This window comes from Nymphaea colorata, chromosome 6 (genome assembly GCF_008831285.2).
Source record: "Nymphaea colorata isolate Beijing-Zhang1983 chromosome 6, ASM883128v2, whole genome shotgun sequence".
Taxonomy (NCBI): Eukaryota; Viridiplantae; Streptophyta; class Magnoliopsida; order Nymphaeales; family Nymphaeaceae; genus Nymphaea; species Nymphaea colorata.
In genome coordinates, this window is record NC_045143.1 from 18,191,128 (window position 1) to 18,263,216 (window position 72,089).

Sequence of the window (72,089 nt, forward strand, 5' to 3'; positions counted from 1 at the left end):
TGACAAATAGTCTCACACATGAACAACATGTTGTCAGGAATCTGCAAGATGGAGAATTTGCAATGAAAAGTTACCTTATTAAAACTACAAGAAATTGATATGAGAGAGAGAGAGAGAGAGAGAGAGAGAGAGAGAGAAATGGTGGATTATCAAGCCTGCTACAAAAAAACGAGTTAAGATATCACCGTCGAGATTTTGGTATTCATTCGACGATCCCTTTCCTAACTTCAAACATGAAGCATTTTCAACTTCTAGTCAAAGTGGACGGCTATTTAAATGAAAATATCAATTTATTTGACTTGTGAATGCGGGTGCAGCTAGAGATCATAGTGGCTATTAAACTATGTTTATAATTGACGAACGTCACGAACCAGTGGTGTCGACACTCTAATTTTAGCGTAAAATTGAGAAAATGGTAATTTTCATGTATTTACGTTAATTAACTTGACAAGGTAGGAGGGCTTCGGTTTCTGAATCCATTTAATTAATTACATAGTCAATCTGAAAAGGTTGCAGCATGTAAATGTCTTTTTATCATGTATGAAATTCGATATGCAATTATGAATTAAATAAAGAAAAGAAAATATTATCGTTCTTTCTTGATAATCCCCCATTTTTATCAGTGTCACTAACATCTTTAATGTCGCTACGAGAGAGACAACCCCATCCTCACCACATCATATTCTTTCAGGAATCATCAAGAGACATAGATAGTCATTCACCTTTTTTTTTTTTCTCTCTCTCTCTCACGCGTGCGCGCGCACACACACACACACATATCAACCATGCACTAATATTTTGTTGCAGAAATGTTGGTGTTTGGCCAACTAGTAATTGAACCTTTTTGGTTCAGGACAGACATGGTGGATTATCAAGAATGGTGGCAATGATATACACAATCAATTTAATTAATGGTTTACAAAGTAAAATTATTTAAGACGTTCCTTGGAGAAAACATAAAAACCAGTTAAGGTATCGCCGGATCATTTATTCTGAGATCAATTCCAGTGTTTTCTTAATCCAAACGCGACTCACCTGAACTGAATCGATTCACGGAGAATCGGAAAGCTGTCCAGAACGCTCCTGAACTGCGCGGTGGGGACTGGGGGGTGACTTCTAAAACCGGTGTCCGATTCGTACATGCGATTTTGTACCCACATTTCCTATCGTATCGGATGAGCGCACTTTTCAGTTTTCCCTTTCTCGCCTCCTCCTCCTTTCTTCGCTCCCCTTCCTCTCTCTGTTGTCCATCAACCGTTTTCTTCCTCTTCTTCGTCTCCCATTCGATTGAACGCCATTCTCCTCTGAGACGACGCGCATTTCCCTTCTCCCTTCCCCTGTGCGGTGAAAATGAACGAGACGGCCCCGGCGCCTTCGTCGCCGCTTCTGCACGCCCGGCGGGAGCCCTTCGAGTACGGTCTCCTCCCACTCTCCAAGCTCATCTTCTCTGACGGTACCCAAACCCTAGCGCCGCTTCGTGACGAGCTCCTCCGTCGATCCTCCCCATCAGACGGCCCCCACGGTCCATGCCGCGTTGACGCCACCGCGATCAGCGAGGTGCTCCAGATCTCTCCGGAGAACGCGAACCTCGTCCTCGACACCTTGGCCTCGGTCTTGCCTGATCCCCTTGATGGCAAGGCCGCTGATCCGCTTACGACCGCCAAGGCTGCCGAGGTCGACGTGATGGGCGCGAATGTCTTCGACTTGATCCTCTTCCTTTACATTCAGTCATACAAGAGACTTCTACCCAGGACGCACAAGGATTCGGCGGCGGTGAACGACGTTTGGCCATCGACCTCCGCGTTCGACGGATACTTGTCCGTGCTTTCTCCCCTTCAGGTCAGATATGTTTGCCTTCTCTTTTTTTCTGTTTACTTCTTTTCTTTAGGGTTCTTAGATCCTCATTTGGTTTGTTTTCTTTTATTTCTGCTGTTACTAGTAATTGCGAGAAAATGGCAATGCCTTTGCAGTTGCCGGGTAAATATTTTGTTGAATTTGACGACTGCATGCGCGTATCTCGGCAAGTTGTTGGCTAAATGAAATCAGATACCGATGTGAATAATCGCGTGCAGGAAAGCCAGCCTACCTCTGCATACAGAATATATGCAAATTTCCGGAGGCACTAATTCCTGAAATAAGGCAGTTAGATAGATTTTAGCAGCTTTATTGTACTAGCAGGATCTGTAACATATATTATGTATTAGTTGGAAGCTTAGCTGATTGAATTATGTTCGCCGACCTAAACTTGAAATCATAGAGGCGGTATACAGCCAAAGTGAAGGTGGATAGGATGTTCACGGAAGTCTCTTATTCTTCCGAGTTAAGTTGCTATATTTCTTACCATATATAAAGATAGTAAACTGCAGGTTAACAGGATCTACTTCCTCATTGTGTGAGCTATTTCTTACCTAAAAGTTCGTACCGATTTACAATTATTAAAACTCCCAATTGCTTGTGAAATTGCAGGGGTGCTAGCGATTCGGTTGAATTGGTGGTTGTTTAAACATTTGATACGTAGACATACAATTATTACTTGCCACCTGTGCAACTAAGCATCCTTACAATGCTGGAGACTTCCACCTGACTTGAATTTGACTTTATAGATCTGCTTGTACTCCACTTCCAACCAATATTATGTTTGCCTTTGGGAAGAAGTATAAGTGTTCAACTTTTGTTTCTCTTCAAGGCATTTAGTTCATGATTAGTGAAGACACTGTCATAGGTCGTACAGTGTTGATCGGCCATTGCTGGGTCACATTTATAATCGGTTAAAAATGCATGTTTAAAGCAAGTACATTCTGATATCTAAAGTACCACACCATTTCAAGCATGATCTCAACTAACTATCTCTGCATTGTCTTGTGGTCCTTCACTTTGGTTGGTTTCATTTTGTGCATTGGTCACAAATCAATTCAAAAGGTGACTTTATATTGAAGTCCTCTACACTTGGATTTATAAAACTAGATTTTCATGACCCTTTGAAAGATTATCCAATGAAGACACATCTCCTCGCTCATGGTTCAAACTTACATTTAGAAGCACAATTGGCAAACAAAGGACAAAAATCTTGTGGTAGTCATATTTTGCAGTGGCCCCATTCAATATCTTATGAGAAACTTGGTTAGTCTTCTCTAAAAGCCAAGTTAGCTGTGACAGTAGGATTAATAAAATAAACTGTTATGAGAATATATTCTCCCTAAAACTTGGCAAGCATGTTAGCTTGAAAGTACAACGTTTGAAGGAGCGTCTAACAAATGATGATGCTTCGTTTTGCCAATCCCCCTTTTCTGGGGTCTTCTAGTACAAGAATTTTTTAAGAATACCATTAGTTTGCAAAAATTTTTGAGCAGCTTGTGAGAAGAATTCAAAACCATTATCAGATTGATTTGTCTTCATTAAAACTGATTTTCAATGATTTCAATGAAAGATTTCACTAAATCTTCTGTTTGAGATTTGTAAGTCATGGTGTATGCTCAAGTACTCTTGCTATGATCATCTATCATGGTGAGAAAGGAATGAGCTCCAATAATGGAAGGTAAAAAACGACCTTCTCATATATCAACATGAATAAGCTGAAGGCATGTCTTGGTGCACTTTCACTAGAATTGAAAGGAAGGCTGCTTAGTTTAGCCAAAGGAGAAACTTGACAATCAACATCATGGTGCTTTATGCATCATGAATGTGACATAAAATTTGCACAAGATGGTTTTGAAAGATGAACCAAATGCCAATTCTAAAGGTCAACCATGCAGTCATGTTCTTTGGACGTGGCACCACTCATGTTTTGCCTAATCAAATAAACATATGGTCTAACTAATTGAATAATCATCCTGGTCTCCTGGACCTGTAAGGCTGTAAACGGCAAGCAGATGGTATAAAAATGGCATGTAATTTGGACCTTTGGTTGATTGAGATTTTGCTGTGGCAATTAGGTTTGGTTAGAAATTGGGACAAGGTAAACATTAGTAAGCACTGTACTGGGTGATGAAGTTTCTCAACCAATTTGTGGAATAGGAGTTCCATCCAATAATTTCATGGGTTTCAAATTAGGACATGGTTTTAAATCTTCACTAATGTCATGGAACGTGATTGGTTGTTTTCAAGCTATGTCACATAGATATGGGTATGGATGCGGTCGTGCCGATATGGGTACAGGTGCAGACTATTTTTAAAAAACATGGGTATACGGGTACAAGTGTGTGTGTGTGTGTGTGTATATATATATATATATATATATATATATATATATATATATATATATATAAACAAAACAAAAATAAGAATTTTGAAGAAACAAAACAACACATTATTGATCCAAAATGTATAGATTATGAAGAAAAGCTAATGAACAAAGTACGAAAGTAACAAACATACTAAAAATAAAAAGAAACCTAATTTTGGACAGAAATGGACTTGGACAATGGTGACCAAGTCCAAAATAGGAGGGATACAGTACTGGGTATGTTGGCCAGACCTGATATTGTTTGACCGTACCTGGGACATACCCATGAACATACCCGTACCCATACCCATGTAGTATCTGTATGGTATGAGTACTGCTCCATAAAAGCAGTACCCATGTGATATAGTCTTCAAGTGAAGAATCCCCATGTTAGGGTTGAGATATCAAGAACAAGAAAGTTGATGACCTACCACGTTCATCACTGGGCTTGTTATACATGGCACAAATTAGGGATAAAAGCTGGTTTGTTGCTTCATGGTAGTTGCGGTAGTATAACGTCTCTTTTTTCATTTGAAACTATGTTAACAGCAGGAGAACTGTTGTTTCTCAGAGGAAACCCTTGCAAATTATAGCATTTTTTTTTTCGTTATGAGCAAGCTTTCCACAATGGGCAACTTTGATTCTCTATTTCCTATCCCTAAAACTGTTGTCATGACCCCAAAAGACACCCAAAACACAATTCTTTTTTCCATACATAAAAACAATGGAAATACATTTTTCATTGAACACATAACGAAAACTGTATATGTTATTTACATCAAGTCCAAAATTTAAATGCAGGCAACATGGTTGTGACAACAGAAAACCCAACCAATGAGACATTCTATACAAGACCAGGTCCACCGAATCGACTAATCCCACCTAAGCTAGTGAGAATTTGCAGATATGCATATTGTGGTATGTTTCACCACAATAGGGTTTTGAAGTAGATAACCATGGCAGACCAGTTTTAGGACCAAAGATTTGCAGTGGCCTGAAATAGTCTGCAATATTTCTGTTATAGCTCGTGGTCCAATATTCGAAATTCAGTCCATATCATGGGAATAGAGACACGTCTAGCTTTTGAACAAGTATTTATTTAAGTAAATTTGACATCAAATGGAGGAGTTATGCTCTTTTCAAGTTGGATTTAGGTTCTGTCTGTGGGACAGAATCCATAACCAGATTTCCCTAGTCCCAGAATCAATTCTGGATCTTATATTCTTTCTTTATCTTGGACTTAGGTTGTCCATGCTTTAATTAGAACCTAATCCTAATAATTAACCCACATCTAGTTCCTTGAAAACGTGAACAAGAGTACACAAATTAAGAAATCTGTAACAGCATAGTAATGTAGACAACTCCATGGTCTATCTTACTCCTCCTTAAGCCTTGATGAAAATTCCCTTCTCTAACATGTAGACATACTTGCAAACCTTATTACAGTAGTTTATGTATGGTCCATCATAAAAAGTAATTTAAGTTCTGTACCTTACTCTCCAAGGTCTTCATCCTTCCAAATCTTCTTTCTTTTAGGATCAAATCTCATCCCACCTTAGCTATGTTGTCAAGGTGCCCAGCGGACCTAGGCAAAAAAGGTGCCCGATTTTTTTAATTTTTTTTTTTTAGTTATGTTAATATGTCAAGTTATTTTGATTGACTAGTACTAATATATGGAATGTGGAGAGTAGTAATATAACAAACATAATCAACTTAAACAATCAAAAGTTAATTGTTGACTTCATTGAATATGCAAAATCAATAGAAGAAGTTTAACATTACTAGTAATTACTTCAATGAGACATGCTATACAAGACCAGGTCCACCGAATCGACTACTCCCACCTAAGCTAGTGAGAATTTGCAGATGTGCATATTGTGGTATGTTTCACCACAATAAGTTTCTGAAGTAGATAACCATGGCAGACCAGTTTTAGGACCAAAGATTTGCATTGGCCAGAAATAGTCTGCAATATTTCTGTTATAGCTTGTGGTCTAATATTTGAAATTCAGTCCATATCATGGGAATAGAGACACGTCTAGCTTTTGAACAAGTATTTATTTAAGTAAATTTGACATCAAATGGAGGAGTTATGCTCTTTTCAAGTTGGATTTAGGTTCTGTCTGTGGGACAGAATCCATAACCAGATTTGCCCTAGTCCCCGAATCAATTCTGGATCTTATGTACTTTCTTTATCTTGGACTTAGGTTGTCCATGCTTTAATTAGAACCTAATCCTAATAATTAACCCACATCTAGTTCCTCGAAAACATGAACAAGAGTACACAAATTAAGAAATCTATAACAACATAGTAATGTAGACAACTCCATGGTCTATCTTTACTCCTCCTTAAGCCTTGATGAAAATTCCCTTCTCTAACATCTAGACATACTTGCAAACCTTATTACAGTAGTTTATGTATGGTCCATCATAAAAAATAATTTAAATTCTGTACCTTACTCTCCAAGGTCTTCATCCTTCCAAATCTTCTTTCTTTTAGGATCAAATCTCATCCCACCTTAGCTATGTTATGTTGTCAAGGTGCCCCAGTGGACCTAGGCAAAAAAGGTGACCTTTTTTTTTAATTTTTTTTTTAGTTATGTTAATATGTCAAGTTATTTTGATTCACTAGTACTAATATTTGGAATGTGGAGAGTAGTAACATAACAAGCATAATCAACTTAAACAATAAAAAATTAATTGTTGACTTCATTGAATATGAAAAATCAATAGAAGAAGTTTAACATTACTTACTAAATGTAATTTAATACAAGAAAAAAACTAAATCTAATCTCTAGAAGAAGGAATATAAGTCTGTGAGAATGCTTTAATCCATCTGTACTTAAAGAAAGACATAATATAATAATAAAGACTAACAGTACATAATAGCATACATATAAGTACACAACAGTAACAATACATATAAGTACATAACCATACTAACATATACATATAACAGGTATCAGAATACTACATATTATATAACATGTTAATAGCATATACATATAATAGGTGATGCAATACCATATAACAGGTATAACAGATTGTACATAACAGTACACAGATAGCACATATTACAATGTATATAACAGGATAACAAATTGTATTGTCATACAATTTAACATAATAATATATATATATATATATATATATATATATATATATATATATATATATATATATATATATATATATATATATATATATATATATATATATATATATATATATATATATATATATATAAGTTTATATCAGGTATAACAAAACTAACAATAATTATAACTATATGATATAAGTACATATCATAACCATACTAATGTATACATATAACAGGTATAAGGTATCCAATACGATATAACAGATTAAGTGACTAACAGTATATACATATAACAAGATACATATTGTTACATAATCAACATAACAATACATAAAAATATGTAATCAATACAAAATAAAGTACATAACAATATATCCTATATGAAGAAAGTTTAATTGAAAGGGAATGTGACTTTTCACTTTCCCATGGACTAGGCATGTTGGTGCCTAGGCCAACTTACGTAAGCCTAGGCGCCAACACATATCCCATCACCTAAGTGGTGGCCTTGGGTGTTGGGTGTGGTCTCACGCTTAGTCCATGCCTAGGTGAGGCCTTGACAACATAGCACCTTAGTCAACTATATATTACTAGTGTTTAATAATATCAACACAAATCAGAATACTAATGAAAAAACATATAATTCATGTTGCCTCCTTTCTTCTTCTTCTTCTTCTCTCTCTCTCTCTTTCTCTCTCTCTCTCTGTGGCTGCGTTCTCCCTACATGCCTTCACTCTGATTTTTGTTGAATTTGGGATTGGTTGCTGCTGAAACTGCTGCTATGTTACAAAGACATGGAAGAAGGAGCATGAACATCACATTGATGGTCCTCTTGAAGAAGAAGATACTATGCTTTGTTCACCAATAACAATGAATCCATAAGGAGTATTTGGCTTCTTACCCTAGTACATGACTTCATTTAGTGCCATGAGGAACTAAGCAAGTTTTTCATATTGTTGATACTTTGTCAAAGTTTTTGCAGCACCGCATGAACATGGCGGTATGGAAAAATGATCTGTCAACTCATCTCAAAAAATTTCCAGCTTTATATAGTGAATGCAATGGATAGATTATCTTGCCCGCAGGTAACCATGGATCTCTGTATTTGGAAAAGGTGAGGTCCATTAGATTAAATCTGCTATGAAGATCAGCCCACACTTCCACTCTGCCTTTATGTATAGAATACTTTCAAAAACATCTCTTGTGAGGGAGTTATATAATCATCACAGTATTATGTTATTGCACCTCCAAGCAGGTGTTAGGTAATGTTGGATCAGGTTTGGTTTTGCCAATATACCAACAAATTTAGAAATGAATGTACAAGATATATACAACTATCTCCACTTCCAAGTGTAATATGGTAGGCTGTGGCCCCAACTATTTAGCATTTAGTTCAGTCCCCATATGTAAATATGTAAAGATAATCTATAAAATACAAAATCTCAACACTCTTTTACACTAGCAGTTCTGGTTTGCAAATGGTAGGCTTCTTTTTCATTCTCTAAGCAATTGGAAGCACTTAGGGCAGTCTGCTGATACCCAATCACCAACATGTCCCATTAGATCTCTTGTGAACATACTTTGACTATTCATGCGGTTGGTGGTTATCATGCTCCAGAAGTTAGCTCTGGTTCTGTCATTATTGGATGTTATTGTTCATGAAGGATCTTTCATGTACAATCTAGGAGTGACATATCTGTAGCCTGTAGTGGGAGGAGAGTTAGGAACTGACACCCATACATATTGGCAGTCAGCACATTTGAAATTCATCCCTTTAAAGTGACATGACATGCTGAGTAGTGGTGATAACTTTGCATGCATTACATTCTTTCTTATTTTTCTGTAATATATTTTCTGAAAGAAGCAGGTTGTACATGCCATGTATGCTGAATCTATTATGTTTTTCCTTTTAAGATTGGCTCTGCCTGTGACAAGCTTGAGCTTTGTGCTTCATACAGTCTTCCTGAGTTTGAGTATGCTGATTTATTTGTTTACTTGCAGATTGTGAGGTCCAACCGGCGGTTTATGCCATCACAGGCTGATGAAGAGGTCCATCAATTATCTTATTTACAGAAACACTTGCCAAACATACTTGCACTTTTGGGAGAGCCTGCTGAAGAAGATGGTGAAGAAGTTCTGGTAGCTGAAACATCAATTCTTTTCTGTTGTTTATGCATGTAACCATTTATGTGTGACTTTTTTTTCCCTGCTGCTTATGTGCTTACGAATGTACATGCATCTATATTGTTTGAACTTGCATGCATTTTTTTTCATCAACATTACTTGAGTAGTTTTTAGCCTTCAAAAATACTAGGGGAGCTTCAATGTTGTTTTCTTGAGAAACAATTATTTGTTCCATGATTACATCCATAAGAACTAAAATAATTTGTATGCATGAAACTGGTTCATCACTTGTCTGTGTTTTTGAACATGATCCACTTTAGTCTCCATGGAAATTGGTGATCTTCTTACTTTTGATGTAACCAGAAAATGCATTTGTTTTTTGTTTTAAAAAAGAAAGTACAAAACGAAACTGGGGAAAAGAGTATTAAGAAAAGAAGATCTGGTAAACAGAGAAGTGTCAAAGATACAATGTGGATGAAGTAACTTGTGTTCTGGACAGTGGTGCGAAATGAATGTTGCTGTGATCTGTAAAAGAGGATGAAGCAACAAAGGTCAGATGAAAAGGAAAAGGAATGAAAGTATTGCCATCAAGAGAAAGAAAGGTCACGTATTTAGTAGAAAGTGTTTAGATGTATGGAAAAAGTTTAGGAGCTGAATAATGGATAATCATTCACAATGACAATGGAAGTCTTGCACCTCATTTTCTGGTTCATTAAATTTGAATGTCAAATGTCCCTTCTTTGATGTTTTTCTGAATGACACAGTTGTGAGTTGCGTTGCTAATGCACCCTCATTCTAGTGAATATTACTTGTTTGGAACCTAGAATGTCATACTGACAGTATATTGCACCCTAAAATTGTAAAATGCCATGATATAAGGTGAGCTGCCAAGAAGTGACATGGGTGACAAACATGGCTGGTAAATGTTTGGATTTTTTTCTCCTTTACTGTTACTTCCCACTATCATCCTTTACATTGTCTATCAAGATTATAGAAAACAAGAAAAATGTTATTGCTAAGTGAGCTTACTTTAAAATATATCTCTCTTCCTGCACAGTTTTATATCTTGTCATTTCTTATATATACAAACTTTTATAAATTTTTATACAGGTTTTAAGCTTGGAGAGGTTTGAGCACCTTGGCTTGCTCCTTCAATTCGAGGAGAATGGTTTGGAACTCTCTTTGAGCCAGGCTGCACCATTTTTCGCGAATTCAGATCCAGATATGCCTGCTGTTCCTGTGCCTGCTGCCCAAGTTCATGAATGGATTCTACAAAATATTTCTGCGTCTCTGGAACATCCTGTTGAGAAACTTCCAAACAAAGACAACGGGCCCCTAAATTCCACTGATTCTGACATTACTATGACCGATGCTTCAACTAATCAACCCAAGGGCATGCAAAATTCACTTTTAGCTGGAGTATCCATGACTAACATATCTGCATATGCCAGAGGTCAGACATTCATTGAGGGTATCTCTAAAACTTCAGTTGTAAAGCAATCAAGCGACATCAAAGGCCATTCAGTCAAGGTGTGGAAAACCATGTACCTCATTTTCACTAGTTTTTCTTTTTTAATGTTAGAGAAATAACCTTTGAAGAGTCAATCTCTCCATTTGTCTGCCATCTATCTGCTTGAAATGGCATCGTCCATGAAGGATAAATTCTTTCTTACTTGGGTTTCAGCTGTCATGTTATTTTTTCACCCTTCTAATAATTTAGTTGGGTCTATCATCTTTCTAAATGTAGTGCTTCTGTAATGGTTTTCTAATACTTGCAAGAATTCTTCAACTTGTCCTTTGCAGGTTTTGAATTGTCATGATTCTGTCATTTACATACTGTCTCCATTAAGATATGTCATTGTTAATGGATGTTCTGATGCTACTGTTGTTCTTGGAGCCATTGGTAAGGTATGTTAACTAAAATAGGAATTCTTCTTTCCTTCTATTTCCCATTCCAGTTGTTGAAATTGATTTTGGAGATTTTTTTAATTCCTTCAATCCTATTTGTTGCTTTATCATATTTCATTCATTTTTTGTGTTGCTTCGGGGCACTGAAAAATAGCCTGCTATGAAGAGGGCTCATACAATGTAAACATCTGTTTAAAGTAAATATCACTCCTTAAAAATTTAACTATAAAGAACGAGGTAAAGAGAGAATGGATGAAAAAGGCAAGGTTGAAGTCTTATTTAATGCTTGCAAGAAAAATGTAAAATAGTCCATATTTGAAGGACAGTAATGTCGTTATGTGTAAATTCACTATTATAGCTAACGGCTGGCTTAATTCAGGTGACTTCTGTAACTTTTGATATTTGCTAGGACTTTCATAAATACTACCACTTCCATGTTGAGTTGTCCTTTTCCCTGAGATGTTTCATTTCCTTCCCCCTATCCTTCAAAAGTTTTTGCAAGTTATCATGTTCTTCAAACTATAAAAAAAGTTTGAAATAAATAATTTGGTTGTGTGGCTCCTTTTTTCATGACTGAAAACATGGCCTCTTTAACCATTCAAAAACAAAAGAGGGCCAACCAAAATGGACACTTCTCTCAAAACTTCTATCTTTCTATATATATGTATGTATAATCTGGCTTTTTAGTCATCTCAAGTCCCTTCATGATGGGTGTATTCATTATTGAACATCTTGCCTTTGTTGACTCCTCTAGAGGATGTTAATTCCTGTTCCTGGAATTGCTAGGAAGGGAGTGTTCTGTCCTCTCGTTCTTGGGCACTCTAGGGTTAGGAAACCATGGCGATGGGCCATTCTCAACCTGTGTTCATAACTTCATATGGTGGAAAAGGGGACTCCATAATGGTGGATATTGGACCGTGTAATTCACTGGAACCTATGTAACATGGGTGCGGGTATGGATGCCAACATAAGTGCTCGTATGAACGTTGGTGCAAAACATTTTTAAAAATCTCTCTATGTGTGTGTGTGTGTGCGTGTGTATACATATATACATATACATACGCAAAGTGTTTCCCTTACACCGAGCATTTGGCGTAAGGGGTATGCTCCTTGTGGAACATCAATCTTTTTTATCAGATACTCCTTTTCTTTCAAAATAAAATAAAATAATAATAATAGTTGGGTGTTGACACCGTGCGGGGGAGGCCACAGCCTCCCATCACTCAAAACTTAATTAAAAAAAAAAATTATACCTGTTATGCCAATGCCTGGGGGACCTTTTCTACACATATGTATATGTATATATAATGACAATATTTTAAGCACATAAACACATAAATTCATTGTTTATATTCATAAAATATATATTACTGAAAAAAAACTAAAATATGCCAAAACATACAAAACAAATACTAAAATATATAGAAAAAGTACAAAAATTGAAACTGCTGTGTCCAAACTGGTTTGTTAGCACTTCTAACAAACTCACACACACCCCTGGAAGCCCAGCTTCTAAAAGAGGTCTTCATTTCTATGTTTAAAGGTTTAATGCCTTCTTCAATATATGTACCTCACTAATTGGGTGAGTTTATTATAGCTTCCTAACTAGTCCACCTGACCCAAATCTATTTACACTGATTAAGACATTAGATTCCATGAATGGGACTCGTAGTGAGACAAGGAACCTCTTCTACTTAGACCCTGGTCAGGTCCGACAACTTGTCCGCCCTATGAAGTTGTGAACACCACCTTGTCCTCAAGATGGAGACATCCTTACTTGTATCATCGAGGGACCTCTCATTGTAGTGGGATATGTCCAATTTGGAACTGCTGCCACCTTCTCGTCTTCCATCCTTACCTGTCCACCTCTTATCATGTGCCCCAACTAGGATATTTGAGTGGTTCTGAAGGAGCATTTTGATAGTTTATCCTTCAATTGATTTCGCTGTAGCATTGAGAGCAATGTTATTTGTATCATACAATACGTAAAAACCTATACGATATGCTTACGATACACGATACGCTTGTGTATCGTAAGCGTATTGCTCGTATCATACGATACAGGCGATACACCCCTGTATCATACGATACAAGGAAAAAATTAAAAGGGGGCCTGAGGACCCTCTTTTTGCGTTATGTTTTAAAGACGAGCACCCCCCTCTTTCTCTTTTCTTGTTTCTAAATGCTGCAAGAGACTTGGGAGGGAGTGATTTTGCCCATTTTCATAAAAAATGACTAAGGATTCATCGATTTGGGAGAGTCTAGTAGCCGGTGAAGAAGCTTTTTCATAGTGGGAATGGAACAGTGAGAAAAGAAGCTTGGTGAAAGATGGTTTTTTAGTTTCTATCACTAAGAAGGTAAAATGTAACTCACTTTCACCTTTGAATCATTCATTTTTCTTATTTCCTTCAGTTAATTGTATGTTTTTTCTTGTTTTGTGAAGATATAATGTCGGACCCTGCATGGCAGTGGTGTACAAGGGTGAATCCCAAAGATAGGTTAATAAGTATAATTTTGGTAAGCAAATCATATCAGGAGGGATCTCTCGCTTTAAACACCATATAGCTGGTACACACAACGATGTGGCTCAATGCACCGATTCCCAAGAGAACCCATTGCCACCCTATGTCAAGCATCAGTGTTTGGAGTTTATTAATGACGTGAAAGCAAATAGGATTGAAAAGGAAATGCAAGATGCAGATGTAGAATATGGGGACCTATATGAAGAGGAAGGAAGCGAATGTGAAGATGTTGAACTCAAAGAAGAAGATGTGGGTGTCAGTTTGGGAACAACTAAAGGGCAAGGCATCATGTATAGAGGGGAAAGACATCATGCATAGAGGTGGTTCTTCTTCAACTGCAACTAGAAAAAGAAGAGGTGCAAGTGCAAGTACAGTTTTACGAGGATGTGGCAGGATTCATGGTCGTATTATTGGGACTGGTGGTGGTAGAGTACCTACTATGAGGTCGAGTATTGGGCCTGGTTCGATCAAGATTTTTTTTCACAATTATACTGTTGTTGGTTCTCAGCCTGAGATTCGTACAACCATGTGTTCAAAAGATATTGTTGAAGGCTTGAAGCAGAAGATGAAACCATAGGAAGGTGGTTCTTTGACACATCGATTTCCTTTAGTGTAGCAAACTCTTTTCATTTTCAGGCTATAGCAGATGCAATTGCTTCTGTAGGCCAAGGGTGTAAAATTCCATCTTATCATATGAGAGGTAAAATTCTTAATAATGTAGTTAGAGATGTCAAGGCATATTGTGATGAACTGAAATTGAGCTAGAAAGAGACAAGATGCAGTGTAATGGCAGATGGGTGGACAGACATCGAGAACATAACATTGGTAAACTTCCTTGTATATTGCCCCTTAGGTACAATGTTCTTAAAATCTGTTGATAAAGTTGTACAAGAAGTTGGGCCTCATAATCTCGTGCAATTTATCACTGATAATGTAGCAATTTATAAGTTGTAGGTGAAAAGTTGCCAGCACAATATAGGACATTTTATTGGAGTCCCAGTGCTGCTCACTGTGTAAATCTAATGTTTTAGGATCTTGGTGAAAGAGATAATATGAAGTGGGCAGTTCAAAGATGCCAAGAAATCACAAAGTTTATTTATAATCATCCTTATGTCTTGAATTTGATGAGAAAATTCACAAATGGGCTGAATTGATTTGACCTGCACAAACACTATTCGCTACAAATGTTTTGACTGTGCAGGGTATAATCAAGCAAAGAAATCCTCTCAGGCAGATGTTTTCAAGTGATGATTGGGCTGCATATCCACATGCCTATAAAAGGAAGGCCATGACAGTTGTGGATATGATATTCAATGTTGACTTTTGGGAATCATGTGTGAACTTATTGAAGATTTATGAACCTCTAGTGAAAGTCCTCAGATTAGTTGACAGTGAAGATGGACCTTCTATTGGATATTTATATGAGGCTATAGACAAAGCAAAGGAGACCATTAAAGATAATATGAAGGGAAAAAAGTACATGCCTATATGGAAGATTATAGATGAAAGGTGGTCTGGACAACTTCATCGCCCACTTCATGTAGCAGCCTATTACCTAAATCCTGCTATTAGATCTCTTCCCACTTTTAAGAAGGATAGGGAGGTCGACTATCGCATGTTGGATTGTATTGAGATATTAGTAAGTAATTATAGAGCACAAGAAGCTATCCATGTGTCAATCAACAAATATGATGCTGGTTCTGGTAGCATGGGGAGAGACAACAATTCGATGCAGGTCATCTTTGCGCCCAGGTATTAGAAAAAGGGACTTTATGCTTTTTGGTTGTTGTTGTTTCTACCTTCTCATATATTTATACTATTTTGTATTTACTTTCCATTTGTTATTAGATTTGTGGTGGGATAGGTTTGGGCTTGATTGCCCAGAATTAAAGAAGCTTGCAATTAGAATCCTCAGCTAAACATGTAGTGCAACTGGATGTGAAAGAAATTGGAGTATATTTCAGCACATCCACAGTAAGAAGAGGAATACGCCGGAACATAAAAGGTTGAATAACCTTGTTTACATTCGTTATAATACGAAGTTGAGACAAAGGTAAATTAAATACATTTGTTATGCAAAATAGCCAAGTCTAATATATATTTTAGTTTTTAACAATTTGTTAATTTTTTCTCTTGTTACACTTTAGGCAAATAGAAGCAGCATCTACGAGGAAATCACATTCAATATGATCCTATCAGCCTTGACCACTTTCATGTATTACATTCTTGGGTTGAAGAAGAACCATCCTCAATCCTTGATGAGGACGATCTTGATTTTTTGAACATTAAAGGAGCAACAGAGATTATTGAAGGAGAGGCTGGGGAGCAATGAAATGTTGGTGAGATTCCAACAGAGGGGATAGAAGCAATTAATGAAGAAAATGAAGATGATGATGCAGATGACGAAGATTATCGTTGAATCATGAAAGATGATAACTATATGTTTTGAAATTACAAATTGTGATGTAATCTAATTCTCTTTAGTCTTCGGCATGCTAAGAGGCTAAGACTGATGCTTATCATGTTATTTTGAATCTCTGATTTCTTATTTTGGAATGTGTTGTTCATATACATGAATGTTCCTTTAAATACATTTTTCTTGATTTTTTTGTATTTTTTGCTTATTTTTCGGTTTTTTATGATTTTTTAATATTTTTTACAAATTAAAAAATTAATTTTATGATACGCTACGCTAAGTTTACGATACGTTATGATATCGCGTATAGGTCGGCCCGACCGATATGCTGCTACGACTTTTACAACATTGATTGAGAGTATAGTTTGTAGGTGTTGGAAATGCTCCTCTTCCTCTTGACTATATACTAGTATGTTATCAAAGAACACTAGTACCAACCAATGTAAATATGGACGAAAGATATCATTAATCACCAATTGAAATGTTGCAGAAGCATTAGTCAGTCCACCTCCTCCTCTTTCTTTTTATCTTTCTCTTACTGTTTATACACTGGTATGTTGTACTATATATATACTGTTGTTCTCATTCATAATCTTCATCATATGCATTCTCATCCTCATCTCCATCTTCTTCTTCATTTTCATCTTCACGATTTAAAAAAACCTCTTTCCTTTCAACGGAAATCAGCCACCCACGCACAAATCCATGGTTTAATCGATGATTTCATTTTGAAAATCGATGATTTAACAATGAAAATCGATGATTTCCCTCCACGGCAGCACAATCTTTAGGTTAAAAATGAAGAAGGACCGAGTTTTTATAAAAATACTCGAAAAAGGGGGGTTCCAGCCCTCTTTTTTTGAAAACAGCCCGTCTCGTAAGATACATGCACGACACACCCCTATTTACGATACAAGGGGTGTACTCGTACGTATCGTACGATACGGCCCCGTATCGTACGTATCGTACAACACTGTTGCTATCATTGTTGCAAGTATTCGTTTTGGGTTATGGATGAGATTTTTCTTGTGTATTAATTAGAAAGTTTTGTTTTCTACATCAAAATCATGGGACTTCAGAAAATTAGAAGTTATAAAATGTAAGGGAAAAGATTAAGAAAGTTTTGAGTTTTTACCGATTTTCCAACTGTGCAAACCAGAACTTTTAAGGGTTTATTTCAAATAAATTTGTTCCATATATTATGGACTCTGAGTGTCCAAATCTATAGAAAAAGATGACGATTGTTAGATTTATGAACTGACAAAACTTGGACGGTACAACTAGTCAAGCAACTTGAGAACAACTTCTAGAAGCTTAGCTTGAGCTGACTCTTTTGTTAGACAAGTCGAGTTTGAGCTAGCAGATGGATTCATTTATTTACACAAGTCGAGCTCAAATTAGGTTGGCTTGACTTGTATGAGCTCATTAAGAGTACAAACATAGTACTTCTCTTGCCTTTTGGGCCATAGTCACAAAATCACTTTCAAAATATCGCAATTGAACATCCAAAAAAATGAAATGAAAGAGGGAAGTATCATAATGTTTTGAAAATATTGTCAAAATGAAAACAGCTCAATAATATTGGGATGTTTTTGTTATGTTTTCATGACATGCTCTAAAAATGGTTCTCTAGGTTTCTTTTAAAACTTTTTAGGTTTCTTTATCATTTTAGTTGCTATTTAATTTTTTTTTAATGTTTGTGTGCACAAATCAGTAGAAAAATTATAACTCCATAATTTTCTCTGTTTTATATACTTTTCAGTTTTCTTAAGTACTGAGATTTTCCATTCCGATTAACATCCAAGAGAAACCTTGTCCATTACAACCTGAACATGATATTGTTAACTAAGTTATTAACATGAAGCTTGCCTCTAGCGTATGGGGTGCCTTTCCAATTCAGAACCCACTATGACTGCTCTCTTGTTCTCTTTAAGATAAATAAAAGTTTTTTATGTTCAAATTGTCTTGGTTCTTTTAACATTTTAATTACTGTTGTAGTAGAAAACTTATAATTTCATATTTTTCTTTGTTATTTTTAGATATTTTAAAGGTTTCTTAATTACTGAAATCCCCTTGCCCCCCTCCCCCCTTAAAAAAAACTTTCCAATTAATAATTTAATATCCGAGAGAAATTTTGTTGATATGAACCTGAAGGCGATACTTTAACCATGTTTTCAACGTGAAGCTTGCGTTTACTGTAATGGGATGTATTTTCAATTCGAAACCCAAAGTTGCAGCTCTCTTGTCTCTTTCTATATATATATATATATATATATATATATTATCGCACTCGTCTCAATTTGGCTCAAATTATCAGCCCCAGCTCAACTCATTTGCCCTTGGACAAACATAAGGCTATTGTTTCTTAAGCCTTTATAAAATCCTTACTTTGAAAATCATGATTTTTTTTTTGAATCCTAGATTTGAGGACATTTTGATAATCCAGCTGTGCTTTTGAACTGTTGAAAAATGGCAAACATAGTATTGGTGCTGATAGCTAAGTTGGTGGGATAAATTGGACAGCATAACCAACTTATACATGCTTACATACATACATAGATATATGTATGTTCGTATGATTATGGCTATGTCACATGCGTGCGTCATTTAGGTGCCCGCACCCTCGTCTACGCGACGTGGGTGCAGGTATGGGTGCGGATTTGTCTCGGACATGGCACCAGGCGAGTCCCATGTAGTCAACTGCACGGGATTAAAATTGGCACTTTTCCGACGCGCAGCCAACTTGGGTCAACGGTGAGTTGGTGCGGTCAGCGTACATGGATGACATTTTTTTTTACTTAATGTAACAACCCGACCCATTCTTGGGCTCGGGCCCCTGGTCCGACGGATCCCAACCCGCTCCCTAGCAGTTTCGGTTTCAATCCCAAAAAGGTTATGGACCAAGACAATCATCTCATTAATTGCCTCTCTTTATAAGCCCTTGAAGATCTCTCACAATCTTCGATTCATGACTAAATTTCTGGGGTGTTACAATCCACCCCCTTAAGGCACATGCGTCCGCGTGTGTGGGACCCCGGGTCCGAGTGTTGAAACTGTTCTGATACCACTGTAACAACCCGACCCATTCCTAGGCTCGGGCTCCTGGTCCGACGGATCCCAACCCGCTCCTTAGCAGTTTCGGTTTCAATCCCAAAAAGGTTAGGAACCAGGACAATCATCTCATTAATAGCCTCCCTTTATAAGCCCTTGAAGATCCCTCACAATCTTCGATACAGGACTAAACTTCTGGGGTGTTACACTTAACTTTGAAGTTTTAAAGTTGAAAAGTCACGCTTGAAAGAGTGTTTACGCTTGAGTTTGGAGCACCACCCACCTCCCTCGACCTCCTCCTTTCCTCTAGCGATTGCTCCAACGATTCCTTTGGCTAGAATCTGGTTTTTCCAGCGGCCCTCCTTCCTTCATCGCCTGGCGACATCAATGCTGGATGACAGACAAAAAATCCGCGACAGCGTTGCCTGACAATGAGCACCAACTTGCGATGGTCGTTTTTGTGTTTTTTTTTGTTTCTTACGAATGCTTTCATGCTTAATATCTTGTTTATTTCGTTTTTTTTGTGTGTTGGCCTATTTCCTACTGATTTGCTCTAATTTGGGCATGCTCTTCTGAGTTTTTCACTTTTTCATTATTGTTATTTGTTCTTCGTTAAGATATTTTATATTCTTTTGCTTCTTTATTTCATATAATGTTAATCTGTTTCAGTATTTCTATTCAAGCCATGCTTTTTCTGTTGAGGAATTTTGTTCTTAGTTATATGTTAGTTATTAGTCTTATATTTGTTATTAGCGTTTTTGTTTGTGCTTGTAGGAGTTTTAACTTTTAAATCTAGCAGCTGTGCAGCTTAGAAAGTCATGTGAGATGCTGTTTTTGAGTTATATTATTTTAGTTTCCTACATGTGCAGCTAAGGTATATATTAGTTATATGTATTAGTTATTACCGAATGCTGTTTTTGTCTTTTACTCTTTGAAGTATTATCTAGCAGCCATGCAATACACTGCACATGTAGGAAACTAGGAAATTATATTTATAACTTATTTTTTTGGGATTTTCCACATCCTGCACTAGCAACTGCATTTCACACTCAGGTGACATAGGATTAAGATGCTCCGTTTCTCCTTCATACCCTTCTCAATGATTGAATTGGGAGCATGCAATGCTCTCATTTGCTCCTTAATGGTGGCATTATTGATGGTATATCCAGTGTTGTATGAAATGTAGCATATTACATTACATAACTATGAAGGAGAACAATAATACACTCCCGAAACTAGTTCATGGGGAGTGAGTATACTGTATCTGGTGTGAACTTGTGAACTGACATTTTCTGACACTTTTTTATGTTTTCAAAGTATGACATAAGTTACAACCCATATTGTATGTCACGGTATGACATGGGTTGTGACTTACATTACACCTTGAAAACATAAGTGTCAAAAAAATGCTTTTCTCTAAATCTGAAGTTACTTAAATTTCTTAAGATTGAATTATGTCTGACATGGAAATTATTCTTATGCATCTAGAGTAAAAAAATTAAGATTTACTGCTGATTTCGTGCAATAAAATAATGTTTTCTTTTATAAGATCCTATGATTATTTTCAAAAATGAAAAAGGAAGATTCAAATTTTGTGACCTTAAGTTGCCTGAAGACTCCAATTAGGTATGCGTAGATAATAAGGACATATTTAGTTTGATATACATTTCAGTATTTGGAGCCATTTAAGTGGTCAATTTGATTATTTCTAATGAAAGCATGTTGTAGGTGATATATATTTGTTATCTTTTTATGTTTATAAGTTTCATAAAGAGTTGTTTACTTGTTTTCTCCTTTTTTTTATTACTTTGTTTTCTTCTGTTTTTAAAATCTCTTTGTGAACTTTTGATATTAAAAAACTTAATTAGAGATTTTTCTACATCATGTTACTTGTCTAACATTGGACCTGAGTCACCTGACTGATATGAGGTACGGTACAATTTTTTACTACAGTCGGTATGTCCATTCTAATTCCTTAAATCTTTTCAACAGTTTATTTGTTCAGGGGTTGAATGTTTTTTCCTTGGTTTGCCATTTCACCTTTAGAATCTATCCACTTATTCTCGGCAACTGTAGTTTGTACTTTCTGTATTTATCTGTTTGACATTTGCATTCTGTGCTCATTTCTTTGTTGTTGTGTTGTGGCAATATTTTAATGTATTGAATTTTTTTATTGACCAATATTCTGAGTTACATCCATAGTATTTCTGCAGACAGTCTAGCAGGGTACATGGTAAATGTTCCTCCATCTGAACTTGGCTATATGTTCAGTATGTTTCCATGAGATGCTCGTCACATACTTTTGCTTTAGTTGCTTTAGGTGAAAAAAGTTGCACCTGTGTTTGAGAGGCCAGATAATTATTTGGATTGGTCATCCTCCAAAGAGTTTAATAATGGAATCTTCTTTTATGGTTAAATATTGGACATGAAAGGCAATAAAAATCTGTTAAACTGGATCTGGTTGAGTTACAGCTTAAGTTGATCTTGTTGCCTGGCTTTGTGCACTTATTGAAAGCTTGTGGACAGAATTATGTTTTGCAGACTAGGACAAGTAACTGATAAAATCTGGATTCAGTAAATTCTTTCTATAGTTCTGTGCAAGAACATGGATGATAAGTCTTGATCCAATTTTGTCCAAACAAAAATTTGTTCACAGTCTATTGCTATGATCTGTTCAAAGCCCATTGTTATTGATCTGCATCTTTTGCCATTATCCTAAGGAATTTCATAGTGTCTCCTAATGTTGGCGTCCTAAATTGTGTTCATTTTGCTAATCCTAGATGATCTTTTGCCCTGTACTTTTAAATCTATTTGTTGCTAAGGGCAGCGCCTGTTGAACAAGGAGATAAGAAGTGGCACTATGCCTCCATTATCACTTCTCATAATGCAGACAATGTCTTTTGAGGCTTTTTAGCATCTTCTTTTTGCATTTTATTAGTGAATATGAAGCTATAGATCTGTTTCGTTCCCAGCTTGATTAAATTGTCAGTCTATTCCTGTGGCAAAAGATGATAATGCGTTTGCATCACCTTGATAAAATTAACATCTCTAGTGGAATCAAACGAAGTAGCACATCAGGTCAATTCTTGGCTAATTCTAAATATTACACATGCTTAATTTGCTTTCATCTTACTATTTCGATGGTTTCTTTTTATCATGCTATAAGCTATATATTATGTTCATGTTGCCTTTTATTTTTTCCAGGCTGTGAGAGTGGAGCACTGTGAGAGAGTACAAGTAATTACAGCTGCTAGGCGTGTATGCATTGCCAATTGCCGTGAATGTGTTTTCTTCCTAGGTGTCAATCAGCGACCTCTTATCCTTGGGGATAACCATAAACTACAGGTAGGAATAGATTTCACGTGGTATTTTTGCCAGGCTCACCCTTTGCTAGCTTGTTTCTATTTCTGATTGCTTATCCACTTACAATCATTGTTTCTGACATAATGGGTCTAATACTTTGCCATTGCTTCAGAGATGTATTACAGTCTCTTGTCTACTACGTCCATGCTGGTGTTAAAGAAATAAGTGAATTTAATTTGTACAAGGCCAGGATACATATCAACTGACATTCTAAAAGCCAGATTAAATCAGGCTGTTGAGCCTGTTTAAATTTTAGAACTTTCATTCATTAATTGCTGACGTGATTCAATCTAGAGCCTAGACTAGGGTGCAATTGGTTTATGAGTTCCACTTTTTGATTTTTGTCATTAGAATGTTTGTTCAAATCCAGCTATCTGTGTGTTTATCTGTGCTGTATCCAATTTGTTTAATTGCTAATTCTAATGAGTTCTTATAAGGTAGCATTGTCTATTCTGATTCATTCATCGAGCCAGTGGATTTGGAACAATATTTTGAAAGAGATGCGTAAGTACACTTGAAGAGAAAAATTGCATGCTTGATCACCTTTTGGTTGTCAAAGAAGAGTTTGGTATCTTTGAAGGTTTATAATCAATTTCATCTTGCTGAATATCAGGTGGCGCCATACAATACATTTTATTCTCAGTTGGAAGAACACATGACTGAAGCTGGCATCGTCTCAAGTATTAACAGATGGGACGAGCCTCTAACACTGGGAGTGATTGATCCACACGATTCATTATCACATCCAGCAGGGGTATCAGATGTTCAGGCTGAAGCCCCTGTATGCCTTGACCCATATCAGTTCACAAATTTCTTGGTATGTTTACTCAAATGTTTTCCGCCACAGTTCTTTATAAAGATAATACTGTAAATTGGAAAAACTAATTTCCATTGAGTTGCTATACTCTTGGTTGTAGCTGGTATAAATAGTCATCTGTTGCGATCATGATTATTAGGTGACCATGATGATGCATGTTAACCTTGATGTTCGAGAAAGAATCCAACTACTTAACTTCAAGATGCATCTTCTTTGATTCCACTCACACTTGCACTTGTACACTTGTGTGTGTTTAATCCCTTGTTTCTGCTCTGATTACTATCGTCTTCTTCTATGTCTATTTTTGTTAACCAAATGCATTGCGTTAAATTATAGCTGAATTAGTTTGACATAACTAATCATGAGCTTAATCGTCTCTTCATGTGAAAGTTTGGCAAAAGAAATTGGGGGTTGGAGCGTAAGGACATGGTGGTTCAATATCTTGCACATTTGTCATGGAAGCTTAGTTGTCAAGGCGCCTAGCGTGTGGTGCCTATGCAGTGCCTTCCTGAAAAGGCGTCCCAAAGTTGTTGCAGTTTTGCTCAGTTATTTTTAATTCTAAAAATGTTAGCTTTATGTTTTATGTGTTAACTTAGCATGTTAGCAAGTTAGGATTAGTCAAAATCAACTTATAAAACAGCAAAATAAAATGTTTAATGCATAAAATTAAAACCAGATGATAGACTTCTCATTGTAGAACTGAAACTGACCTCTAAACAATATACATGAAACAGAAAATACCCAAAATAATACCTACTTTGAAATCTGTGCTCTCTAAACTGGACATATGGTAGATGACAACTGAATATGAACAAATTTGAAAGACTCTAAAAGATAGACCTTGCAAGCAATCTAATTTCTGCACAAATTGCAATTTTCTGAGATACTTATAGCAAAAATTCTCTGTTTTCAACATAAATTTTGCAACCACTGGGTCAAAAGACTCCCTGCAATAAAAGTAAGCTAACTCAAGGGGTAACAAATCAAGTATCAGAGGCTAAAGTCACCCAAACTTCCAAATAGACTAGGCGCCAACACGCCTAGTCCAGCCTAGGTGCCAAACCCAAACCCCATGCCTAAGTGATGGACTTAGGCGTGGGATGTGGACCTAGGCGACACCTTTACAACTAAGCATGGAAGCTAATGTAAAATGTACGGCCAACCCAAACTCTAGTTCAAATGCTTCACTATCCATGTTTTGCTACATCTTGCTCATTGTTTTTGGAGACATTCAACCAATGTTATCACTGGTGTAGCGTATCGCGTATCGGTCGGGCCGACCTATACGCCGTATCGTAACATATCCTAAACGTATCGTAAAATTAATTTTTTAATTTTTAAAAAATATTAAAAAATCATAAAACATTCCAAAAAATCATAAAAATTCCAAAAAAAAATCTGAAAAATAAGTAAAAATCAGAAAAAATCAAGAAAAATGTATTTAAAGGAACATTCATCATTCATGTATATGATTATGAAGTATGAACTATGAAGTATGAATTATGAACTATGAACTATGAACAACACATTCCAAAATAAGAAATCAGACATTCAAAATAACATAATAAGCAGCTGAACAGAATTCGATTATATCACAATTCATAAGTTCAAAAGTGAAAACATATAGTTATCAATCATGATTCATTCAATTCAAGTTTTGACAACAACAATCCTCGTCAATCGTCATTTCCATCATCATCATCTTCATGATCATCTTCATTTTCTTCATTAATTTCTTCTATCCCCTCTGTTGGAAATGGAATGTCACCAACATTCCATTGCTCTCCAGCCTCTCCTTTAATAATCTCTGCTACTCCTTCAAGGTTCAAAAAATCAAGATCGTCCTCAAGGTCATCAAGTATTACAGATTGTTCTTCTTCAACCCAAGAATCTAATATATCAAAATGGTCAATGTTGATAGGATCATATTGAGTGTGATGTTTCCTCGTAGATGTTGTTTCTAATTGCCTAACAAAAGAACAAATTAACAAAATGTTAGAAATTAAAATATACATTAGAATTTGCTATTTTGCATAACAAATGTTTACCTTTGTCTCAACTTCATATTATAACGAACGTAAACAAGGTCATTCAACCTTTTATGTTCCAACCTATTCCTCTTCTTACTGTGGATGTACTGAAATACACTCCAATTTCTTTCACATCCAGTTGCACTACATGTTTGGTTGAGGATTCTAATTGCAAGCTTCCTTAATTCTGGGCAATCAGGCCCAAACCTTTCCCACCACAAATCTAATAACAGATGGAAAGTAAAAATGAGATAGAATAAATATATGAGAAGGTAGAAGCTAAAGAACAAATAAAATAAACCAAAAAGTATAAAGTCTCTTTTTCTAATACCTGGACGCATAGTTGACCTGCATCAAATTGTTGTGTCTCTCCCCATGCTACTAGAAGCCATATCATATTTGTTGATCGACATATGGATAGCGTCTTGTTCGTTATAATCACTTACTAATACCTCAACACAATCCAACATGCCATACTCGACTTCTTTGTCCTTCTTAAAAGTGAGAAGATATCTAATAGCAAGATTTATGCAGTAGGCTGCTGCATGAAGTGGACGATGAAGTTGTCCAGACCACCTTTCATCTATAATCTTCTATATAGGCATGTATTAATTCTTTTTTCCCTTCATATTATCTCTAATGGCCTCCTTGGCTTTGTCCAAATATCCAATAGACTGTCCAAATATCCAATAGAAGGCCTATCTTTACTATCAACTAATCTGAGGACTTTCACTAGAGGTACACAAATCTTCAATAAGTGCACACATGATTCACTAGAGGTACACAAATCCACAACTGTCATAGCCTTTTTTTATAGGAATGTGGATATGCAGCCCAATCATCACTTGAAAACATCTGCCTGAGAGGAGTTCTTTGCTTGACTATACCTTGCACAGTCAAAACATTTGTAGCAAACCGTGTTTGTGCAGGTCGAATCAATTCAGCCCCATTTGTGAATTTCCTCATCAAATTCAAGACATAAGCATGATTATAAATAAACTTCGTGATTTCTTGGCATCTTTGAACTGTCAACTTCATATCATCTCTTTCACCAAGATCCTGAAGCATAAAATTTACACAGTGAGCAGCACATGGACTCCAATAAAATGTCCTATATCGTGCTGCTAACATTTCACCTGCAGCTTTATAGTTTGCTGCATTATCAGTGATAAATTGCACGACATTTTCAGGCCCAACTTCTTATATAACTTTATCAAAAAGCTCAAACAACACATCAACAGTCTTAGGAGTATCAAACAAATCAACGGATTTTAAGAACATAGTACCAAGAGGGCAATATACAAAGAAGTTTGCCAATGTGTTTTGTTCTTGATGTCTGTCCACCCATCTACCGTTACACTGCATCTTGTAGCTTTCTATCTCAATTTCAGTTCATCACAATATGCCTTCATCTCTAACTACATTGTTGAGAATTTTACCTCGCAATTTATGAAAAGAGGGCATTTTATACCCTCGACCTATAGTAGCAATCACATCTGCTATAGCCTGAAAATGAAAAGAGTTTGCTGCATTGAAAGAAATGGATGTGTCATAGAACCACCTTCCTATGGTTTCATCTGCTGCTTCAACAATATTTTTTGAACACATGGCTGTACGAATCTCAGGCTGAGCACCAACAACAGTATAATTGGGAAAAAAATTCTTTATCGAACCAGACATATTACTTGACTTCATAGTAGGTACTCTACCAACACCAGTACGACCCCCACTCCTGCCACATCCTTGTAAACCTGTACTTGCACTTGCACTTGCACCTCTTCTTTTTTTGGTTGCAGTTGAAGAACCGCCTGTATGCATAATGTTTTTCCCTTTAGTTGTTCCCAAACTGACACCAACATGTTCTTCTTCAAGCTCAACGTCTTCACCTTCACTTTCTTCCTGTGCATGTGGGTCCCCATATCCTTCCTCTGCATCTTGTATTTCTTTTTCAATTCTATTTGCTTTCACTGCATTAAGAAGCTCCATACACTGGTGCTTTACATATGCTGGCAACGGGTTCTCATGAGAGCCATTGCAAGCAGCCACATCGTTGTGTGTACCAGCTATATGGTTTTTAAAGCGAGAGATCCCTCCTGATATGATTTGCTTACAATAATTGCACTTAACTCTTAACCTATCTTTAGAATTCACCCTTTTACACCACTGCCATGCAGGATCCGACATTATATCTTCACAAAACAAGTAAAAACATACAAATAAATGCAAGAAATAAGAGAAATGAATGATTGAACGACAAAAATGAGTTATTTCTTACCTTCTTGGTGTTAGAAACCAAAAAACCCTCTTTCTCCAAGCTTCCCACCATCCCAAGACTCCCCACAATAAGAAATAAAACGACTTCACTGGCAAATCTTCATGCAAATGGAGAAAATCTCTCCTTCCAACGTCTCTTGCAGTGTTTAGAAACAATAGAAGAGAGAGAGAGAGGAGCGTTGGTTTTAAAAAGAAGACGCAAAAAAGGGGTTGTCGTGCCCCTTTTTCATTTTAACCCCGTTTCGTACGATACGTGGGTGTATCGCCCGTATCGTACGGTGCGGTGCCCGTACCGTGCGATACGGGCGATACGCGTGCGATGTGTGTAACTCGTATCGTATCGTTTATGTTGATGCGGACGATACATATCGTACGATACAGATAACATTGCATTCAACCATCCCATAAACAGAAACCTTCTTAAGAATGACACTTACAAATGTATTAATTTTATATCTCATGACTGTTCACCTATTAGAAGTTGCAGTTTTGGTCTATATTGTAAAATACACATCATAATCAATATTAAATTATGTCAAGGCATGCTTGATCTGTTCAAACCCAGGAGTTTCCATGGACATAAAGTCTAGTCTGATCTCTATTTAATCCTGAATTCTGTCTCTTTTTTTACATTAAAATTTTTGGTTTCTTTTCTGTGTGATTGGAACTATCTGATTTGTTAGTAACTTAGTATATTCATTTTTTCAACTTCTTTCAGATTCCTAGATGGTTTGAAGGTGAGTTGCCACAATCTACAAAGCAAAATCCGTTTCCACTGCCAGATATTTATTTAGCATCACAGAAGAAAAAGGTAAACTTATTTGTTGTCTGACTATGCTTGCTTAGCTTTGTTTGATTTTGCTCATTGAAACACAACTGATGCACGTGCATCGTTGCACCCGTGCACACACACACACACACACACACACAGAGAGAGAGAGAGAGAGAGAGAGAGAAAAGAAAGTAGGGAATGCATGCCTGGGAAGAGTCATTCTTCTCTGCCAAATTTTTCTTATTTCATTCCTTCATACTCACTATTATTCTGAGAGTGTGCTAATGCATGCCTGAGTTTTCAGGTTGTTTCGTCAATTAGTTTCTCTGTACTGAGACTTGAGTGTTGAAAGAAAGATCTAGTTGTTGACCAAATTGAATAATTTGGAGAAATCTTGAAATGATTGAAAAACTCAGCTGCTTTTGGATATTTCAGAAAATTCCACCATTTTCTTCAACATTCATCCTGTTTTTCTTCTCAAGGAGCTAAACTAGATATTGTTACTGTTGCTCCAAATTTCTTTTAAATGATTTAACCAAACAGAAATAATGATGAAAAGAAAATACCATGTCAATACTATGCCATGCTCTATATTGCCATTTCGTGCTTTAAAGTTTATGCTCTCATGGTGTTTTAAATTATTATGTTCATATGTTGCTAATTTGTGAACCTTTCTTTCTCAGTTTCTTGTTCTGGATGATATCAAACAATCCTTAAGAAATGCCCAACTTGAAGACAGCCGGAAAAGGGAGCTAGCAAATGCCCTGCACGTGTACTTCAAGGATTGGCTTTACTGTACTATCCTTTTCCATCCTCTGTTTTTAGCATGTTTTTCAATAGGTTCTTCATGTAGAGATTTTTTTTTTATGTGATGCAAACTTCAAATTTGCCATGGGGTTTGAGTTCTTTAAGACCATGAAACATATGAATGTATGTTGTTTTTATCTTTTCTTCATTTTTTTTATGGCCTAACATCCCATATATGGGAGGAGTTAGAGTAATTATATATTATGTAGTCAAAATCACCACATGCTGACTTGGCAGCACTTGGTGATGCTATATGGTATAGGCAGTCCCCTAATGGAACAGGAAATCGATAACATGTATAAATTGTTGAAAAACATACTGAACATGCATTTTTCAATTAAAAAAGAATTACTCAGTCCATAATAATGGAAGAACTAATGCACACCATGCACATTAAATTGTCAGGCTTAATTCTCATGAGATGGTTGTCAGCATCGGGTTCATCGTGAAGTTATTAACCTGTCAGGAAATTAGTGATGCAAAGCTTGCTTATATGGAACCATGTTATTTTTCCACACAAAGAATAGCCAACAAAACAGTGTAACAGCTGAGGAGAATTTATAAACTTGTCGGCCAATTGTTGATGCGAAGCTATGCAACCATATCATTTTCCCACACACCAAAGAATAGCCAAAACAATGTAAATTGATAATTCTGCTTCCAAGGAGGAGGTTGGGGGGGGGGGGGGTGTGCGCGGTGAGGTGGGTAAATGGCCAGGTCTAAAATTCTCCAATATGATGCAAAAAAAGTGGGATACGTATGGATATTGTAGGCTTACAGAAATTTTGCAATAGTGCATTGTCAATAGTTTGGCATCAATGTATTGTTTAATTTGTTTTGCTTGAAAGTTTCAACAGGTAGTCAGCCCAGAGTGTTACAGAGAGATTGATCGATCAATTGATTGATATGAATAGAAATTCTGCAGGCTATGTAGTCAAAATTACAGCCTTGCCGAGGGATGGGTCTGTAGGCTAAGTTGTCAAAATCCCAACTAGTAGACTGACTAGTCTGCCTAGTTGATTGAGTTAGTTATCAACTGGCCTGTCTTAAACTAGCGGCTGGTATATATGCTGAAGAGTCATAGTTAATGAAACCTGATGGCCTAATTTTGGGTTATGGTGGTTCAGAAGGGCTTTGTGTGGTTGTGTGACTGGTTGCCGGCCGGAACTGTGGAACCACAGTGACATGAAAAGCTTCTATTCCTTAACATAGGTTCATCCTATGTTACGGGGAAGGCAAAAGTGTCTGTATAGTTGACTGATATCTCTATGATGCTTGTTAGAAAAAATTGAAAATTGAAAGTCCAGTCAATGCCAACCTGTTCAAGGGTCTTAATAAGTAGTCCCTGCAAACGGTTGGTCTCAAGTTTCTTTGAAGGTGGCTTGGACCAACCTGGTTTCACATGGATTTTTTTTCCTGGGAGCTTAAGAAATTTTTGCACTGTGCATGTCAAAATATTTCTGTATAGAAGAAATGTAATGTATGTGTTTTGTGTAATTTTAAGCACAACATGCTGTAGACATAATGTTTGGGTCTATCTAAAGCATGTGTTGTCTTTTTTGATTTGCAGCTTCTGGAAATATTCGGCAGCTCTACTGTCTACAAGGAGATTGATGTGCAGGAAATTGCGAAAGCTGGTTTTTGCTTGGGAGCTTGTAAATTTAGCTTTTCATTTCCTTCGATCTTCTCACTTTTTTTGGTCTTATATTCAAGATTGCTTTCGGTCTACACTTGTTTGTAATATTTCTGGACATGTTTTGTCCTTGAGTTGTATTGATTGATGAAGCAAAGGTTATAGTGTCAAAATCCATGTTTCTTTGCTTACCTTACCTTATAGTAGAATCCAGATGCTGGCATGTTTACCTTAAGCCTTACTGTAAATATGTCTCTGGATGATGCAGGCAATAATAGCATTATTGCTGGGAAAAGCACTAATTTGGGTCTTACTGTTGATCAATTCTTTCTCCCTCTCGCTGTGTGTGCGCGTTGTTGCTTTCCATCTTGACTTTTTAACAACTTCCAGTTCTGTTAACTATGTCCACGAGTACTCTCTTCTTGGGCAAGGGCTACTTCAGTTTCCAGGTAGAATGGAGCAACCAGTTTGCTACAATTCTGAATCGGCGGACTAGGTAGTGGAGTAGTCTAGGTATAGAAATATCGTCAATGAAATGTATAGTACAAATGGCAATATTAATAACTTACCATATAAACATGACCATGCAATATATTTTCTTATCCAATCTTACAATTTTCATGCCAGCAATTTCCATGGTTAAATTTAAGACCATTTAATATGATGAAGGTGTAATTTGGTGTTTCAGTTAACACACTAGGAAGTTAATATTCATGCAGTGCTTTTCTTGACCACCTACAAATCATCATTCGAACATGTTGATATCCTTTGTTTCTCACTGTGAGAAAATACTGAAAATTCATTTGGCTAATGAACTTAATAAATGATGGAAAATCTTGCTTACTTCCCGATGATTAGGTCCATCCATGCTACTAACAAAAATGCTCAAGATTGCTATCCTGCCAAATCCTGCATGAGAATGACACTATCATAAGCGAGTCTGAAAGCATAAGAGATAGTGTATGAATTATTGAATTGCATGTCTGGCATATAAACATTACATACCAACAATAATCTGAACTAACTTCACTTTGTATAATGAAATTATGATAATTATGCATGTATTAATTCATTTAAAAACCACCTTAAAAAGATCATATAAAAGTACCAACGTACGTTCTTCTACACTAATCGTTCCCCATATTTTTATTGTAGCTTTGTGTAGCGAATTCATTATCATTAAGTTCATTTGTGAAGTACAATGTATTTGTATTGTTCTACAATATAAAGTCATGGAGAACGCCTATTTGTACAGTATTTACTTTAAGTGTCAATTAGTCATATTATATTTTAGAATAGGAAATCTTTTCCTTAGCAAGACTAAATATGTGTTCTATTATACTACATAGAGATGAAGGACTATAATTAAATAACTCTTCTTTGTTTTATATTGGTTATGCAACAGATCAAGATTCCTGCAATGCAAGGACATCCAACATCAACAAGGTAAGAATTTTTCTCGATAAAAAAGAAATTTGTGTTAGTAGCTATAAATAATAACTTATACATTATTCACAATTAATATTTAGTAATAAATATAAGGTATTTCTTAATTATTGTGTGCATAATTTAATGCACTATATAATACATTTACATATGTTGAACTGTCTCATGAACTAGCAAAGACATAGTATAATCGCTCATGGAGACCAATGGCAAAGACATTTTGAGATAAAAAAAAGTTTTTCTTTCAACTACATTGATTCTTTCTTCTCAGATATGTTGAATTATCAGTCTTTTTCTAGTGCCCTGAGGCTCAGATAATCCTATCATCACCCAAAAAAGTCAAACATTACTACCATAAAAAAAATACTATATGTGAAAAACACAATTTGAGTGTTTAAATATCTTAAACTATCACTATAAGCATTATTTTTATAAGTGTTAGTGGTTTATTTTCATCGCCATTCTCATATATTTATAGTAAATGAAAACTATTTCTTGCAAAGCTAAATTAAACTCTTAATTGTTTCTTCAGAATGTTGAAAACAATTGAATTCATCAATTTCATGAACTCCTGGTTAGCAAAAAAATATAACTTGTTCTTTCATTAATAGTTGATGTAAACCAACTAGTAACCCTCTGACTCAAAAGACTTAGCACAACCTTGCATAGGCTTCTCATTCCATAAATAGGATGTCAAAAACATTAGTGGATGATCGTAAATGCAGTCAACAAATTATTGATTGACATTTCTATTGTGGTGAACAATGCCCCAATGCCTTTGTTGCATCATGCACATAATTATGATAACCATCATTCATTTCTTGCACAAGCATTCTTATTTCTAGTATTACATAAGAGAAGTCAATGATTAAAAAGATTTATAACTTTGATAAGCACACAAAAAATTCAGTGTAGACTCAACCTACATGAAGTTAGCGATGTTATAAATGAGCATATATAAGACAGAATAAAAAATATATTAACTCAATCTACATAAGAAGTTATAAAATAACAATAAAGCACAATATATAAGATAACTCATCTCACATTTTTTAATAATATAAAATTCTCACTGAAACGTTTGTAGACATGATATAATAGATGAAAGCATCAAACTGCATGTGTCTGTTAAGATAAAAGTAACTTCAACATATACAATGAAAATGATCTATCTGCCAATTGTGCTACACAACCACTTAGTTCTCAACAATATCAAATAGAGGAACATAGTTGTATGTTGTACGTATAATGCAAGCTCAATGCCTCCCAAACAAGAAGGTGAATTAATGTTATCATTTCTTAAGAGTTCAGAACACCATGTTACTAGTATAACAAATGGTCTGACATCATTCAACTTGTGGAGTAGACTGCTCGCATCTCATAAATAAGCACAACTTTTGATGACCTTCTTATGAGTCTTGTTCTTGTTAATGGTGAAGGTGGGTTGCGATTCATCACCTAATGTAGTTAATAGATGGAATTTCTTTTGGTGGGTATTGGTTTACATTCATATAATCAATCATAATAGTTTAATTAACCCAAATTTCTATTGCATGCTAATAAAATTTTCATAAACAACTTTTTTGTACTTTTTTATGTTTACCCACCGCTATTCTTATCATACTATATTTATATTTTATTCATGGTGCTCAAACTTCAACATACTTTTAATTTTAAATTTTAATTTCTTCTAATGTATATTTTCTGCCACATATTTCAATCTTCATATTATTTTTTTTGCCTCCTTCCTGGTTGCACCTTTTAACACTCCGTGATATTTTCACACTAAATTATCCTTCACGTGTTTGCCTTTACCCAACTGGCTTGACTATCAAAAAATAGCAAAATTGATTAGTCTACTTGTTTGAGATACACCATATTTATGTAAGATCCATAATAAACTATCATATTTTTCTGTATTCCAATAAAATTGATGAGTAAGTGATTGTATAGTAACATTGGTGGATAATAAATATGTTTAGTATTTTCAATGTACATGTTTAAGTTAATTTTGTTTTATCATATACATGCTATATATTTCATCTATTCTACTATAACATTTGCACCATCACTAACTTTATGAAGGTTGTTGGGTTCATGCTCATTTGGTTATGTGTTCATCAAACTTGTAAATATTTTAATTATTGACTAACATCAGAAAAAATAATAATGCATATACAAGAAATGATAATTTCTAACACAAAATAGCTATCATAATAATTTACATGAGTAACAATTGAAAAAAGTTGTTATGCTTTGACTAACTATAAAGCATGATTTAACGGAGTCTGGTATATTTTTTAGCATTTAAGAGAATCAGATAAATTAATTTTATTTTGTAAACTAAACTTTTCATATATTATAAATATACGATGTGACAATGATGAAAACATTCTTTTAAAAAATAGCACAGACATATGCATGTACTCATATTTTAACTTATGCTAAGATATTAAATAATATAATAGATGATGCACATGATCCTTCACAAAAACCATAAAGGAAGATAAGATCTTAATCGACAGAAAAAAATCTAAATGCACTTTCCATCTTTTTAGGAAATATTATATTGTTGATGTTGGATATCCTAACTATAGGTTTTTAACTCTTTATTGCTAGTATCGGTTTCATTCGTTCCAATATGATGTTTTTGTTGCATAACAAAGTTAAAAAAATGGCAATTACAAACATTAATCACTATGTAATAAAGTATAATATGTGTTTGGTTTGCTCAAGACAAGATTTTCAATTCTAAAAATCGCATACAATATTTGATTGATACACAAGAAAATAAGTAAGCAGTATTCTTCATAATTTTATAATAGAGAAGAATCTACGCACTATAATTTAGCAGATAACTTGTTGATCGTGAATTCACACAACTTAAAAATGATCATGAAAGTAAACAACAAAATATGAGTTTGATGCACTAATATTATTCCCAAAGATATAATAACAAATCATATTGATGAAGTTATAAGTGTCTAGATGCTATATTATTTTTTAAGGTAGTTTTTAATAATGATTATGTGATGTATGCATCATAATTGTAGTTTTATGATAGAATGTAGGCTAGTTCACATTATTATTTAATGTCATTTTCATATATAATATGACAAGCTTGCAATCAAACATTTTTATTAGTATGATGCATGCTCTTGCTCATTTAGCACTAAGCATGAACATTTCATTGTTTTTTCAGTTCATTAACAATAGAACTTTTTAGTACTTGCTCATGAGGAAAAATAACTGAAATCTACATGTCCTATGAAATTGATCTGGACTAGCTTTGCATGAAATTAGCTTTCGTATCGATTAATGAAAACACCATGTTTGCATCTCAAAATTGATTTTAGATTTTGATTTGCATCGAAAAAAGGTTTTTCTTTAGGCAAATAAAAGAAATGGATTCGCCCATCAGTACAAGGTGCAATCGTTCCCAACACCTTTATTAGAGGTAATCAAACGAAGGACTAACATCTTTGCTTTTACACATTCTAACATCTTTAATTTTATCCTAAATCATATGTGCATCTATTTTCTCGAGTTTAGTAAAATCTGAAATAGGGTTAAGAGAAATTTTGAAGTGCTTTAAATAGGGTTTAATTTAAAATACAGTAACCTCAAGGTAGAACTATAAACTTAGGGCTATTTTAGTACTCTTGTATGAAAGTGATTTTATAAAAACAAACTTGAAATATAGAAATTTTAGATAGCTTAGAAAATAATTTGTTCAAAGAAAGATACCTTAAAATCATTTGAGTTTTTCTAACATTATTATTAGAATTCAAGTGTAAAAGAGAATTTGTGCTTGAAAATAGCTTTAAAAATTAAAGTTCTCATCTTATTTGAGAAAATGTGGTTGAAAAACGTATCTGTTAATTGCTTATTTAGCAAAGCATGACTTCTACTTGATGTAGATAAAGTTTACTCGTATTTTCTTTACAATTCAATAGAAGGTACAACCATCGTTCCATTTGTATTTTGTGTGTTTATGCATGCTCATTATGAAATTGATATAAAATGTTAAAAAGAAAAAAACATTCATACAAATGATTTCAAATTTGATTTCTATCCATATCAAAGAATAAGCTCTCATCTTAATGGTTTGCTTAAAAGTTAAGCTGGGTCATGGGAAATGCTAGAAAGAAATCAAGTGAAAATGGCTAGGGGTGGTTTCAAGCTTTGAAAACTATGATACATGCATGCAATATGGACATGTAAAACATCTCGTGTTTGAGTGCTTTTTCGTGTTGGACATGTCTCAACTTAAAAAACAATTGAAATAAAAACTATCCCGCTCTAGATCCTCACCATTGTAATATACAAGCCATGAAAGTGTTCATTCAAACAAGCCATCAAGATTACCAAAAGACAGGGAAAAAGAGAGACAGAGAGCCAAGAAGAAGAAGAAGAAGAAGAAGAAGAAGAAGAAGAAGAGAGATTATGGGAAATAGAAAGAGATTAACAAAAGAGGAATTATCAAAGTGAGAAATTGAAGAGACAAACTAACAAGAGAGAGAGAGAGAGGAGAAGAAAATATAATGTTGAAACAGATAAAGAAAGAACTTTTTGTAGTATTTTGAAAAAGAGAGATATGTTAAAAATATGAAAAATATGGAACTTAAAATAAGAGAAAATAGAAGGAAAGAAAAAGTTGTTTAAAGGAGAGTGAATAAAAAGAGAGTGATTTAAAAGAGAGAGAAATTTAAAAGAAAGAAATCATATATATATATGAGAGAAAAAGATAAATTTTAAGAGAGTGATGAAAAATAAAGAGAAAATAGAAGGAAAATGGGATATTGAAAAGGAAGAAGTGAGAGAGAAAAAAAAAAGAAAAAGGAAAATTCAGAGGAAAAAAGAAAGAAAGAAAATAAGAGAGATAAAACCATAGTAAAAAAATAGACTACAAATACGAGCTTTTAAGAGAGATAAAGCCATATTTGCATTGGTCATGTTCTTGGAGCTTTTACGGAAGTTCCTTACCTCATGCAAGATTCTTAGAACTTCATTGGCTTAGCATGAAAAGTATAAATATAAAAAATCTAAAATGAAATAGATCTATATACCTAAGATAAATGAGAAATTATTTAGCGTAGATAAGGGTTCTTAACTCTTTCAGGCAAAAAGGAGCTCCTTGACAGCAGCTTCAACGGACTAGAGATGCGCTCTTCAAGTCAACCCTGAGCTCTTCCAATGTTTCCTCTTGTTGGAAATAAAGGCTTGGTGTTGAAGATAATAAAGAAAAGGGTAAGGTTGAAAAAGGAGATGAAGAAGGCAAAAGCAGGGGAGAGAAGGCTCAAGGGGGTGAGGAATGATGTGGTAGAGGAGATAAAATAGGAGAAAGCTAAAGAAGAAAGGGTTCCAAGGGCATTATTGTTTTTCTCCTAAATATAATTTATCTAGTCATTATTGGCTTACAAATCGCTTAAATTACACTAATAAGATCAAAATTATCCAACATTAAGTTGGCTAAGGGTTAGACGTCCACCTGGCTTGACTATTATGGCAACATGCCTAGCCTAGCCAGGTAGGGTTGGCCAGGCTTGACCTCCCTAGGTACAGTCTAACTAGGCCAGGTGGGGTCTGTCCTTGCCGGGTACCACGTCAGTTGTGGCCCCACGGAGAGAGAAAGTGGGATTTTGTGTATTTTCTTTATTAAACATGAGAGTATTTTTGAAAAGTGACGGAAATTTCAAGAACATCAAGGGTATACATTATGGTTGCTTTTAATAGCTTCGGATGAGGCTATATAAAATGGTACGTTTTGATGGATCCACAGTTTAAATCAGTAGCACGGATTTTCAAATTCATGCTGCATGTTAAGTTTGGATTTGGATCTGGATCAAAATATAAAGTGTGATTGTGGATATGGAACTTGGATTTTGGGTTTCTATTTGAGTTTTTGGACTGGATCCAGTTTTAAATTCAAATCCCAGCTCCAGCTCACATAATGCTTTTGGACATCCCAAATCTGGTCGCTTGGTTCATTTACTTTAAACTCTCTCATATTTTCTGTGAATCTTTTCATTGGCAAGGGATGATCAAGTTACTAACTTCCATATATTTGAAGGCTTCGAAACCGACTCCTAGCTGCATTGGAGCTCTTCTTAGACAAAGTAAAATATTCAGTTTTTCAAGACAAGTTTCTAACGAGTAAAAATCTTTCTAACAGCTACGTCTATGGCACAGTTCACCTCCGACTCAAGAAGGTGCAAGCCAGCTTTAACAGCACTGTGGCCATCTCATCACATCTCTTGAGCTGACTCCTGCACATATATATGCCATAGTTATGTTGTTGGGTTCCTGTGAAACCTTAATTAAGAATTTAAACTATTAAATCGAGGACTTCTGCACATATTGTTAGTACTATCAAAGAATACCAACGATGAAAGAGAATGATGAAGATTTTTCTTTTCTTTCTTTTTTTCTGATAAATAACTGATAGAAGAACCACAACGTCCCCTTTTGACTTTCGCTTTTTCGTTTTTCCTTTGTAAATATAAATGAGGAGAATAGACGTCGAGTTGTTTGGATATGGAGCAAGTTTGAATATCCGAAACGTGTGCATGAAACAAAATAACATTGTGCTTATACTTCTACGCGAACTCCAGTAAAAATATTAAATTCCCTTGCTGTTTGACGCTACTTATAGGAGCACCACATTGGCAGCTGGGCTCCACCAAGACGATGATTTTTCCTTTCTGTTTTTTATTTTTCTTACAAGTGGTTCAGATTTACTTTTTTTTATATGGGGATTTTTTTTTCTTAATTTTGGTTGCCGCCTTGGGCAATGGGTTCCTCCATTTACCCTAACATAAAACTTGTTTGGCTCCAAAGGGATGCATGCATGTAGAGAGCTTTTAAATATGCCTCCAAAGATTGAGAAAATGCTAAAGTTTTGTTTGGAGAGGGATGGAAAGAGAGGAAAAGGAAGGAATGGAGAATGAAAAAGGAATGAAATGAAATGAAAAGGAGACAATTTTGTTTGAATAAAAAGGAAAGGAAATGATTCTAATACTTTACAATAATACCCCCAATCTTCAAAAATTCATCATTCAAACAAAATTTTTTTAATTTTTTAATTTGATTTCCTAATTCGATACAATAATACCAATATTCAAAAATTCATCATTCAAATAAAATTTTTTTAATTTGATTTCCTAATTCAATAAAAGATGAACCACACTCATACTCACATTTCATTTTATAGTAATAAATATAATAAAAATTTATATAAGGTGCAATAATTGGATGACATAAAAATGACAAAAACTTGATTTTGGTAAAGGGGACGTTGTGAAATACCATCCAAGTCTCGAGCAGTGTCGGGAAGGGAGAGAGAGATCGGCCCAGCGCACATCGGAGTCTTGACCAGCAGCAAGGAGAGAGAGAAAGAACCATGCGAGATCAACTGATATCTCTTATGCGAACGGGTGGAAAGGGTAAACATGGTAAAAAGGGATATGTTTTTCCTTTCATTCCAAATCCCTCCAATTTTGGAGGGATTGGATTTACATTAGGGCTTCATTTCCTTTTCCTCTTTTTTGTTTCATTCCATTTGCAACCAAACAAACTTTTTGTTTTTCTTTCCTTTCCTTTCTTTTTAATTAATAAACCAAACAAATGATCGAGTGTTGTTTCATTCTCTTTCCCTCTCTTTCCTTCCAACCAAACATGGCGTAAAAGAGGTTGAACGTTTGGCCTATTATGCATTCAAGGCCTATCATGCATTCAAGTCGCTGCTTAGAGTTTAAATGATCAAAATGCCCGTACTGACGTAAAAGAAAGTCTACTATAAAAATCTTGGCTTAACCCTGTGACTCAAGACTCGACTTAGAATCAGTTGATTCATAATGCATTGGGTCGTCGTAGTCACTTGGTCTGGTTTTGATAACTTTATTTTTTCATAAAAATAATTTTCATTTGTATAAAATAGTGTTCTTGATTGTTTATGGTACTGATATATTACACACAACATATATATACTAATATACCATAACACACACATACATATACACACACATTAACAAATTAGCCCCGACCATCCCAAATCATGACATTTCCTGGTTGCATGTTGGACAACACCATTTTCGTATTCTAAGAACCATTAAATTTGAAAATGATGTCCACAATAAATAATATAGCATACTTAGGTCATGTGTATATTTTAAGGACATGTATTAGAAACACAATGTTTTACATGTCAAATAAGAGAGTACCTTTTAGGCGTTTGACAGCAAAAACATTATGTGAGTGTTTTTATGAATATGGTTGAGACAATAAATCGTTATCAATCAAATAATGATAACTATTTTATTTTATTTTTAAAATTAGTCTTTTGTCATATATACAACTTTATACATGCTGATCCTTATCAGCAATTGCATGGAGTTTAAGGATTTATGTGTCCTTCACTGTTTGATACTTACAACATTAATGCATTAAAACTTCAAAGGAATGCTGAGCGTCAACAGTAAATAAAGACTAGTGACTACAGAGACAAAAAAGAGGAACCACGATTAACAAAAGGGCCAAAACCCACCCTTCACAGCCTACCTCATTTCATAAGAACCATCCGAGCTCCTTCCCACCATCAACAGCTGGAATGATCCGCCTAAGACAGCCCAGCCCCTAGCTGACATGGTGCAAATCAGCAGCATCATTACCTTCTGTTAAATGCAAGTGAGCCCCCACGTTTCCAAGAACCATCACTACCATGAAACACTGCTCCCACTATCTGTATCACTTCTTGTCAGCCCACTTCTTCATCTTCTTAGCTGCTTTGGGCAAGAATGCTTTAACTAACTACGTCTGCTCCAGTTAGTTTCTAACAAGCTGGTAGGTGAAGGTTGGCATTTCCTTCTCTTTGAAAGCAAGAGTGTGTGACATCAATGGTTGCTATCCAGCAGCTATTTCGAACAGACTACACCCCAAAGACTCGCTCTTATATAAGTTGTAGCAAAAGTGAGCTACATTCAATAATTTCACCTAATTTTTCTGATTTGTGCTCACAAAGTGTTCTAAGTATTGCTTCAACAATGCGTTGATGTGCTCGGTCTGGCTGTTTGTTTGTGGATTGAAGGTTGTTGAACAACAAGTCTGAGCCTAGCAATCGAAACACTTTACACTAGAACTTGCTTGTGAAGCGAGCGTCACAATTGCTTACAATGCTTTTTGGCACGCCCCAATACCTCAATATGTTCTTTATGAACATCTCCACCAGCTTTTCTGCATGGGACTCCTTTGAAGTTGGGATGAAAGTAGCATACTTAGAAAATCGATCCACAACCACAAAGATAGAAAATAGTTCACAATGAAGTCCATGGATAGACTTTCTCATGGATGCTCTGAAATAAGAAGAGGTTCTAGGAGGTTGGGAGTCTTCTGATTTGCTCCCTTATCGTATTGGTAGATGAGACACGTATTTACGTATGTCTCCACATTGTCCTGCATTTGTGGCCAATAGTAGCCACGCTCAAGGAGGGCTAGGGTATGCTCCTGGCCATGATAGCCTGCGTACAAAGTGTCATTGCACTCATTCAATGGATTCTACCAAAGATTTCCCCATCTTGGCATGAATATGCATCCATCTTGGTGAGAAGAAGTCCATCTTACAGCCAAAATCTCATAGTCTTGCCTTTCTCAGCCAGCGCTACTAGGTACTTCACCGTGGAGTCCTGCTGCATGCCTTCGTGAACACATTCAATGAGATTGCCCTCTAAGTGTGCTTCAGAGGTCCTTGCCTGTGCGGCTGCAAGCTCCACACTGCGACTCAGTGTGCCTACCACGACATTGGTTCTTTATGCCTTGTATTCCAACACAAAATCGAACTTGGTCAAAAATTCTTGCAACGAGTTTGTTCTGGGGTCGACTTTTTTGGGTCTGAAAATAGCTAGTAGCCATGTTGTTCGGTTTCACAATAAACTAAGCTCCTAACAAATAATGTCTCCAGGCACAGAGACAATGTACAATAGTTGTCATCTCCCGCTCATGCACGGAGTAGTGCCATGTTCCATCCTTTAACGTTCGGCTCTCATAAGCAATGAGGTGCCCCTCCTGCATTAATACCTTATTGATAGCATAATCAAAGGCATTTGTGTGAACTTCAAATGACTTTGAATGGTAAGGCAACTTCAGTACTGACTCCTACATCAAGGCCTTCTTCAGCCGATCGAAAGCATCTTGAGTTGGCTTCAACCATGTCCATATTTACTCTTCTTCAACAAATCCATGAGGGGCGTAGCAATCAGATAATACCCTTCAATGAACCGTTGGTAGTAGTTCGCCAATCCAAAGAAGGACCGCAACTCTTGAACTTTGGTTAGTGGCTTCCACTCCTTGATGGCCTTTACCTTTTTTGTATCCATTTGCAACCGACTATGCCCAACAACATGGCTAAGAAAACATGTTTCTCTTTGGCCAAAGAGGCACTTCTCCCTCTTCACATAAAGATCATTCTCCTTCAACACTCAAAACACCATTAGCAGATGTTTCACATGATCTCCCAAGTTGTTACTAAATACCACAATGTCGTCAAGGTAGACTATTACGAACGTGTCTAAGTACTCGTAGAAAATCTTATTCATAAACATTGAGAAGGTGGCAGAGGCATTCATCAACACAAATGCAAGAATTTGTAGGCTCCATAGCGGGTGACGCATGTAGTTTTGGGTTCATCCCCTTCTACAATCTGAACTTGCTAGTAACCTGATTCAATATCAAACTTCAAGAATACTCGAGCTCCATTCAACTGATCAAAGAGACCTGCTATCATGGCAAATGATACTTGTTCGTTATGATCACTTTGTTCAGTGCCTCGATAATCCACACAAAGTCACTTAGAACCATCATGTTTCAATTAAAACAACATAGGCACTCCATAAGGAGCCTTGGAGGGCCTCATGATCCCTCATGAGCATTTCATCTAGCTGACATCAAAGTCCTTTTAGCTCTGTAGGACCCATCCAGTAAGGTGGCAAGCGATTTTGTGCCTTAGACCAATTTGATGGCATGGTCCACTTCATGTTGAGGTGGCAGTGGTCTAGAGAGTTTCACAGGCATCATTTTTGTGAATTCTTTCAAGGGACGCACAAGCGCCTTTGGGACCGAACCAGAGGAGGCTTCAAACACTTCCTAATTACCACCAAGTACGTTTCATCTCCATGCTTCAAGCCCTTATTCAGTTGAATAGTGGATAACATCACAAATTTGCCTGTATCCTTCTTCATTGCCAATGTCGGAACCATACAGGGGGACCGTTCTTCAAAAATACCAATAGCTCACAAATGCGGCATCAGGACCATCTTTGCTAAACTAAGGAGCTCCGTAGCTCGAATCATCCTGAGAAATTGGCTTTCCCGATCAACTCTTAATCTTCACAACCACATCCCAGACCACTTTGCAGATGGGTTTTGCCTGTAAGTTTATCACCTTCATGCGTAACTCTCTCTTCTCAAGGGTGAGACCCAATCTCTTTGTCTCCTCTTATGAGACGAACTTGTGGGTTGCACCTGTATCCACCATTGCGGTCGTGGGTTTCCGTTTACAAGGATGTCTAGGTACAAGTGTCCAGTAGTTATCGTTTTCACCTTTGCTGTTTCTTTTAAATCACTTAAGGAGTTGGAGTGCTACCACATGCAGGCCTTCATCCTCCTGACCCTGCACAACATAAGCGGATTGTCTTGAAGAGCTGGTCTAGTTGCTCCCAACATTTGAGCATTTTAAGGCAAAATGATTTCCACTAAAATGCCAGCACTTCAATGTTAGGGTTGGTCGAAAAGGCTTCTATCTCGTCCACTTCCACTACTGTTCTTCTGGATAGTTGCATTAGTGTTCTCCTTTTCTGATGGTCCTATTTTTCAGCTATACCCACTACTATTGTGGTTGTCGTTTCCACCCTTCTTGAAATTGTGGGGCTTGTACTCAACTTTGGCCTCCTTGATGTATCAACCACGTGTTTAGCAACTGCAAGGGCACTATTCAAGTCTTTAGGATCTTGTCGTTGGACCTCCTGCTCAGCCCATGACTGTAATCCATTCATGAAGTGGAATAGCCGATCCTCATCGGACATTTTCGATATCTCAAGCATCGTAGCTCTAAATGCTTATACATAGTCCTGGATGGAACCGGTCTACTTTGAGTTCCATAAGTCGTTGTCTTGCCATGTATTGTGTATCTTTTAGTAGAAAATAATCATGCATTTTGTGCTGGAAGTCGTCCCAAATGTCGATAGTGCAAAGGCAACTCTCGACATCACTCTTCCACTTCCACTACCACAGCATGGCATCGTTAGTCAGGAACGTGGATGTGGTCGTGATTTTCATCTCATCGTCATAAATCTAGCTTACCTTGAGGCACTTTTCCAAATGATACAGGAAATTCTCAAATTCCTTAGCATTTCGAACACTGACCTCTTCGGCTCAGGGACTTTCATATGAGGCGCGAGACCTATGCCTTCGGCTTTACCCCCTCTAGCAAGCCGATTCTCCAGGGTCCTGTTTCGCGTCTTCAAGACTTGCATCTCATCCTCTATAGCAGCTAAACGGGCCAAAACTTCTCCCAACTGAGAATTCACCAGGTCCAAATTTTGGTTTGTCCCAATATTGTAGTCTTCGAAGCTCTGAGCAGCTTCGATCTTTGAACACCTTTTGGAGGCAGTGGTCATCTCAATCGCAACCAGCCGATCTTCCATTCCTCCATTGGTACCAATCGTCACGTGCTTCTTCTATTGACGAGTTTGTACTCCCTCCACTACTGAATTTGTTTCGTCTGCAGCCATACTAACATAATAGGAGGCAACGTTTAGATACTCGACATTGACTTAGCTCCCCATGCCCCACCGTGCCAGATGATCAACTTGGGCTCTAATACCAGTTGTCATGGTCTCACTTTCTTCGGCCCGTGCAGCCTAACGATTGCTGGTCCGCTGTATGCCTGAAGGGGCAAAAGGGTGTGCAGAAAACTTGAAAATAATGAGCGTATGTGAAAATCAAAGATTGCAGGGAAATTAAGGGATGCGCTTGCAATGGGCATAAATTGCATTCATCACAAGAGCGATGTAAACAAAAAGGTTTCGAAGGAAGCTCAACTTTACTCACATAGGATGGTTGATGCTTCTTACAAGGATTCAAATGTCGATCATCGCAAACAAAGAATCTCCAACATGCACTGGAGCCAATGAAAGGGTACTCCGTTACAAGCAAACAAAAGCATAAACCAAAGATATTATAAGCAAAAAAAAAAAGTAAGCTATGCAGACTTAGACACATGAGATCACTATTAGTGTTGAACTTTTATAAATCACATCTCATCTGAAACAATGCGAGCTCCAACCGCTGGCCGGGCCATGCAGATTCGAGTCGTCGGCTTGATCTGGCATCAAGTCCGCGTCCTGCCCTTTACGTATGACTCGTTGTTAACAGGGGTGCCGTGACATGCAGAAGATGTTGACTGATTGGCCATGTTAGGGATGTTAATCCATACGATTTGGGTTGAATATTTGATTCAATTGTTTCAAAAAAACTCAGATATTAATTGAGAAATTATGATTTAAATTTAAGAAATGACATCTAATCAAATGTGGATTCAAATATAAATATAAATAAATATATGATCGGATTCAGCTTCAGATCAAATTTAGGTTTTAACAAAATATGACTTGCTTTTATAAGAGGCGTTTTGTTAGAGAAGCGATGGTTGTCAGTGACACAGTCCGTCTAAGACTCCCGCTATTTAAGAGTGTGAGACTATGTTTGTCTTGTTATTAGAAGCGAGATAAAAATAATGGGGGTAAATTAAAAAAATTGAGCAACTTGTAAACGGAGGATATTATTGGAACTTAGTATGGTAACCTCAATAATACGTTTGACGCTCTATCAAATATAAACAAACATACTCTTTTGAGCCTCAAAAACTTACAAAAACCCTTGGTTACCTTCATGCCAGCACCTTCCTGTAAGGAAGTGCCGAAGATTCTTTTCAAAAACATTTCATTTAGTCTTAAATAAAAATTTCGAAAAAGAAAATTGTAATAAGCCCACATGAACATAGTTAAGTGCCCCTAACTGCTGACGTAATATTTTTGATGAAAACATACCACCTCCTATATATATATATATATATATATATATAGTCAATGCTATTGTTAAAATTGTATTGTTAAAAAATAGTAAATTTTCACTAAAACTACCTTGAATTTGTTGCTTCACCTTAAACATTTTTTGTGAGGTAAAATTTCCATAATAATAATTTAATGAAGAAAAAAAAAAGAAAAGAAAAGTTGGACATACGCGTGCCTTTTTAGTGGACATGGATCGGACGCATAAAATAGACATGGATCAATAGATTACCCTGATCCATGAGCCCTTAAGAACCACCCAGTAATAATAGTATGCCGCTGCATCCGGATAAACCCCACCCTGCACTCTTCCCTTCTCCAATCCTCTTGGTACCCATAACAACAGTAGCCGGAGATGGCGAACCTCTGCCCTTCTTCCCTGTCGATAAACCCTTCTCTCTTCTCTGACCGCTCTTCTTTTAGGGCCCAATTAGACATGTTCAGATTCCCCTCTTGCGGGAGGGTTTTCTATGGAGGTCTATCTCGTTCTGTCAACCCCGCAAGAGGAATGACCCTGAGGGTGGTTGCGGAGGCTCAGCAGACGTTGGCATCGCCTGAGGCTGCCAGGAGGCTCTACGTCGGCAACATTCCCAGGAATGTCGACAATGAAGAGCTCACTCGCTTGTTTCAGGAGCACGGCTCCGTTGAGAAGGCGGAGGTGAAGAATTCGCGACAGAATGCTTTTCTTGATCTGTTGTCCTGCTTTTTCTTTCTATTTTCTTCAATTTGGTTCTTTTTTTCTCCCTTTTTTGGGGTCAGCAATTCTTCCAGATTTGTTCCCGTTCTGTTGCTTGGTAGATGGATACATGATCAGGTGTTGCGAGGTTGGGAGAGTGGGGGGGTGTTGGTTGCGCGGAATTCTTTCGGTATTGTTTGATGGGAATCTGCTTTCATGGATGCAACAACTTGGCTAATTCTAGAACGAAAATCTTCTTCGGTTTGGATAAATTTTACTGAATTCTTAGAAGGGAAATGTTGCTATTGAGATTAATTGCATCTTTTACTGAGGCCATCTTCAGCAGTAAAGCGAACGATATCTTTGGCAGTTTCTCTACCGAGTACCGAGAGCGACCCGGCCAGTGTGTGCGTCGACTCTTCATAGAATCGAAATTACTTTCCTGGTTTAATGACATGCATTTGTTCGGCGGTGTTACCAATTATTTAAACTGGCTAATTATTTGATTAGCTGTAAGTAGATTGTGTAAAATTTAGTTCCCCACTTCGATTGTCTGGAAACTGTATGTTCTTTTAAATGGAAATGTTGAAACTAGAAAGCCGTTCTTGCCATCACTTACTCCCGTACCGTGAGTAGATATCCATTATAATTCCTTGGGAATAAGTGAAGTTACTGTTACTGAAAGATAATACTTTCGACTGCACGGCGTTGTAGGGAGAGATATTGGGCTTTACTGTTACTTGTAAAGTGGAGGAGGGTTTCCAAACGGTCGCTACCGTTTCGTTGTTATGGGGACCAAAATAAGCCTGTGATATTTGGAGAAAAAAAAATCTGATTTATTCTTACATTCTTGCAAATACTATGTAATTATAATGACGGTCAATTCTCTTTTCATCGATATTTTGTTGGCCAATTAATTGTGGGATACTATTGCTTAAACAAAGTTGGGGAACGCATGAGCTTGCTTCCAGTCGGGTTGTTAAATTTCCATTTCATTGCTAAAATTTAGTTTTTAGTGGTCTCTCCCTCGAGCAAGTGTCTCATATCTTTTATTTTGTATAATTTTTTTATGACTCTTATGTTTTGTTTTATTTTATTTTATATATTTCAATAATCTCCCGATGCATGGTGACAGGTTATGTATGATAAATACACTGGAAAGAGTCGCCGTTTTGCATTCTTAACTATGACCTCAGTCGAGGATGCAAATGCAGCTATTGAGAATATGGATGGAAAGGTGAGCTATATGTTCTGATACATATTTTTGTGATAATTTGGCATATTCTGAATGTAATGTATTGGTTGATCATTTGGCTCTTAACTTATAGCTCTATAAAAATTCTGGTGACCACTTTGACATATGGATAACATAATTAAATGCTTCAAGATGCAAATGGTGTTTCACTGGATATGATGCTCCAAAGTATGACTATGAAATGGTTGCTAGAAAAGCTTAAATATTTTACAGAGAAAACGTAAGCATGGAAGCTTAACATGAAGCGCTTGCATCATATACAACCTATTTGACTGGCCTAACTTTTTGAGAAAAGACCACTCCTTACCATAAGACTTCCCTTTTAAAATGTTGCCTACCATCTTTTTTAACTATGGTCCTCACTTTCTTCCTCATTTAATTTTGCTGACACAGCTATCTCCCATGATGTTCCCCGTCTCCCCCTGCCTGACAAGCACCCACACACATGCATTCAATACAACAACCACAAGTTACCTTTTTAATGGTTGATTCCTCTATAAATGAAAGATGTGTAGACAAAATATCTTTCTTGTTCTCTACAAAGTTGTGGACTTACAAAAAGTGTATTTGAGTTTTCTATCGTTAGATATTGTCGATGAAACATATGTTTTTTAGTAATTGCTCCAAATTCTGGTACCTGCATTACGATTTGCTATAGATATGACACTGAGATGTCATTTTTAAGGGTTTGCTTGTATGATGGAACCTGAGATCTTGCATCTTTATTAAGAAAGTCTGCCCATTGTTGAATAGTTTGGTATCTTATGCAATTGTTAATATTCGTTGTATTACATTGTGTACGTTTTACCATTTCATGAAGTTATGTCCATACTCCATAGTCATTGTGAGAGAATAAATGCAATAGAAGTTTGTGTTTTGTATCACATAGATCTGTTTCTCGTTTTGTGTCAATAGTATTAGGCTATTAGCTACTAGGGTTATTTTAATCTTCTTTCCTTGTCTAGTATTTTATGATATGTAGAACACAAATAGTCACATTTTATAAATGTTAAGTTAGTAGTTCATATTTACTAACATTTTTATAGATAAATTAATTATATAAGTTTTGGTGGAACATTTTTAATATATATTTGTATATATTATTAGAGGAAGAAAGACTTTCCTGCAATTTAGTGTGGAAGAAGAAAGTACTAATGATGAAAAACCTGATGTTTAAATGTATGGATACTTCCACAACCTTGCTTTCAGACATGAGATTTTTTGTCTGCAGTTTTATGTTAATGTTTTATGATTCACATTGCTTGGTGGGGATCTTGAATAAGAACCAGAGATCACTTTTTATGTCAAGAATATTTACCTTTACATGGTCTAAGTATGGTCTGTTGATGGTCATGCATTTTGCTTTTTTATGTACACCAGGAAATCGGGGGAAGACAAATCAAGGTGAACATCACTGAGAAGCCACTTCAGCCTATTGACCTGTCCAACATTCAGGCAGAAGAATCAAGTTTCATTGACAGCCAATATAAAGTTTATGTAGGCAATTTAGCGAAGACAGTGACATCAGATATGCTGAGAGATTTCTTTTCTGAGAAGGGAAAGGTTCTTAGTGCTAAGATTTCAAGAGTACCAGGTACTTCAAAGTCCAGCGGCTTTGGTTTTGTTTCATTTTCTTCTGAAGAAGAAGTGGAGGCTGCTATTTCTTCCTTTCACAATACTGTAAGTATTTCTGATCAAATGTCTCCTGTATAGAGTTTTTAGTTTCTCACACTCTCTTTTAGCTTTGACCTTGATATGTTTTTACTTTCTTTGCCTTTTATGTTAGCTTTGAGCCGTACTAAAGTTTTCCTTCTTTATTTTTTCCTTCTGATTTTTATCCACCTGTTGAAGCGTTTTGAGGGGCAGCAGATTCGAGTCAACAGAGCCTAGAACTTGTGTTTCAGTAGTGTGCATGTGATCTTTGAAGCTTCTTTGGAATCCTTAAACAGCTACAACTTGAACCAAAGTGGTGCCTCTCTCTCTCTCTCTCTCTCTCTCTCTCTCTCTCTGTTCTCCCTATATATCTCTCTTGCAATTTATGTTGATAGTCTTAATTCTTTTGTTTTCTGCTAGGTGGTGTAGCTTTTCTCCTGTAGACGTATAGTGGAAACTACTTTTCCTTTCAAGCACGTAATCATTGACCAGTGGTCAGTCAGGACTCAGGAAGCACAGAATGACGGTTTTGGCACTTTTACCTTTTTTGTTTTGCATCTTTCCTGTTTGTAGATTGTGGTGAAAGAATTTTGGATATTGATCCAGCTCCAGTTGACAATGGTACGACTCAATGCAACAATATCTATGTTGGGTTCTTTGGGCAAAAAATATTTTTTGTCCCTAGAAATGGCTGTCTGAAGGTCTTCTTTTGGATAGACAAGAGAGGGAAATGAAAATGAAAAAGTGTCTAAATGCGAATTCCGAAACTTGTTCACCTCAATCTATTAGATGGTAGAACAGAAATAATGTTTTATTGCTTGGACTGCCTAAGTGCCTCAAGACCGTTGCCGAAGCTGGCATTTGACTATGCCTCTCCAGCTGCTTCCTTGGGCTTAATGGTCCTCTACATTTGTAGTCATCTTGTCTGCACTTATGTTGTGAAGGGAAGTGAGAACCATTGGGAAGGTGTTATCTTTTGCATTTTGCATATCACATGATTTTTAATTTTTTATTTTTTGCAACAATTTGGTTGATGGTTTTGTTGAATACAAAATGTGCATATCTTGTCCTTTGTATTATCTGATTTGGAGACAGCATAGAATCTCTGAGTTCTGGGGAAGTACAGGTCTAACCTGACCAAGTTAACTTTTCAGATGTAAAGATCGACCACGCTACATCAATATGTGGGGAGTGGTTTTACGTCGTTTATCCACTACCATTGATCATTATTCATATAATCGCAACCTCAACACGTTGACTTTATCATATCACCATATCAACTTACTTGGTTTGCAGAACTGGGGATTAATTTGTGGCGTCAGTCCTTGCTTTAAGCTGTTAATGTGGAAAATTGTTATGAGATGTAGCTGAAGTTTTACTGTGGTAGTGCTTTCCTTTAGTCAAAGCTATTCCTTTCTCCAAATGCGTCACTCAACAAAGCTGAATTTTTCATGAGAAGAAGAAATAAGAAGACTGCGCTAAAGCGAGGGTTCTAAAATAGCTTTATTTTTTTTCATGTCGCCATTAGACACCGCTGTTGTTGTTTTGTTCCTAAATTTGGTGTTTGTGAGCTTATCTGAAAGTGAATCTGAGCACAAGTAGCATGCCTACTGAGCAAATAATGCACGAAGTGGTACGAAATAGTTCCTGAGCAGGAAGCAGTCATGTTTGAATTTCGTAGAATGGAATGGAGCTCCATAAAATAGATGTACAACAGTGAAAACATTTGACTAGTTGAATGGAAGTGAGCTTTAGTGGTGGAGCCAGTGTTCTTTTCCAGTCCGCCAAATGGTGAAGAAAGTCCTTAAATTTCAGGCAACCATTAATTCCGTTACTTTCCTGCTCATTAATTCCGTTACTTTCAGGCTCTTTTAGATGTGGATAAGTTTTGTTACAGTTATTTGGTTCGTTCAGATACCCAAGGGATTATGGGGCTTTCCCTTGGTTACCGCAAGATTTGACAAACCTCTGTTTCTTGTCTCTCGGGTGTCTCCTGTCCAGAGCTCAAAGTCGACATGTTTCCTCTCCCTTTCTGCATATCGTCGTCTCGTTCCTGATAGTTTTCTTCAATTGAAAACAAGCAGCGGAACTCTTGAGTCAAATACTGAACACGGAAACATGTATTCAAGTAGCTCTTCTTTACATCACCTGGATATCACATTTTAGGCGCTTTAATTAACATCATGTCAGGGACCTTTGCATTCAAATGGAACTATGGTCACGCAGGCGCTTTGTGTGCTCCATTTGATTTTCATGTGAGTTTTGGTGACGCCAAAACGACGAGCTAATTAGTGACAATTGCCACTTCTTTTCTTCGAAGGCCATCAAGCCTTACTAAATCATTCAGTTGCGAGCGATTACCCAGTATGGTCTTCAGGTTGAAGGTCCTCCTCTTGAAAAAAGCTTCTGCGAAAACCACAGCACACTTACTGTTGCCTTTAGGCTTTAACACCCCATTTCCAGTTTTCAATCCGGTTGAAAACCCGGTTTTTGCCAAGAGGACAAATAGTATGCAATTCAATTTGATAATAAAAGGGTCTCCCATCTAAAAAGGAGTAAGAATGTATAACGAGCAAGTCGAGCTCCATATCCGCCAGCTAGAGTCGTGTCACATATTGCTTCACTTGAGCTTGACTTAGTTGATCGAGCCCGTGCTTGAGCTCGACCCATTTGTGCCCATCACTTGATGCATATATTTTTTTTATTTAAATGAGAATAAAAACCACAAAAACAGTGTTAAAGCTTCATAAAAAATTATGCACATGCCCCTAAAGTTTAAAACACATGGAAGACACGAGTTGAGTAAAGTTTAAACAAGTGAAACTCATGTAACTCAATCTCGAACTTAACGATGAGTCGAGTTCAAAGTCTATCTTTACAGGGTTTAGTTCAAAGTCCATTTCGAGTTGGTTCGACTATGTAATACACCCCTCAAAAGGGAGAACTAGAAAAGTCATTGAAGTTCTATCAGATGCAAAAGGTTCTTTTCCCCTTAATGCTTTCAGTGCAATTAACACCTCAACCCCCCCTACTATGATTGACAAATGCAGATGTTTCTTTCCTCTCTTTAAGAAAGTGCATTAGTATTCTGCTTTAATGATCAGCAGCCTACTTGGCAAAAAGTGGGGTTGTCCAAGCATACTTTCCATTCCGTTCTTGTTTCACTTGTTATTTTGTTCTTTTCTCTTTTGGTGGTACGTTGCCTTTCTTTAGTCGAAAAAAAAAAAATTAATTAACAGACATCACATGACCTCAGGAACTAAGTCGAGCACTCAACGCAAAAGACGAGATGAATTTGAACGAATTTAATGGATTTGGACACTTGCCCAGACGCAAGCAGATTTTCAAATGCGTGTCAACTTCAGTTTCTCACGATTCATAATCTTTTTATTCACATTTCGTATTCAGCAAGCAACAGCTACACCTCAGCGTCCAACCTTACTTCCTTCTAGCGATATAATACATCACAAAAAATATAAAATTATTAACAAAGAATGAAAAAATGTTGTACAGAATATTTATGATCCTAAGAAAGAATGAACAAACTGAATAAAAAAATCGAATAAATTAAGCACACCAAACTGGATGCACCGTCACCCCCACCTTCCAACTAATACACTTCACCGACCAACTGCTCCACTTGACCTAAACCAAATAGACCTAATCCATCGCCTAGAACAAGGCCTCAAAACATTGCTGGAGAACAAGTTTCTTAACGTGAAAATTTTGTATGAACTGCTGTTTTTGTTTCATGTGTATTGCCGCCACCGGCGGCCGCCGATCTGAAGACCAGAACCACCATCTGTTGTATATGTGGTCACCGTCCACAAACCTTGATGAGCTTAGAGTGGCTTCACTTTGCACGTTCTGTGTGATCTGCTGCTTGTCATTAATAAGATGCATGACGCCAATCTAACTGGCCGAATTGGACTTGCACATGCATTCTGGAACTGGATACGCAATAACATCCCGGCCCGCTTTCAGAGTCCTGATTTCAGGTTGTCCCAACGACTCCCGGTGCAACTCTTTTATAATTCTGTTAAATTCTAGTTCGGGAAGAGAAGAGTTGAGGAAGTACGGAAGCATCACCCTTTTGTTCGGGACTATGTATTTCCGATGGCCCGCATATGCCCTGTGACCCTGCAATTACCAGGCGGAAACCAGAAATTAAAAACGTGAGCAGAGGAAGGATGCCGTAAATATTTTTCCCGCATGAACAGGATCAGTCCAGTTCAGTTCAGAGTAAATAAGGATGATAATCGCATGATTATGACGCGAGCTGTTCACAGCTCTATGTCTGAAGTATAAGAGATCGGAGAAAGAAAACTGCAAATGTTCAGCTAGCCTCAGCTCGTTCTCTTTTATACACTCCTTACTTAGAGAAGAACGAATTTACCGATATGAACTAAACTACAGCGAGCGATAGATTAAGGACGAAGAGAAAAGTAATCAACAAATTAAACAAGTACCTGAATTACATGCCCCATGTTCCCACCATGGGAAGGCATGAAGACGTCACTGTTTACAGAGATGATGTAGTCGATGGCAGCAAGGAGGGAGGCTCTGTTTGCATAGGGCTCCAGCTCTCCAGGCATAGAGAGGTTGTACTTATTGTAGAAATGAGGGAATTCTCTGGTAATTGGTTCAAGGGCTTCCAAGCCTCCGAAGGGAACTCCTCCGGCCCAGTATATCCGCGCATTCCTTGGTGCCCCCAATGCTTTCAGCAATCTACGGAGAAGAGAAAGGAGGGTTTCAACTACCATGAACTAGAAAATATTCATTAAGAAAAAACCACAAATTCAAGAATAATTTGTGAACCAAATTCAGTTTTGTTTTTTGTTCCTTTTTTCTTGCGACAATGACATCGAAATTCGTTAATTCAAATATGTAGTGGTAACTATAAGAAGAACAAACTCTGTAAGTTCAAGAGAGTAACCAACTGAACTTGGTGAATTTCCTTCCCAAGAAAAGCTCGAAAATTTTCAAGCTTAAATGAATCACGATGAATAAAGGATAAGGCATGAAATATGCACCTAGCAACTTCCAAGGCATTCAAGGGACACAGCCCAGCCAGCTTCCGTTCTTGGTAGGTCATGTTCGATCTCCCCGTGAGAAGCTCCGGTCGAGATATCCTCTCTTGGGTTATCATCTCATCATGCTCACGGCTTAGACCAGGAAGGCAACCGGTCCTCACCCACACGTCCTTCTCCATTCGCAGGTGAAGAGCAATGTAAGGCCCCTGCTGCCACATTCTTTCTGCAAGCCTATTCCCCATCTCTCTGATCGGAGCCGAAAATCTTAATGCATGAAACGCCACCTTTAAACCATAAAAGTCGCGACATTGTCAGTTTAACGAAAGTTTTAATGGCCAATCATGATGACTGCAAAATAATTCACAGAAACAGAGCAAATATTCAGCAGAAGGAATTCATTACCTTGCACCGAAGCTTTTGGAGATCGGGAGGTAGATCTTTGGACAGTCTCGAATCCAAGCCTCTCAAGAGAAGGACGCCCTCTTTGTTGAGCTGCAGCAGGCACACGAGACAAGTTAACAGCAATATAAAGCAATCTAAAAGAAAAAAATGGAAAGGAGCGGGAGAAACATCGACATGATATCGGACACAGAAATAGTATTGATATTGAACGGCTTTAAAGTTGTTCATCATACTTACAGATCGCCATTTTTACGGTAATATAACCAATATCAGACCATCAGTGCAGGAAAATTTTAACAACATTATCAATTTATTTTTTCACTAATATAAAAAGTGGTTAGGCAGAAAATTGTAGTGAACATACGGTAAACAAATAACTGTGATCATAAAGTTGCAGAAGAAACAACTACTGTCGCTTTTCCACGCGAATTTTCAATTGAAGCGTAAGAGAGCCCGCCATTGCCACGACCGTCCAAAGGAACAAAAAACGCACACAGCTAGGGTTATTTCAGGACCACAGGGGATCGGACCAACTTGAGAACAACCAAACATGGCCGAGGCGAAGCCCCAGTGGCAAAGCTACAAATTTTCAGACGAAGAAGTCGCGGGTCTTCCACCGCGTTCCACAAGCAGAGCGCCAAAAGACAGTTGGACCAGAAACGATAAGCTGAAGAGAAGTAGCATACCCTTTTCAAGTAGCGGGAGCGAATCCACCGGGGCGAGACGTGAACCGGCGTACGCTTCTCCTCGACGGGCCGGGACATGAGATGAGTTGAAGGCAGAGATGATACGATTCGGACATCGTCCTGCAGAGCCTTCTTGAAATGCTCCACGTCGAATATATCGGAGAACTCGCTGAACAAAGAAAAGGAAACAACAAGCGAGAATCAGTAAACAATTTAAACCCGGTTTTAAAGCCACAGCAAGAACCAGTCGTCCAGGCTAAGAATGTGCTCGTGAAGACATCACTATGGCCATGGAAGTGCATTTTCGTGAACTTGGTGCGCGTTACGGATCTCAAGAAGCATATTCTGGTCATTTTTCATTGTCTTTTTTTTTTTTGTCACCATTTGGTTGCACTGTACGCGGAATCCGAAACTACGTCTGATTTAACGTTGGGACGAAAAGGACCCAGAATTTTCTGAATTACGACGGGAAGCCCCAGGGGCATCCGATGGCGATTCTTCGCTTTCTTTAGCGACTTTAAACACGCCGGGAAATGGCTCACTCAAGTTTTCCGGCCACGAATGACAATATCGTCATTTCAGCTCACACTGCGAGGGATTCCCGATTCAGAAACTACTGGTTAAGAACGAGAGAACATCAATGAAGCGCCCAGAGAAAACAACTTGGCGTCGTCATGGTTCCTCGCAAAGTCGGGCCGTTCCCTCTCAAAATGACCAGATTACCCTTGTGGTAGAGGAACCATCTCCCCTGTCCCACGGCAACGAATCCGCGGGCTCTCAAAAAGCTCGGCGATTATTCCTATGTCCTGAGGCGACCAGCGGATTTTTCCTTTTATTTTTTTGCTTCCGGCGCCGGCATCGGAGAGCGAGAGCCATTGCTTACCTTTCGTCCTCCCAGACGACGTTGACTTGAAGTATCGGAACGACGAGCGCCGCGCCGAGAATCCTGGCGATCACGACAGCGTCCACAATCTGATTCCTCTGCTGATTGAGCCCTCCCGAGACGACAACCATGAGGAACTTCCGCCTCTCCCGAGCCACCATCTCGCTCGTCTTCCCATACTCATCGCTGAAGCGGAGGCACGGCCGGTAACCCTCCCCGTCCGGCTGCTTCCAGAACTCCACTTCGTCCGCTCCGATTCCAGAAAGCTCGTGTGCCGGGAGCGGCGGCTCGAAGCCCATGCGCGTCGCCAGGGCGATCGAGTCAACCTCCGCAGCGGCGTTCTGGGACGGGAAGATGGCCTCGGCTGTTGTGCAAGGCTTGGAGGAGAAAGGCGGGAGGAAAGGATCGAGGTCGAAGCCGACCATGAGGACGAGAAGGAAGGTGAGGAGGGAGAAGAGGGCGAGCCAGAACCTCCCTCCGGCGAACAGGCGAGCTCCCCGGCGGTTCTTCTTCGGGGAGAGGAGGAGCGAGTTGAGAGATGAGGAGGAGAAGGACTGGATGAACTCGGCAGGGACAGAGATGTAAGAGAGCTGCTTCTGGTTCTTCGATCGCCACATTTTTCCGCAACAAAACTCGGCCTTCCTATTTCCTGCTTCCTACAGCTTCGAGCAAGGGATAGAGTCACAGAGAGAGAGGCTGTAGAGAGCGAGAGAGAGAGCAGCCTCCTTCTTTCTTCTTCGAGCAAGGTGGGGGGGGGGGGTGGGGGAGAGAGAGAGAGAGAGAGAGAGAGAGAGAGAGAGTTCTTCGTTCTGCGACTTCGTCCCTCTTATGAAGGAAGAAGAGTGACGAGTGAACACGGAGAGGAGCAAGCAAGGTGGAGACGGCAATTTTATATGGGGACTTGGCAGGAAGGTCAGATTCGTAATTTGCTTCAGATTTTTTCACTTGGCCAGCTCCCATGGATTTATCTACCGCTGTGTGTCCGCCACAAAGACTAAAATATCCTTCGCATTTATCAAAAAGTCAGACGCTGTTACTTCCCTGGCAACACAACATTAATTGGCAACTTTAAATCCAGAGGGTCCAACTTAACATGAAGCTAAACTCAAATACAGCATTCACAAGCATCTGCTTTTTCAGATGGATGGGAAGATGCATTGAATTAGTTTGGTCCAAAGCCAGATGTGATTAGTTCAGATTGGATATCTGATCAAACTGTATTAAAAAAAATTAACATCTAATTAAGAAATCATATCTAATCAGATTTACAATTGAATTTGGATTATATTCAAATAAATATATATTATACACAGTTTGAAAGCCCATTGCTAATAACAAGCACAAGTACGGATTAACATTAGACTCAGTTTGTGAACTTCAAAAATCGAATTCAGATGAAGAGAGTATGAATTGGCTTACCTGGTGAGGGGCATCGGCGTCATTATCATAATCATAAGGGTAACGAAGACTTGTTGGTGAAGTTTGCCCCAGGCAGGGTCATGGCTGACGGCTGTGGCCAACTCAGGGCCTCCTCAACTCAGGGGCAGATCCGTCATTTCGTATCTTTTTTTTTTTGCAATTTTGGTGAAAAACAGGAAGTGTGAAAAGTGGGGCTTTGCGTATTTTAGATGGACGACAAAGTCAATCTCGCAATTATAAAAAGTTGACGCGTTTTCCGGCTTTGACAAAAAATTAATTTTCGAAAAGACCGAGCCTCGGCGAACAACGTTTTGTTTTGACGAAATGGCTCTTTTGCGTATGGAACTCGCCTTCGGGGAGACTCGGCCCACGCAAGAACCCCACCCAATCGACTCGGACGAGTCACATACTACTGGCGATCCTCTCCTCGAGAATCGGATATCTCCGATACGATCAAATTCCATCGAAGCGCGTTGAGGCATCATCTTTCGCTCATAATATCAAACAGGGCTTAGCATTTTTTTTTCATAGGTTGTCTTTTTTTTCTGGCAATCCACAAGCATGAGATTTGCAACATTAAGATTTGTTTCCTCTATTTTAGGTACTATAAACAAAATAATACGAACTTGTAAAACAATTCAAGATCCGATTCGTATCGGAAGCAAAATCGCCGATACGGCAGGGGAGAGAAAACGAAACGAAAAAAAAAAAAAAAAAATCTTCGATCGTCTTTCGCCCTTTCCATCCGTGGGGCTTGTGATCGAAGCGGAAGTCAAAGTCGAAAACCGTCCACTTTAGGGAGATAGATCGGGGGGCTTGAGTTGAGGCCGTACCCGGGGGAGACAACAAAGCCTGGGCGCGTCTTTGTCTGCTTCCCGCTTTGCAATATTCCTTCCCTCCCAACCCCCTCGCCCTTTTCGGCTCCCCTCGTCAAGCAAGGGTAGATACTAGACATGGGGTTGGGGCAGCTCCGTAATATGCGAAGCTCTGGAAGGGCGGACCCGTAATTGATTGACCGAACCGTGAGCATTAAACCCGCAGGTTTTTCATGTGAAGCATCGGCTGCCCGCTGCCAGGGAGGGGGTGGGGGGGGCCCTTGCCAGCCTGGCAGCGTCACGCCTCCTGGGGGACGCCAGGCTGTCATTCGAGGGCCGTTCGCCGCCGTACACGTGTCTGATAGGACGTTTCGCGGCCGTCTACAGCTTCACGCTTTTTCTTGAGATTCTCCTTATTTCCTTTTTCTTTTTTTTCTCCAACCATTTTTGAAATTTGAAAAAGGAAAAAATGGAAATCGCGCTTGGATCGTTATGAGCTTTGATCGGGAAGGAGGTCCAACTCTTCGACGGGTTTTCTTAAATCAGGGCTGGGAATCGGGAGGCCGGCTCGATGAGAATAAAATATATTTTTTTAAAATAATTTTATATATAATTAATTATAATAAGAAATTTTATAATAAAATAATGTTTAAAATTAAATTTTTGAGTTCCAACTAGATAACTTATTGGATTGGCTCCAAAACTTAGTCACTTCGATTTCAAAAAAAAAAAAAAAAAATCAAGAAACTTAATGGGACCGTACGCCGATCATGTGTCTCGATCCTTTGGCAAGGCTCGAGACCAGTACGGGCTGAGAGAGTAATGGGGACCTTTTGATTGGGCAATAAAATTTCGGTAAGCCAAATCGTGAAACTTAAAACTTGGATTTTACTGGGAATATTAATGGATTTTGGATTCAGATCAGGTATCAAATCCAATTACTTCAGTAAATTGGATAAATAAAAACATTGTAACCTCATACTAAAAATTAGATAAGATTCGGATTTTGAAATGACATATAATCGTATTTGATTTTGGTTTTACGTAAATATTGGATGGAATTCATAGTTAGATTTAGATTTAGTTTCAAAAAAATATGTTATCCTCAAATATCAATGCATTTCAAAAGTCGGTCTTCAACCTATCATAAGTGTTTCAAATTTTAGTTTATCGGATCTAGGAATCCACTCAAAAGTGGAAACTAAAACCCACATTCACATTATAAATTTAGTAAATGAACTCAGGTATGCTATAGCCTTCTTTATGATAATAAAAAAAAATTATGTCCATCAAAAAAAATTTTTTTTTCCAAAAAGTGCCGCTTTAAAATCCAGCAACAAAAGTGAAAATAATTTTCTCGAACCTTTGAGTTGATAATTGACGGAATTGCCCTCGGCGGCACTTTTGGTCCAAGTGAGCGTGTGAAACAAGGTGAGGGGGCCCCATGCCTTTCGGTTCAACCTAATTAATATTCCTCCCCATAACCCGATACGGCCAAACTCATCAAAAGGCTGCATGAAAGTCGAATCCGATACATTCGGAATTTCAAACCCGATAAGAACCCTGCCTGCGTGTGTCAACGTCCGTCCCGACAATCGGCTCGTGCCCGTCCGTGTCCACTGCCGAGGGATGGGCAAGCGTAGCACGCCAAGCATCGCGAGTCACAATTAGTTTTACCTTAATACCCTTATCAGTTATAGTACCCAGTTATTTAATTGGACCTGAACCTTTTACGCGCAAGGGTTTTGAGATCACGAGGCTGACAGAGGTCTTGAGTTTTATTCATATTTTAAAAACAATTTAAAAGATTTTAGTTTAATATATATATATATATATGTGTGTGTAATTTAAAAATTTTTATTTTAACTCTTTTGACAAAAAATTGCTGGCTCCACCCCTGCCGATAAGCAAACACGATTTAACGGCAAAATAATGTTTCCGATGCGGCACCTCTCTTCATGAGAGTGGTTCAGCAGATCCAAACCAGATACCTCGACCCCCTTCGGGGTGCTTTCGTCCGCGCGAGAAAAACTACGCAACAGCTTATGCCTTCCTTTCGACTGTGGAAAAGAACGCGCGCGCCAGGCTTTTTCATGTCCTGTTGTTCCACCCGGTTGGGTGGGGATGCCTTTGTCTTTTACGAAAAACAAAAGCGTTGTACGGTAATTTCGTCACGGGCACTTCTTCACTCGACCGGCGAGTCGTGAACCGGCCCCTTCCCAGGCGGTGGGTCCCACAGCATTGAACCCGACGTGGAGGTTATCCATTCGTCCTAAGCGGGCCCCACAGGCGGGCTTCCAATAGGTTCGAACTCGGAGTAGAATAATGGATCGGGCGGGTTTTCGTTCTTTATGCTTTTTCAGATCACTTGCAATCCAATTGGCTGCACGAGTATGAAAAAAAAGAAGGAATCGCGAGGAACGAGAGGACCTGATGATGACGTCGTCTGGAGTGGCTGGATTCTGCCGCTGCTTCTGCGTTTGACACGGGCTCGTGAACTCTGGCGCCTATGTCAGAGGGGAGGAGAGAGAGAGAGTTAGCCCGTTTGACAAGGACCTGATGGTGAGTAGTGGATCTGAAATCTTAAATCCAAATCTCTGAATCGGACTTGAAAATCCGCTACATGATGAGAAAGTTGCACATAACACTTAATAAATAGCAAGTAACAAGAGAAGGAATGCAATCAAATAACTTTAGTTTATGAACGCAACTACCGACTAATAAACAACGTCCTTTGGGTTAATTTATTATATTAAGCAGCTATAGTTTATTTTGTAGTGACATTAGGTGATGGTTAGAGACGTGCTAAACGAAACAATCCAGAATCAGGTGATCGAGAGCCGATTCAGCCAATCCAGAACCCAAGTGCTCTAAGATTCGGTTGCATTTGATTGGGTACTTAACCCGTCACTTGGTCTATTTGCGATATGGGTTGGTGAGGGCAATTGCGAGCCAACTTCCTGGGATCCAAAGTTCACATGGCTTCTTTCCTGTTCTTGCTAAGCTCACATGGGGAGAGTGCCTAGAGATCCAGATCTGGGGTCCGGACTCTCGACTATTCCAACACCGCATCTTAAAAGTTTGGCCCGGATTCCAGCCTAAAGTTGGCGGCTTCTCAGCTGGCGCCTCGAACCGTGCACCTCTCCAAACCTGCCTATCCCACTCATCCGTCATTTCATAATGGTTCCTAAAGAGTACGATTAGTTATTCCTTTTTGCATTTTAAAGTAAAAAAAAAAAAGTAAATAAAGTAAAACGATAAAAAAAAAAAACACAAAGGGCAGCCAAAAGGACATAGAAAAAAATTATATGAAATTTGAAAAAGTTTTTTTTTTTTTTTCGGTCTTTACAAACTGCAAAAACACTGTGCATCGCACATAGGAAATGGTAATCAATAGGTTGGATTGGATTCAATTCAATGACCCGTCACTGGACCCGGACATGGGACCTATTGACCACTGCAGATCGTCAGATTTATTCTCTATACAAGTAGAAAAAGCTTTTGGATTTGGAACTACATGATCGATCTGGGTTTGCAAAAATACACAGTACATCGTACATCTTTAATCAGCTTTTTCAAAAATTCGTTTCAGAACGCAGTTAAAAGATTTTAAATTAATCTAGAAATGATAAAACAAAACCAACCGTTTTTAAGGGGCGTTTGGATGATGGGTTTTGGAATAAAATCTAATTTTACTTATAAAACTAGGTTTTTTGAGTGAGTATTTGGGTACATTAAAATTGAGCTTGGTAATAACATTGTTTTGAGAAAACTCGGTTTTTTAAAAAGGGATTGAAAAGCCTGGTTCCCTCAGGTTATTTGTAAAAAAAAAAAAAGGTTTTAGGTGTATCACTCAAACAAAATAACTAAAATATTTTTGAACGCAATAGATCATTTGATAAGCCAATGCTTTTGTTTAATAGTTAACTAATTAGTTATGATAAATTGGATCAAATTTTGCAGTTTTTTTCTTTTATAGTACATAATAAGTAGGCTTGGGCATTGGTTCAGCCTGGCTCGGCCTAAAATTTGAGCATGGGTCCAGTCACATGCTTGAATTTTGAGCTTGAGCTCGCCTTCTTAAAAAAAAAATACTAAATATAAAATAAAATTTTTTGAATATAAAATATAATTTTGTAATAAAATGTATATCATTATTAAATAAAATAATATAAAAAATTAATCAAGCCAAACCGGGTCACATCGAGCCAGCCCCAATACATTATATGCCCAGGCTTATCCAGATTCTGGGGTTTTTTTGATAACTTTGTTTCTAGTGCACTCAAACACACTTGAAATGACATTTTGAATTCAAACTGAACCGTGCATCAAAAAGGAACCCTAAATTTTTTACAAAGACTAAACCATTCATTTCAAACAACAAAGAGCCATTCCTAAAAAGAGTAGTCAGTGGGGTTTGGGACAGATTGAATCCAGATAATCAGAGTTAGGTCCAGAGCTGGCAATATCTTTTTCTAAGTACTCCAAGAATCCATACCTAAAACCCATTTCGACCCAAATCATAACAAGCACGATTCCTCAACCTTCCGCTAATGGAAATAATATAGTAAGAAAAGCCAAGTGCAAACTGAATCTTACGTGCAATAATGCGCGTGTAAAGAATGAGTAATGGTATTTTTTAGAGATGCACACAAAAGTTGGGGCTTCGTGTTCTCAGAATCCGAATATTTTTGTTATGATTAAAGAGGGAAAAAAGTGGAAGCAATCATATAATTTTTTGGAGGTGACATTGGGAAGCGCATCAATCTTGGGCGTATGCTTGAGGCACATGTGAAGCTTTCAATTTATGGCATTTTAAAATTGCTAACTGGGCAACCTTACAAAATTGTGAGTCAACTTGATCTCTCTCTCTCTCTCTCTCTCTTTATATATATATATATATATATATATATATATATATATATGCATTTGGTAAAACTAACTCTTTCCATGCAACGTAGTTAACAAATGATTTCAAAATATTACTACGCTTTTTAAATTAAAAAATCCACACCATTGTCATGATTTTATCATTTCTTTAGTGGGATCGGGTTTTGAATCGTCAAACAAAGCATCTATCAACTTATTTTCTTGATTTTAAAATCAACGGTTAAAGATGCATCAAATTTTAGTCTTAAGAAAGCATGTTTTGTTTGAGTAATAGAACTGCATGCAGAGATACTGATTTATAAGCCCTCACCGGTTTGGTATAGCCGGTTGGTTGGGGGAGCAGATATGTGATACCGGTCGTTGGTTCGATTCTCATGAGATTTATATTTCCTATAAACAAATGTAAAACCAAGCAGTTAGGGTGGTCGCCATTAGTTTTATGCCATTGGGAGAGTGATAAAAGTCCACATTTGTACATTGGGTTGTTTCTTACGCGATATTTAACAAGGAAAATGACCATCGGGTAAATATATGCTTAATTTACATGATCAGTTCAAAGTAACTTAAATGATAAGATATATATATATATAATGACATAATTTTTTAGAGTCATCCAACCATCTAGTTAAAACTATCTGATCTATAATGATGAATAGTTAAGAAAAAAACGAAAAAAATGGTGATGAACGTTTTCATCATCTACTATTATTTGTCACTTTTTTTTCTTAATAATCCATCGGCTTCAGACGAACAACCCTGGTTAGATGAGTAAGTGAATCTGAATAAAAAGAGTCACCATTCACTCATACAAGTGAGCGATATTTAACAAGGAAAATGACCATTGATTAAATGTCCGCCAATTTACAAGATGAGTTCAAAGCAATTTAAATTATAAAATCTCCACTCCATTGCGTGTATATATAAGTAAATCCTGACAACCAAGTGTTGAGAATATTCAAACAACTGTTTTCATTTATCTCCAAGTTAAATTTCCAATGGTGTTAAGTGGGGAAGGTGATGGCTTTCTCGCTCAGTAAACAAGAGAGCAATGTTGGAAGCCTTATAATTTTATTTATAATGCCATGAACGTCCTTATGGGACAGGCATCAGGCGTCCAGCTTCATGTATGTACCTCAAAGCAGGGAGCGGAAGCACAAAGTCGAAGAAGTACTATTATATTCTTCAGGTTTTTAATACATAAATGATTCACATGCCTTTACATTTTTAACTGACCCACTCACTCTCACACACACTCTTTCTCTCTCTCTCTCTCTCTCTCTACACCGTATCACTATCTCTCAAACGTAACAGTTTCTTTTATATATATATATATATATATATATATATATATATATATATATATTGAGAGAGAGAGAGAGAGAGAGAGAGAGAGAGAGAGATAGAGAGAGAGAGAGAGAGAGAGAGGGGTTAAGCATTAAATCCTTGGCTGCTTGGCAGGTTGAAGTCGGTGAGGGAAAGAGAGAAACTATTACGTCCTTGGCAGGTGGAAGTTGGTAACATACAACGTCAGATTGAACATTGTTTTTTATATGTCAGCCATTGTTTATGTGGAATCAAATCGGTTTTGTTAGACTCTTAGTCATATGTCATGGTGGTGGAGATACATGGGGGCAGGTGTGAGCCACCGCCCATACCAGACCATCAAAAGTTTGATTTAAAAAATAAAAAATATAATGTTACAATAACTTAAAATTACATTCAGCATCCATAGAGATGTCAATGTATTCAATTTGAATCATATATCTAATTGAACCAATCCGAAAAAAGCAGTTATGAACAAAATTTTAATATTCGATTAAGAAATCAGATCAGATTGAGATTTAAAAAATGACATCTGATCGGATTCAGATTCAGATATACATAAATATCTGATCAGATTCAAAATGGATTTATTTTTAGACAAATATTTTATATCTAATGTTTATTTTTGAAAATTGGCAAAATTGTGTTCAAAATTCGGATTCGGATATAAATACAAAAAATCAATTTTGAATGTGAAATCGAGTTTCAAATTCGAATATGACTTTTCTTTATTCATATTCGAATCTGAATATGTGAATGTTAAAAAAAACACATATGATTTAGGATATAACCAATTTGAATCTGATTGGTTGACATCTCTGGGCATCCACATGAGACTTGTGTTAGTGACTTGAGTGTCCCTCAGCTAAGATATCTTGGCTCCATCACTGATATGTCACCATTCTAAGCTCAGATTTGGGGATGTCAAATTTATAAATTTAATTGAGTTTGGAGATACTGGTTGTTGGCTCTTATCACATTTTCCAGCTTAGTTTGTTGAGGATCATATTTGGATTTTTGATGCTGAAGGTATGTGATTGGACCCAAGTAAAAATACATAATTAATCCACACACAAACACATACATTGATCGAACAATGGATTCTACTCATTGAAGAAAAATACATGCATACATATATACACGTATGTGTGTGTGTGTATAGTTTTAAAAAAATTAACCACATAGATGGAAACTTCATGTTTGAAATATTCTATAAATGCACCAAAAATATTTTTCAAGGGTTTCTTTGAAAATGAGAACAGTAACATATATTTTTTGCATCTATCTCAAAGGTTAAAACAGGTTCATATAACATTGTAACCCAATATTCCTTGAATATACCTCGGTAGATAACTAGATATATGAAATAGTATGTTGTCATATGACTCCTAATAGTACTAAAATGGATTGTAGTGATGGACATGTGATTCTTATAAATGTAGCCACCTCGAAAGAAAAAAAGGATAACTATAATAGAGTTATTTTTTTGTTGAGAAATACTATTATCTCAAGATCTAGCTGTTCCTTTGGTGGGGCCAATGCTTCAAGTCCTCAAAATCTAGCTGCTGCTTAATGTGATTAAACAAATGAGCGTTAAATACACACACTCACATGGTTAGGTCTAACAATTGGTTTTGAGATGAACACATACAACATTTTGTACCCATATAATGTATCGAAAACCTGGTCTGCTTGATCGTCTTCATACTTTATTGATTCATGATGAACAAAGATCAACGACAACAAAAAACAATCAAAGAATACTTTTGCCACTTTTTGTATAGGAGATAAAGAGAACTTTTTGCATTCTCGCAAAAGAAAAACAAAACAAAATTTTATTACGTCAGAACCTCTACAACTTCAGGAGAGAATCAATGGCTAGAAATAGAAAATATGGCATGAAGTTCAATCTGCTTCATAGTCTTGCAGACTAGGCCTCTGCCTTCCAACCTCAAACAGTCCACTTTGGCCACTCCTTTCTATTAGAAACTAAATGAATAGATTGAAGGGTTCAAGATCCATTGGAATTGTCTCCATTGATGACATGCAAGAAGTTGTCCAAGAAAGCATATCCTGGTAGACAACCATTCAAATCCATATGCATCTCATTAGAAATTAATCTTCTTCCCTTATCCAACAGACCCAAAAACTGCCAACCAATTCTTATATTTTTTAAACACAACAATCTGAATACAAATTTTCTCATACCTAGGTTAGGCTAATCAAGCAGTTAACCTCGAGCCAAATCTTACATTTCAAATGTTCCTGCCGATTGAGTTTAGTCCATATTTGTATTGCTCAATGCATTTACTCCAAATCCTATTAACAACCTAACTGAGTTTACATTTATCTTCCTCAAACAAGTATTGATTTTGAGTAGACCATAGACACCAGATAATGCATGGTACATTTTATCATCAGTTTAACTACCCATGCTTGTGACTGCAAGGAAACCAGAATTTGAACTCCTATGCAAAATTAGTGTGAGGACTTCTTTTCTTTATGAACTTCTTACTTACAACCTTCCAAAGTGTCATGATAAGCTTCTATTGAAAAAACCAATTGTCTGCACTTTCAACATGAGACCCACAAATCAGGCATCTGTTAATGCAATACAAGCTTAGCAAGACATGCCTTTACATCTTATGGAGATTATACAAGTTCACCGAACCTTCAACAACAGGCCCGCAGAGAACATCCCATACAACTAAAGGCTTCTTATGACTAGTATCTTGACTACCCCACAAAAAATTCACAAACAATGATACTATCTTTATGAGCACTTGATTGGGGATGATAGATATGCTATACCAGTATCAAAAAGGTTATAATGAGTTTGTCTGTATTAGAGCTTATGGCACAAGAGAGAAGATGGCTTTCCAAACACTTAATTTTTTTAATCTACATAATCCGCTCGATCCTCTACTGCACCTTGAGACTTCCAGAGAATAATGAAATCTTAAGATATTTAACTGGTACATTTTTAACTCTCCATCATACAAATGCTTGAAGGCCATTCAATACTCTTTGCTCAACATTAAAATGATAGTTTCAAATTTAGGAATGACTTACCTTCATACCTGCCTTGCCCCTTAGATCCACATGAACCATTTTTATACATGTCAAAGAATCTTTATTAGCATCAGAGAATAGTAAAGTGTTGTCTACAAATGACAACATAACAAGAAAATGATCTATGTATCTCGCTTTTAGCACTTTGATCAAGTTGTTTTCCACCTTACTTCTAACATTTCAAGAGATTATTTCTATGACAACAATAAAAAGACCAAAAGACAAGAGGTCTACTAGGCACATACCATGTTTTATATCATAAAACTAACCAACAATACCATTAACTTAAATGACAAATAAAGCACGAGTGATGCATATCATGACACTTTAAATCCATTCAGGGGAAAAGTCAAGAACAATTAGAGGATGTTGGAGAAAACTCCAACTTGTTATGTCATAAGTTTTAGTCACATCCAGTTTCATATACAAAGAACCATAATTTAACGTATATAGATTTTGAATCAACTCATGAGCTAGAATTATACTGTTATTTATATTTCTATTAATAAAAATGCTTATTGTTTCTTATCAATAATTCTATCTAAGCACCATTTTATGCCTGTTCATATGGAAATGATTTTATAAACCACACTACGCAACACAATAAACAAAAGTTGTCCAATATTCTTTACCCCAGCACTTTTCAGAATCAAGATGATCAAATATGTAAAAATCTTCTTAGCTAGTTTCCCTTGTTTATAAGAAACTTCTCACCACCTCTAAAATATCTTGACTAACAATGAGCCAATATTATTGAAAGAAACGGCCCGAAAGCCAGTTCAAATTGGGCATGCCTTCATTGTCAAAGTTAAATGTCATTTCATGTACTTTTTCTAAAGTGACATGCTTAAATAAGTCATTGTATTCTTCTTGGGAAACCTTACATCCCTAAGCAACTTTAGACATTATCTCACCTGTACCTTCTTCTCTCCCAAGTAGCTCCAAAAAAAGAAGTCGTCGCATACTATTTGAATTCTCTATTGGTCATGGAAAATAAATCCATTATGTTTAAGTTCCAATATGCTATTATTGGCTTTTCTTTCATTAGCTATCACCTGAAAATAACTAGTACTTTTATTTCCTTGGCAATCCACTTGGATCATGATTTCATTCTCAAAATCTATTCTTCCTCATCCAGGGTTTTTTCAAATTTCTATTTGATAATATATTCCAGCTTAGTCTGCCTCGTGTTGTCATTCTCAATTTATTTTGACTTTTTCTAATTCATTTTCTAGTGTCGACATTCTTCTACTAACATGCCCTCAATGAAGACAATTCCATCTTGTTAGCGCATTTCAAACCATTTCAAGGTCACCAATAACTCGATAAGTAGATATCTTTTGTAAGGCTGGTTTTATATTTCTTGAATCAACTATTGATATCTCTCTTTTCTTCCCCAAAAGAAAAGTGCTTAAAAGAAAATTAGGGAGAGTTAGCAATTCCATAACGTTGAGTAAACTAGATTACAATAATGTGATATGACATATATATGAGCAGAGTTATAAATGAACTGCTGAAATTCTATCATTTCTTCAATTCTTGATTAATTAGATCCCAAATCAAGTTTGCAAAGAACAAGGGCTTCCCTTGCCCTATGATTCAACCATGTAAACTCATACTCTCCATCATCAAGAACTAATAAGTGACAACATGAAATAAACTTAAAAAATGACACAAAATTTATGAGCTCTTCCAATTTGATCTTGGGAGCTCTTCATCACATTAAAATCTCTAAGGCCATGTTTGATAGCCTTAGATCCACGGTTTTAACAAACTTTAGATTTCAAAGCCATGGATTACAAATCCACGTGGAAAGCACGAACGCCTCACCTCCAGTGCACAAGGTGAAGAGACAAAAAACAGAGGCCTGACCACCATGGCAGTCAAGGCCAAATAGAGACAAATATTTGGCCATCATAACCAAAGGCAGAAACACTACAAAAACACAAATAAAACCCTTGACAAGTGGCCGGCCAAGGATGAAAATGAAAATCTTTGGTGACTGACCCTAAGAACAAAAATGGTAAATGGGTTTTTGTTCTTGGCAAGTCGTTGATAAAAAAACGATAGGCTCGTCAAGGATTTGCCTTGAAAAAGAAAACCCCTTGTTAAGTTTTTGCTATAAAAATGAAAACCCTCAGTTGTAGGCCAATGGTTTGCCATAAAAAGGCAAATTGTAGGCCAACAACTGATGGTTTGCCTGTGAAATAAACATTCAGCAAGTTGGGTTGAGGGCTTAAGGCTGGACAAAAAAGAAAAAAAAACCATCCACCATCGGATGAGGGCTTGGCAGAGAGAGAGAGAGAGAGACTCACCGTGAGAGGATCCACCATGGTCATGTTCTTGGGTGGTAGAGAGGTGGTAGGGAAGTGGGGGAAAAAAAAACCACTATCAACCGCCATGGCTGAGAGGAAAAGCCATGAGAGAACATCAACAAGGTTATTTAAAAGATCAGTTTGTAACAAATGATGTTGTTTAAAACCTTGGTTTTTAGCTCCCTTGGATCTAAGATCCTTGGATTTGAAATCAATGCTTCTATTGCTATGATTAGTTGAGAAAAATATACTCTTTAGGAAAAGCCCTAGTCATGTGCTTAATAAAATGCTGATTTATGAAAATCCAACAGTAATCTGTTGCTACAATTCCGACCTTCACCACTGAAGGGTCCCAATCGGTCATAATTCTAGCCCCATTGTTAGGTTCTAACTAGCTACTAGTGACGCCATATCTCTATAAGGATCATTTGGTGGGCCGGCATATGTCAATGAGAAATTTCAGACATTATGGCTATCTTGAAGTAAATATCCGGTTAAGTGATTGTATTTTGGTATATCATGTTATTTTATATGATATGAGGTATTTTATAATGTATATATACCTATACCCAATTACAGATTCTATGATGGGTTGAATTTGAAATTGCTTATAACATAAAAGGTAGTGGTCCCTGGGGTCGTACAGTGACTTGAAACATCGTTTTCTAGGGTTGTCTCTTCCCCATCTGAGAGAAACCACACGTGCTCACGTATAGACCCTGGAAGATCCTACTACGATCTTACTGTCCATTTGTTCAGATGAATTCAGGTATGCTTCCACTACAGTTAAAGTTTTGATTCAGTGATTTAACATGAACGAGATCCTGCTTTAGGACATACTCATTTTGTTAATATATGCATGAGAAAATCTCCCTATCAATCTCAGGTTTTGTTTTTATAATTGTTAAATAACTTTACTAAAAAACATAGAATCAAGAATAAAGAAACACCCATGTTTATTATTTCACAACACTAATTGAAGCTCAATTCTTGCCAAGCTCCTCATCAAATCTCCTATATTTTAAGATACAAACTTTATGACGAGTGAATTAAATTTTCTGATCCT

The 72,089-nt window shown here is 37.1% G+C and overlaps 3 protein-coding genes across 4 annotated transcripts; 2 read left to right on the plus strand and 1 right to left on the minus strand.

Annotated features, from left to right (window-relative positions):
- Positions 1-1,186: 1,186 nt before the first annotated feature.
- Positions 1,187-31,349, plus strand: LOC116256722 (uncharacterized). Its single transcript, XM_031633170.2, has 9 exons — positions 1,187-1,839; positions 9,321-9,458; positions 10,554-10,973; positions 11,247-11,351; positions 22,545-22,685; positions 23,317-23,520; positions 28,543-28,635; positions 29,280-29,391; positions 30,974-31,349. The coding sequence occupies exons 1-9, from the start codon at positions 1,351-1,353 to the stop codon at positions 31,015-31,017; spliced, it is 1,746 nt and encodes a 581-aa protein (XP_031489030.1). The 5' UTR covers positions 1,187-1,350; the 3' UTR covers positions 31,018-31,349.
- A 15,536-nt stretch (positions 31,350-46,885) lies between these two features.
- LOC116255825 (30S ribosomal protein 2, chloroplastic) lies at positions 46,886-51,261 on the plus strand. 2 transcript variants are annotated; one of them, XM_031631862.2, is made up of 5 exons: positions 46,886-47,259; positions 48,413-48,514; positions 49,913-50,212; positions 50,384-50,501; positions 50,606-51,261. In XM_031631862.2, exons 1-4 carry the CDS (start codon positions 46,957-46,959, stop codon positions 50,420-50,422), a joined length of 744 nt encoding a protein of 247 aa, XP_031487722.1. In that variant the 5' UTR covers positions 46,886-46,956; the 3' UTR covers positions 50,423-50,501; positions 50,606-51,261. The 2 variants fall into 2 exon arrangements, with proteins under 2 accessions (XP_031487722.1, XP_031487723.1); XM_031631863.2 differs by having other exon boundaries at positions 50,384-50,498.
- Positions 51,262-53,642: 2,381 nt separating this feature from the next.
- Positions 53,643-58,045, minus strand: LOC116255824 (O-fucosyltransferase 20-like). The gene is made up of 6 exons (XM_031631861.2): positions 57,190-58,045; positions 56,307-56,475; positions 55,621-55,710; positions 55,219-55,502; positions 54,655-54,913; positions 53,643-54,325 (listed from the first exon to the last, which is right to left on the minus strand). Exons 1-6 carry the CDS (start codon positions 57,804-57,806, stop codon positions 54,098-54,100), a joined length of 1,647 nt encoding a protein of 548 aa, XP_031487721.1. The 5' UTR covers positions 57,807-58,045; the 3' UTR covers positions 53,643-54,097.
- Between the last annotated feature and the right edge of the window lie 14,044 nt (positions 58,046-72,089).

Coding starts and splice junctions, on each gene's coding strand:
- LOC116255825 (XM_031631862.2), top strand. CDS start 46,957: ATGGCGAACCTCTGCCCTTCTTCCCTGTCGATAAACCCTTCTCTCTTC. Junction 47,260..48,412: donor GCTCCGTTGAGAAGGCGGAG/GTGAAGAATTCG, acceptor GCATGGTGACAG/GTTATGTATGATAAATACAC. Junction 48,515..49,912: donor TTGAGAATATGGATGGAAAG/GTGAGCTATATG, acceptor TATGTACACCAG/GAAATCGGGGGAAGACAAAT.
- LOC116256722 (XM_031633170.2), top strand. CDS start 1,351: ATGAACGAGACGGCCCCGGCGCCTTCGTCGCCGCTTCTGCACGCCCGG. Junction 1,840..9,320: donor CCGTGCTTTCTCCCCTTCAG/GTCAGATATGTT, acceptor GTTTACTTGCAG/ATTGTGAGGTCCAACCGGCG. Junction 11,352..22,544: donor TTCTTGGAGCCATTGGTAAG/GTATGTTAACTA, acceptor TATTTTTTCCAG/GCTGTGAGAGTGGAGCACTG.
- LOC116255824 (XM_031631861.2), bottom strand. CDS start 57,806: ATGTGGCGATCGAAGAACCAGAAGCAGCTCTCTTACATCTCTGTCCCT. Junction 56,476..57,189: donor GTCGTCTGGGAGGACGAAAG/GTAAGCAATGGC, acceptor TTCTTTGTTCAG/CGAGTTCTCCGATATATTCG. Junction 54,326..54,654: donor ACATGGGGCATGTAATTCAG/GTACTTGTTTAA, acceptor TGGTAATTGCAG/GGTCACAGGGCATATGCGGG.